The sequence below is a fragment of the Ambystoma mexicanum genome, chromosome 6q (genome assembly GCF_040938575.1).
Source record: "Ambystoma mexicanum isolate Mex_15411 chromosome 6q, UKY_AmexF1_1, whole genome shotgun sequence".
NCBI lineage: Eukaryota > Metazoa > Chordata > Amphibia > Caudata > Ambystomatidae > Ambystoma > Ambystoma mexicanum.
This window is the reverse complement of record NC_090937.1, coordinates 1,334,635,591-1,334,707,679: the sequence shown is the minus strand read 5'-3', so window position 1 is coordinate 1,334,707,679 and position 72,089 is coordinate 1,334,635,591. Positions and strand designations below refer to the sequence as shown.

The following is a 72,089-nucleotide window of genomic DNA, read 5'->3' as shown; positions in this document are numbered from 1 at the left end:
TCTACCCGGAATGTCACCATTTTTCATACATATTCCACATTCCTTCATCTCAGACATCTATAGGGCAGCTCTTTTCGCCACATATCAAAAAAAGGGGAGATTTTAAGTCGACCCAGGCTTTATCCATCAGACAAGTGACCAATTCAACAAACACCTCGTCCCCAATCCCTGCTGGCTTCCAATACACATTGAATGGCACTAGAATCAGGGATTTCTGACCCGAAGTTGTTTCCCACTCTAAAATCACAATATGGACATACAGACTGGGGTTCCTAGAGTCCATGATCTTCAGACCTTGCTCCAGTTTCAACAAAGTCAATAAACCCGCATAAACTCGCAGACAGCCTCCGTATTTTTCTTGTTATAGCAGGGTTGAAGCAGATTTCAAAGTCTTCACAGAGTGGCTTTGTAGTCAGCCATGTTTCCTGAAGCAATATTAGATCGACCTTTGAGGAAGCAAGGTCTCCCTTCCTGCACAAAAGAGCAAAGCCCATGGTGATCCATGACGCTATGTTCAATAAACGGGCCACTGCATGGGCAGGCAGGGAGTTAAAGTTTTATTTTCTGTGCAAGGGCTCCCGCCAACCAGGACCAGTCCGAAGAATGACTCGATGCTCCATTGGTCGATACCCGCGTCCTGACTTTTCTCTCCATAGTGTGAATGGTGTTGAAATACTTGAATGGATGCAGGAGAGACCTGGTGGTAATTTTGCACAGTGGGGTCTGCGTCTTTGATCACTTGTGTGGAAATAATTTTTTTGACCAACTCAAACAATGCTCAGAAGCATCTACTCATCCTTGTACTACTGAAGGACAGAAGTCAATTTGTCACAAATGCTGACTGGTGTATAGTATGGCACCCTGGATAATTGCATGCGTGTGTTCTTACAACAGATTTCAGCAATATATGCTTAGAGAACAAGCTGTAAAAAGGGACTCAAGTCACTAGGGTCCCAGAAAGTGGGACCCTTGTCTTTCGGGGGGTCAACATGTGTTTCTGTATCTGCAGTCGATCCAATATCAAGATTGCTCAAGTTGATGTTTTACAATGGTTTGGGCAGTGGTTGAATCAGCAGTGAGTTGATGACTTATGCCAGTGCGAGATACCATTTGCTAACACAGGTTTGATGATATTTAGCCAATTGAGGCAGGTGTTTGAGCCAGTTGATCCCTCAAAGGATGATCCTGCAGTTTGGGTTGCTCGAGAAGTTCCACAGCAATGGGTCCAGCCAGCATCAGGATGGCTGAAAGTGAAAGTGGTTTGAAGTTGAAGAAAGTGCCAAAAGCAGCACCGCTGGTCCTGCCACAGTTCACGGAGCATCTAACATGAATGAAGTGGCCCAAAGATGGTTTGAAGCAGACCAATAGGATTCAAGTAATTCTTAAACTTTCTTGGTGCTGCGAGTCCCAATCAACGCGCTCTAGGACAAGTTGCAATGTTCTCACTATGTTATTTGTCCAGAAAATTTTGTTGGCCCCTACAGGGTTTCCTTTACCTCCATGGAGGAGCCTGGTTAGAGTGCAACTGTACAATGCTGGCAGAAAGGAAGGCTGCAGTCTACAGCAGTTTACCCCCATTGTGCCTTGGGGATGGTTAAGGGGCAGAGATGTCCTATGTCTTGGATGCCTCTGATTTTCGCCTCTGTCACAGCACTCTGGAGTGAACTGTACTCCGATTGAAGTCTATAGGTGTATTCTTCTTAGTCTCGACGTTCAAAGGAGAATCAAGGAAGAAGTGGTATAACCATCCTTATAAAGGAATAATGTCACAGAGGATTGATCCAAAGCAAGCCTGCTGCAAGGAGATCAATCACTGTAGTGAACCTTGCCTTGTGCCATCACACACAGGGTGAATTGCCCTGCAGGAAAGGGTGAGACTGCAGGATTGAAGAGAGCCTCAACAGAAAAACAAGATAATGAAACCACTGTTAAGGCCATATTCCCTCCGTGGGTGCTCTACCTCTGCCCCTTTCCCATGCCTTTTGACCTCAAAGGCTTCCTGTTGTGCAACATCCTGTTGCTGCCATTGATGCAGACTCCAACGAAATATCCTACTGGGATGTCCATGCCAGGAGGGGAGGTACTACCAGTCTGCCTATGGAATCAATAGAGGAATACCTGGCCTATGATCTCACTGTGTTTAGTGGAGAATGGCTGCCATGAATCCACATTACCCTGGTATCACTGGGCTTGGACTGTAAGGATTGACACTTGCATGGTATTGAATAACTATGGCTTTAATAAGTGTGTGATCTTATCTGTCACCATACCATACCTAGCTATGACTCATTTTAGAGATTACCCTGTCACCAGACTGATTAGGCAGACATTGCTTACATTTTAGATCGAAAGTTCAGAAGTTAAAATGCTAATAGTGTGTAGTGACTTTGGGCTACTGTAACTGTCAGGATGCACATGTGAACTTCGCACCTGTCCTCTCCCACTGAAGAGTAGGAGCTTCAGGTGACTGGTGCAGCAAAGGACGCACTATGCTTTTCGCATACAGCTTTATGAAAGAACATTCTGAGGAGCAGACTCCCCTTTGAGGACCAGAAATAACCGCATCATTTTATTATAATTGATAAATCAAAGCAGGTAGGTTGCTTAATCTCTTGCCGATGGCAATCCATCACACATACTGCCTATTACCATCATCTGAAACTGGTGAAGAAAACCTATGTAAATCACTAGATACAGGAAAGCGGGTAAACAATTATCCATGTGATGTAAGACAGACGTCATCCCGTCAGGTCCACAGGAAACAAATGTGCATATTTGCAGGTCCACACCAGGCCAGCAGATTGCTGGGGCACCAGACCTGCCCATTATAACTGTCACAGTTTTAAAGTCATGCAATGTTCTTCCTCGCCCTGGCAGGTACCACTGTATGTTCCAAGTGCACACTGCAGAAACTGCCTGCTACAACTGAGTATTGCTGTCCTCTGTGATAGTTGTTTAGCAAATGCAAGCATAGTCATGTGCTTCTTTCTCCTGAAGTGCTGATCCCAGGCCATATGCTATCGAATCCACTGTTACAATAACCACTGAAGAGGGTGTGGGGGAATTGCCCTTTTCGTTGTTCAGTTTGATTTTGGGGAAATCCTGCTTGCACTGTTCAACTGGGACATAGGGCCCTTCTTTCTTTAGTAATGCTCAGTAACATTTTTTTCTGCACTGTTCCTAATGAATTTGGCATAGCACTGCCTTGCACATGAAAGACTTTAGTTGGACTTTGTCTCTGGGTTCCCATATTCCCCGAATGCCTTTGACAAAGCTTGCGTCGGGCTCTATGCCAGCAGCTGAGATGGTGTAGCCTAGGAAGTCCAACACTCACTGCAGAGACTTGCATCACTTCTTTATGTGGAATATACCCTGGGTCTAATTTGAATTTCACCAAGTACCTGGTTTTTCCCTTCTTAACTGCCCCCATTTACCTAAATTCTAGCTTGGCAAGTACTTGACTTAATTCATTCCCTTTAGTGGTTTGCCTTGATACACAGGAATGTAGACAGGCTGAGAAGAGTCATCTCAATACCCTGGAATATTGATAAACATCAGACAGGGTCACAACGGCAATACGTTACTAGGAATCAGAATGTGGCATTGCCTGGTTGTACGACTTGTAGAGTTGGTGACGTTTGTGTAGTGAGAGGAGGAGATTTCTAATGTTGAATAGATGGAGGTTATTGCAGGTAACTTCGTGGTTAACACTGCATAGGTCTCCACAAAGTCTAAGTCCCTGATATTAAGCTTCTTCATAATCACCACTGGGTTCGACCACTGGTGCAAACATGCCATCTTTCCGGAGGTCATTTCGCTGTGACATCTTGCCTGAGGTCATTTAGCTGTGACTAACTCCTTTTTTGCCATTTATAATGAAAATGTCCCTTTCTGTTTTATAAACATGAACTTGTGATGTCCTGGCATTCATCTTTCATTGCTTTCTTGTTATGAATAACGTCACTGATATTCTTGACTCATGAAAAAACGGCTGTATTTGATGCTTAGAAACTGACCAAAATCAGTGGTCTATGCCAAAATGCAAAAATTGATTTTCGGACTACATCCATTTCCATCATCAGTGCAAATAGGTATGCATACATTTTATAAATGCGACCAACCTTTCACCAGGACCATATATACACAGTAAACCCAAATAATAGCATAATACCACCGGCAATATCGTCAGTCCAGGAAATTGAGAAGCCATACACATTACCCGTGACATAGATGTGCGTAATTAGGTAACAGCCACCAACTTTACATGGTTTGGTACACGTTTGAACGCAGTTTTCATAATATACATAAACATCACAAGGCTCAATTCAATCAATACGGTCACATGGGTCATCATGGTTATTTACAATAAAACAAGAGACACGTATCTGAAAAAAGAAGATAGAAAAAAAGGAGAAAAAAGTGGAAAAAGGAAGAGAGTCGTTAGTGGTGTAGGAAAATATACAGGCAACATGTTCACTCTAAAACTAGTTCCCAAAGCTGCAACCATATTGCTATGTTTACTGTGAAGTGCAGACACTCTGTTCAGTGCTGATACGCGTTAAAACTCCTGTCTATCTCAACATACTCCATTTAACAAATAAAACATACAGTCAAATAGTTACAGAACTATACTTGTTAGCTGTACCTGGCTCTGCTGATAATGAACACGTTGCGTATGTCCGTGAAACACGCTTAAAGATTGCACTGGTGTCAAAGGACCCATGCTCCGGAGAGCGTTGTCGAACATCAAAAAAACGAACCTGCACAGAAGCACAGGAAGACTGTGTCAGTACATGATAGGCTGGCAAATCTCTTGGTGCCCCTCACATAAAGCGCTGCCTTACCTATTGTATCCCGTTCGGTGTGCCGCATCAGCTGCTCTCGCCTACAAACCGAAGCATCTGAGAGTTCCTTTTTCAGTGTAGCGAGTCACATGATCAAACAGTCACGTGATTCCGACACTTGTAAAACATGCTTAGTCAGCAGAAATGAAGCACATACGTCGGTCGGAAACATAATGAACAGCTGGTACCCAAATCATAGCTGTAAGGTGATACAGTTGCCTAATGACTTAACTTCAACATGTCTGTAACCACTCATTCTCACAGGAGCTCATAAAGAAGAGCTTTTGGTGGAATGGAGCTACCCAATGAACAGAGCAACTCAGCGGAAAAGTAAACTACCATAGTAATTATAAATCTCTACTGGAACCCTCAGGCCATTTCAAACCTGGCCTTTCTGTACATGACCGCCAGCTTGATCGATGATGCATACACTTACCAGCACACCCCCTACATCATTCTATGCAGAGGTATCAATGCAAGATGCATAAAGGGTGATTGGGGAAGTGTGGGGATTCAAGGTAGATCTACCTTCATGGTTAAAGGAACTTTGTGGATGTCACTCATGGCTTCAAGTGACTTGCACATGTTAAATGGCCAAATTGCAGAGGACATACCCCTGAGGGGACCTGGGAAAGAGAGACCAGTCATCTGTGATCGATTACATCTTTGTATCAAGGAATCTCCTACCACTTGTTTCCTCTTTTGACGTAGTCAGGGCGGCTAACAGTGACCACAACCTGCTGTATACAAGCTGGATTGCTGAGATTCAACGCGAAAGACCAAGAATGATGTAATTAGTAATGGTATGTAACAGGTGCTCTCGTTTCAACATGGCCAAGCCCTGAATTGGCAAGTTAACAGCGATCTTCATAAAAATCTAAGGTTTCACGACATTAATGCAGATGAGTCAAAAGTGTAATACAGTCCCCTGATCGAAAGCAATCGCATCACCAAACGAGGGCCACAGACCAGGATATCTAAAAGACCCCATGTATACAATGCCCTAATCGTGGAGAAAAGAAAAATGTTGAGGAAACTAAGATGAATAGCAGCCAAGACATATTACCATGACGATGTAAGAAAGGCCAACATGGCAAGTAAGACCTATGCAAACTGGTGACTTACGCACAAAGTAAAAATGTACCAAAATGCGCATAAACCATGTTACAAGTGATATGTGGAAGGAAGGTGAAAGATTTCTGGTAATTAGTCAAGTCCACTGCAGGCCAAAACATTGACCTACAACAGAACAATGTTAAAGAACAGGGTTGGGTGACCCACTTCACTAATCCTTTCTACATGAAGACAGACCAGGAGACCTTATCTCCAGCGAGTAAGATCAAACCATGGACATTCCTCATGGAGTAGAACATTTACAGGAGAAACTAGGAAAGAAAAATTCCTCACGAGCTCCCGGACCCGATGGCCTGACCAATGTCATGCTGAAGGAACACCCAGAATCATGGGCTCTCTTCATCCACAAACTGATGGTGCCAATTACCCAAACTGGCTCTATCCCTAGTACTTGGAGGAAATCAACAGTCGTCCCAATTTTCAAGAAATTAGAAAAAGGGAAACCAAGGAACTACTGACCCATAGCCCTCGTAGATGTGATTGGGAAAGTTTTTGGTTCCCTCATTCTGCAACAACTGCAAGACTGGACTAAGGCGAGGGGATGTAATGACTCATTCCAAACGGGCTTTGTCAAGGAAATTGGAACGGCTGCAAATATCCTTCTTTTGAGCATCCCATGTGCGAGGGCAGACCAAGGCTTTTTGAGGCGTTTGTTGACTTGTTTCAAGCCTTCGACAAAGTCAATCAACAATACCTGTGGGGGAAATTGGCAGAGCAAAACTGTCCAAACTCTATCTTGGAACCCCTGATGGCTCTTCATTCGAAAACCACCATGCAAGTGCGATTGAACCAATCTGGCCTACTATCAAGTGAAATCCCCACAGCAAGAGGCGAAAAGTAAGGATACCCATTCGCCACGGCACCGTTCAACTTCTTCTTGGCCGACATCCAACATTTTGTGCTTTTGATAAGATCCTTACCCTCGACCATATGGGGTGTCTGCCTAAATCGTCTTTTATAGGCTGATGACCTAGTCTTAAAAGACCAGACTCCGGTGCCTCCAATGTCAGCTGGATAGCCTGCAAAAATAAATCGACAAGAATGATTTGGAAATCAATATAGGGAAAACAAAAATCATGTGATCGGAAAGAACAAAAAAAACAACTAAAAATGTAAATGGCTCTTGGGCCGCACCAAAATCAAACAAGTAAAGTACTTCAATTACTTAGGAGTCCTACTAAATAACAGCACAGTTGAAACACCAATGGTAGACCACCTCTGGGAGAAAGCAAACAATCTGGCCAGTCAAGCCGTGGCCCTGAACAAGAAATATGGCTGCTTTGCTATACAGCCATTGCTGAACTTCTATACATCAAAAGTAGTCCCTTCGGTGACCTGTGTTGTAGAGGCCATGATAAACATCCCGGAGAAAGCATGGCCCAGGCTTGAGGGACTCTTTTGGAAGAGAGTGTTGGGTCTCCCCGCTTCATCCTCAGTCCAGATATTACGGAGAGAGTTAGTTCTTCTGTCCTTAAGAGCTCTGATGGAATTAGCTCTGTTCTATAAAATCATATAATTTCCGCATCCGGTAATCTTCCAGATTATTACCAAAGAACTACTATGAGAGTCTAACGTTATTTTGGAGAACTTGGCAAAATTGAAACAGAGACACATTGGAGATGACTGGCTGTACTGAAAACAAACCCAGTGAGAGTTTAAAAGAAGTTAGGAGAAAGCGACTGGATAACTACTCTCGCCAGCGTCTCTGGTTACCAATCAATTGCACACCTTCCTTTGGAAAAAAATAAACTAAATACACATCCGGGACTACCTGGCAAAATATCCCAACAGACTTTACTGTGACCATATTCTACGAATATAACTGATTCTCCTACCTACAAACGAGATCATTGCAATACGAGCCAAATTTGACATACATTCATGCCGATTTTGCAAAGATCACCACTCTGTTGAAACTTTGAAATCTCGTACTCTTCTTCCCAGGCTTGACCAATGCTTGACCAAGGAAAGAACCAAAGTATTTGGACAGCTTCTGTCACAATATCCATCGTTTAGTGCAGAGGAATGGTGGGCAATTTGAATGAGTGGATAAAAAACGCACTTGTGATGGCTGTGGTCTTGTTTGTGATCAAAATCTTTGCACACAAAGGATAACACATGGCTCACCCATAAGATAAGCCTCATGTGCAATCGAGCGATATTTCCTCCCTTTTCACAGAACATATTTTACAGATAAATGCGATGATGTTTCCAACTCTTTGTAAAAATGGTTTGACAATAAAAACAAATAAAAACAATTTTTTAAAGGTACATGTTCTTGTTGTACTGTAAATAACCATGATAACTCATGTAACCACATTAATTGAATTTAACCTTATGATGGTTATGTGTATTATGAAAACTGTGTTCAAATTTGTACCAAATAACAAGGAGGAACGCTAACCGGTCGTCCCTGGTATCATAATTTACAAAACAAACATTTAGACCGGTCCCTAAAGAAACATCCCGTAAGCAGAGTTAACAGGTGAGTGGGGGGGATCAATAGGAAAAAGAAGTGATTAACAATTCAATAATCACTCAGTGCATGGAAATTATTTTTCAAATGTTTAATCTGGTGAGCAATGATTCCAGCTCATATCAAAAAATATTGGTTTATTCTAAAACCATTGCTCTTCTTAAATTGGTTAGTATATTTGTCTAAATGTCTCATATTTTATCACGCTCCACTGATTAATTTGAGGATGATTAACCTTTATGTCATTGGGTAGTTAATTGGCCTGTCCTGTGTTCTGTTGGTTATGTAAAGATTTACTATTTGTATTTCTTCTTTCATATACATTTCTTTTTAGAATAAATCAATATTTTTTTATTTTCAACACATGTTCTTGCATTTCCCTCCAAAGCACTTAATCACTAGCCAGTCTCTGCATAGTGTGTGGCGGTTCCGAACTGGCAAGGGCTGGTCAGTGGCTCAACAATCATAAAATCATCCACTCTCTCCCTCTATGCTTGCATCTGGCTGTAGAAGCGTTAACATCACAAACGTTTCTCTTTAGCTTCCATTTCTTCTAACATTTTCATTGTGTTTGTTCTGGGAGTGCCTGACACTCAGGTTGGTCTTCCATTCATAGAGTGTAACGAGGCACACTGCTTTTCCTAATAGTGCTGCTCCATGTAACCCTAGTCCTTCAAGACATTCCGTAAAGTGGCCATTCCTATGGGTGACAATATTGCGGGGCATTGTGGGGTGGACAGACATGCAGGTATGGCAATCACACGTAATGAAGCATGATGGCCAGTTGTTATGTTCTGGGGTGGTGCATGTTGGTGTTGTGAGAGAGGTCAGTTCCTGAGTGACACAGTTGTAGGTTCCTCTGCCAAGACGACGCTGGACGCAGGCTTCTTATAGTAAGTTTATTGTCTGTAGGTACACATCAGGTAAGTGGCATAATGGAGGTTCTTGGAGAGTAACACAGGCACATCCAGGCCTTCCAGCTCCAGGATGTAACTGCCACCTTCAGAATGCTCCAGCAATCTCACACACACCCACCACATTCCACAATGTGGTCACAAGATTACACTCACCTCCGCATACAAGCACGATGCACCCGGAACCAAGCTACAACAGACACCCTCGTTGCCACTGAGTGGAGGCATAAGACTTAATGAGCCTCATTACGACTCAGGCGGTAAGGGTTTTACGGCGGCGTAAACAGCGCCAACCCTTACCGCCTGAGTACGAAGTCCATTAGCGCCATGGCGGATTTAACACCTGCTTTTAGCAGGTGTTAAAATCCATGGCGCTAAGGGACCATGGAGTTAATTACGCCACCGTAATTTAGGGTGGCGTAATTGACGCCTTCCCCACTCCCATTATGCCCTATGGGGCAAAATGGGAATGGGGAAGGGAAAATGGGAAAATGGGGATTTACCGCCCCGCCAAGGTTGGAATGGGGCGGTAAGTCCGCCTACCACCATGGCGTAAACGTAGTTTATGCCATGGTGGTAAAGTCACGGCCCAGGCGGTAACTTACCGCCTGGGTCGTAATGAGGCCCAGTGAGTCAAGATGAAGGAGAACTTAGCCTTTTTTGCCCAGACTCATGCACGTGTGCAGCGGTGCTCTCATCAGCAGCGTGTTCCTTCTAGCAGCATTCACTGCTTGCACCTTCCTTCATCTGTTCTTCTCACCACGGTCATTTATTTCACACACATTGGGCCTCATTACGAGTTTGGAGGTAGCCATGCCCTTATAAAGGGCCTCATTACGAGTTTGGAGGTAGCCATGCCCTTATAAAGGGCATGGCTACCCCCAAACTCGTGTCCGGCACCGGGTCTCGCCAAAGTGGAATAACCGGGCCATTCCGACCTTGGAGGGCACAGTAATTTCCCTTGTGCGGGACCCGGTGCGTCCCCATTCCTATTTGAGCCCCCATAGTGCTCAATGGGAATGGGAAGGATGGTAGCAGCGGTACCATTCATAACGGTACCGTTGCTCCCATCCTGTTCTGCTTGCAGGTCCCGCTCTGCACGCCTGGTCTGATCAGGCGTGCAGAGCAGCACCCGCAAGCAGAATTCTTAATGTGGCAGCAAGGTAACAACAGCGCTGGTAGCACTACTGGAACCGTTGTTGCCTTACCGCCACAGTTATAATGAGGCCCATTGTTTCTCCCCCAACCAATTTTCTTACACGCAAATACCTAAAACTTCTTCCATGAATTCAGAACATATTTGTTTAATGGGAACATCTTTAAAATTGGCGCTCTCAGATGAGTTTAACAGAGATTTAGCAGGAAGAATAATCCCCAAAGTGTGTGTTGAAATTAGTTCGGAAAGTTTCACGCAACAGAAACGTTGAACAGCTTTGTCAGAACCAATGTTGCTCTAATGCTCCTCTACAAAAGTACAACTCAGTTGGCAAAAAGCCAAGTAATGAGTCATGCAACTGTTGACTCTGTGTATTGGCAGAAGACCATTTCGGTACAGATGGAGAACAGCCACAGGAATTCCTTTATTCCTCAAACGAGAAGGAAAAGGGTTCACATTCAATTTACCAATGTTTTGTGGAATAACGTTTTGACGAGAGTGATGCACCTCATCCAGATCTAAGTTTCAGTCTACACAAATATAAGAATTGTTCCGCGGTTGTGGCAGATTTAGTATATCATGGTCAATATCCTTCATTTGTTCAATCCTTTCTCCAGAGAAAATGTTTCACGTCATGATCCAACTATATGATCTGCTCATTTAGAAACGTCAAAATAACTGTTGCAAGTCTTGACTTTTGTTTGGCATCCACAGAAGACAGTGAGTGAGGGACGCACTGTTATCAAGTTCTGAAAAACAGGTTTTCCTAGTTCCCGTCAGAGTTAGGACAGAAATACCCAGAATATGGACTATGAAGTGGACAATAAAGCATTATTTCCTTTGAATATGGACTATGAAGTGGACAATAAAGCATTATTTCCTTTGCAAGCCTAATCCTAGTGTACTTGCTCGAGATCTTCCACATTGTTATGGGCAGGTTTATACATATGCCTGGCAAAGTCCTTGCCAAACTGCAAAGGACACTCCTTCATGGAAGCACAGCGTACATTAGGTTGTCAGTATATCGGACACACAACTCTTTAATAATTGTGAAGCAAGTCAACTAATAAATACTATGCAAATCTTAAAAAGGTTCTAGGGTAATGTAATATGGCCTTTGTACAGTGCCTTTTGCCATTGGTATGGCCTGAAAGCGTTGTAGTTGAAAGCCTTTGGAGGACCAAAGCCTGAGGTATGAGAGATTGGTCAGAGGAATTTAGAATGTGCGTGCTTTTTTTGCAGGTGTGGACATAGGTAGGGATGGCAAAATCCCTGCTAGCGACCGACGTAGATCTGGCTTGCGGATAGGTGCTGTGAAGGCTGTCTGGAAGTATGCGAGTCAAGTAGAGTGTCAAGCTAGACCAAACTTTTTATCATGGGGCTTAGCTGTATTCTAATGGCAGACGTTATGAAGTTGAGTGGTGGATTGCTGCAGAAGTGTGTGAGTGGCTGTGGCCCAGGCAGGATACGGCTATGTTCGATTAAGATGCAGCGCTATATGTTTGGCTTCAAAATGCAAGTCTACAGCACCTTACTTGTGGGAGAAATGCGGGGTGGTGGCAACAGACAGCAGCAAGACTCAAAGTGCAAGCCCACAACGCTATCCGGTGGGAAAAGATGCAGGGTAGCGGCACAAACCAGTAGCTAGATGCAAAATACAGCTGGATTCAGAATACTGGCCGGTGAAGGAGGCCACACAGTCTGACAGCGAGGGTGCATGAATAATGACATCTCCATTTCAGAGAACCATGAATATCTTCTGACATTCTCCCTAAATAGGACATGTAGCAACAGAGTGACTTCATTGTGTACTGTGAAGTGTTAAATCGCTTGAAATGATGAAAGTGTGGGATAAAGGCACGTTCAGGTTGCTCTCCTTGAGCTTTATGAGATTAACTCATAATCTCAAAATATTCAGTGTAGAGATAAAAACAGATGCTAGAAAACCACTGGTGGTACAAAGGAACATCCGGGTGGCCGTTGTTTTTTTTTTAACACTGCGTAATACATACATGGTGATCATAAATTGTGTTAGCCTAACATCTTTGGAAATGCACAGAGAAGTGCAGGCAATGTGGATGTATGGATTGCGATTTAGTAGAGAAAATATGGAGAGGTCTGAGCATCTTTGGAGTCCCTATGACAGGTTTATGGTACACTGGATTCTGTGAAGCTCTAGGCATACCACAATCTCGCAGCAAGAATCTTATTTAAACACATCCAGAAGCCTCCTGTCCAGAGGAGAGGTGGGAGGGGCGCGTGGGTGGGAAGGGGAGAAAAAATTAAAAATGGGTTTACTGATATTTTTCTAATATTATTATATTATTTCCTTATTTATATTTTTTTCTAACGATATTCCAAGAAAAAAAAGAAACCTGTCCAACGTGGATATAGTATGAGGGGCCAAATCACAAACACCAGAGCCCAGCTCACAAGTGAAACGTGGTTAGCTCCAAAGCCCAGATCTTAACTTTCCCATAATGCACATTCACAAGGTGAACATGCGCTTGCTGTGCAACTGTCACGTGTTCTTTGTTAAAACGTATGTCCCATCAATAATGGAAGCTCTAGTAGAAGGTGCAGATGCTGCATGAACTCCACACCCTGCATGTATAAATAATAGGCCCCTAGCACTTATGGGTCACAAAGGCCGAGGACCTTCTGATGTCAGCAAACCCCAAATCCAAAACCACTGTGTGCTTGGACTGCCTGAAAGCAATCCACCCCCTTACTCGCTTAATATTTGATTTCCAAATTTACAAAGACAGTCGACAGCAAATTTCCCCTGGGGCTGGTGCTTCAGCTAATCAGGTTGCTCAGATCCCCGGCTTGTCTTACTGATACAAGCATGGCTTCTGATCAGACTATGGGCTGCTCACACCCGTGCTTAATTGACTGATTACCCCTCACCGTACAATCATCTACCCTGCTCCCCAAACACCCATTAATCATACAATGGCACCCACTGCTCTGGATGCCAAAATCACTCTTCTGTGTTCGACTTCAGCTCATCATCAGCCATTGCATCCCATGGACATGGAAGAGCCACTCTGCATGGAGACCCATCCTCAAATTCAATGGTGGCAATCTTTAGTGCATTTTAGATTTTCTGCTCTCCATGCCCCGTTATTTAACACACATTCTTGGTTCTTAGCATACTGGATCGCATTGCCACGGAGCTAATAGCAATAATATTCTAATGACCCTGCCAGATTGTAATGGAATGACAGCCTCCAACTCGGGCCGGGAACCATTACCACCTAGTCCAGCCCTTACAATGAAGTATTATTTATAAATGAAAACTGCAGCTCTCATGTTAACATTGGGCACTGTTGCACAGCGTGAAAGGAATAACAGAATGGTTAGAACTATTACCACCAGAGGGGTGTGTGTTCCTGCCCCCGATCCAATAGGACACAGGAAGGTACACGACACATCCCTTTGTAAATGATGCTCAATGTCTGTGAAGGCTTAGATTTGAATGCATCCCATACAGAAGTGGGGAATTAAAGCGCACCTTGAATACATGTGCATGCTGGGCAAGATGCAACGGCACTTCTAAAATCAGGGCATGCATAAATAGCACTCTTCAGCTTGCACAAACTGGGCTCGCATTAGTCCACCTTGCTCGCAAACTGGTCTAAGCTCTCTACAGAGATAAACACCATGACAAGGAGACAACTGAAACTATTTACAATGCTCTCACTTTCAAGATAAGACATTCCAAGAATGATTTTGAAATTATGTATTTCAGTTTCCATACATAATATATGTATAGTTAAATGTACAATTATACTCCATACAAAAGCTTGCATATCTTACAAATAGAAAAATATAACACGATTCTATGTGAACCATGACTCTAATACTGTGCTTAAGTAATTATAGATTTTACAAATAAATTATAGCTAAAAAGTCTCCAAAACGAAAGAAACAGTTTGTATAGGAATGCCGGCGTAACACAAACTAGCGCCAGTCAAATGTCCGGCCAACAAGATCAAAGAATTTCTTATTGGGTTCGTGGAAATGTTCGTGCAATTTATCCAGCAGAACAGAGTCAATTTGAGGGTGAGCCCTTCCTTTGGACTCGTGCAAACAGCGGTCCCTCCCTCCGTCTCTTAAGCAATAAAAACCTTTTGTTTTATTGAAATAAAAGTTTGAGGCATTGATCTGTGGTGATAACTTTAAGAACCGCTCCACCTTCTCCATCTCTGGGAACGGGTCTTTTATTAACATGTCGCCGTCCACTATGTGTATATGATCCAGGGGGAAATATTTAAGCCAGTTCTGCATGTACGTATAGTACAGACTCCGGTTTATTGCCTTGTAGTCCACATTGATTTCCCCATTTTTTAGCAGAAGTTTTTCGACGGATGGGTACAGTTTATGCTTCTGCTTGTGATTGTGGAATACCTGGGTGTAGTCCGACAGAACTCGCTCAATCGGGTCTCTCAAAATAAGAAGCAATCTGATGGACTCGTTCATCTTAAAAACTCGCTCAGGCACTTTAAGCGAAGTGAAGTATGCTGGTGTTTTTTCCACCGTCAGCTGATGCGGGTAGGAAAACGGCATTTGCTCGCCATACCACTGCAACCCTTTATCATATTGTTCTTCCCAGTCGAAGAAGTGGACTTCGCTTTCAGCTGGAGAAACATCAGGGTGAAGGCTTAGCATCTCCAGCAGGGCTCGCGTTCCTCCTTTTCGTACCCCAATGATTATTGTGTGGGGCAAATGCTGTCGAGTTGAATTGGAGTGAGAATTGTTTCGAAGATCACTTTTAAAGGAGCTCTTCTTGGAATGATCCAACGAGACAAAGATAGAATTGGTCACTGGCTTGGAAGATACCAAATTAGGTTGTACACAAACCAGCACAACCCCAAGCACAAAAGCAGCCATGAGAGAAGTTCCTTTTCTGTTTTTGTTCTGTCGATCACCAAGGCATTTTTCACTTTTCAGACATGTTTCACTGGCCCAATCCATATCGTCATGTGTTGAATCACTGAAATACAATAAATATATGTTAGTGCATTCAAGAATTAAAGTGCACAATCTCAGTATAGCATGAAAACAAATCTTTTAAGGAGAAACTCTGGATATCATTTATCATATTGCTGTAGGCGTTAGGCACACATTCATGGCTGGTTGTCACTGCACACTCCGAAATGAGTGAATAATGGCAAACAAGCTGTAAGCAATATTGAAAAGAGGACATTTGTAAGGCATATATTGATTTGCGGCAATACAGAAATGCGTGGGAATGCACTAAACGTGACCTCGCAAGTATAGAAACGTTCAAGATGGATTTCAAGGAATGAAGTTAAACAACTCAGAATTCTGGTTTTTCACTCATTGCTAAGGTTACGAGGTAGAAGTTATTTTTTGCATGGAACATAACATTCCTTTTAGAGAGGGAGAACCTCACAGGAGCTCTTAACTGCCATGGCCACTAAGACTCATTCATGGAGCTCGGTGAGTAGATGTTCACAAAGTTCGCGTTTCAAGCCTCTGCTCCCTCAATAATAGGCCAGTTTGTGACAAGGGAAACATGTAGCACCAGAGTCCCAGGCTGCCAGTCTCGCCATACTTAATGTACCCTCCATGGATGGGCAGAAAGACACGTGAAGCCTGTTGGGATCACAGACTAAGATTATCTGTTGCCCGCTTCCGAGGACAACTGCCTGAATGTGGCTGTGGAAGTGGCATCCTGAAGAGAATGGCACATGGGCAGAAACGTAAAGGTACATTGAAGAAAAGGCATGTCGCAAGAGAAGGCTGTTGATGTTGGGGCAAAGGAAACAGAGAGTGTGCTTCTCTGCAGGGGATTGGATGAGTGACCAAACTAATAGTACATTTTCAAATATGTAGAGGTCAAAGGCCAATGACACTTTAAGTTGTGCGTCCGACAGGAGATGTAAAGTTGACCTTTCCCCTTATTATGGGAATATGTGCATTGATTCCTGTAGAATGCTTGTTTCAATTATTTTTTTAGGCTTTGGTAATAAATGTTCAACGCAGGGTTAGTCCAGTTTTAAAATCACACAAGATGCAGATTTTGATACCTTTTAATGAACTAACTAAAAATACTATGAACGGAGGCTAGCACAGGGGCAACGTGCTGGTCTTGGAAGCAAGACCACGCTGAGCAACAGAAGTTTGAATCCCGGATCCGCGCTTAGAAACCAAACTGGGTATTAATAAGCACATTATAAAAAAAACAATTAAAATAAATAAAATAAAAATATGCAGCGATGGAACAAAGCACTAGCTCACCAAGTCTCATGGACTTCGTCAGATGGTGCATTTAACACAGTGGTCTCATTTAAGAACCTCAATTAATCAAACTATAGATTGCAAAGTACACAGTTAATAATTTCCCTGAAACCCTCACCACCAGCTTTCTAAAGCCAATTCTGAGGTATCTTGTTGCCTCATCAAATGGTCAAATTACAATTAATCTGAAGAGCACAGAGAAAATATTCTATTCATCAAAAGGTGTAGCACTGTACTTTAAAGCAAGAGGGCCACTTCCACCTTCAGGCATTTACTTGAAACCAGGGGATAAATGAGCCATTAAAACACGTGTGTTGCCATTCAAACATGATTACTTAGGTCGACTTTGAAAAATTGAGACTCGTTCTTCAAATATCATTTCTTGATTCCCAAGTAGAGTGCGCCTAAAAACAATGGAGACTTCAGGCTATTGTAGAAATTAAAGAGTGGATGATCATAAACGTTAATAACTCTGCCACTTGAAACTGCAGCACAAGAAAGCACAAATCACCAAAAACTCTTACCTGTCATTTTCACTGAAATGTTTGACAATTTGAGCAGGACAAGGAAACGATTGAAGATTCGGTTCAATGTTTGCATATTCCTACTTCACCATGCATTATTGATTAGCTGTTGCAATTGTGTAATGTATAAATAATCTCCTATTAAAATGTCCACAGCAACAGCCTTTCAGGCAGGGCCAATTAGGAGTGCATGTTCCCATCGATCTTGCAGTCTGTGTAGACTGTTGATGGATATACTGCAAATGTTTTCCTGCCTGGACCATGGCAGATCATTTTAAGTACACCACTGGTGGCTCATGATCCTTTTACTAATCTTAAGGTCAGACATTCTTACTACACCCGGAACACTCTTCTAGCGCAAACATGCAAGTACTTTGTTCCTTAGAGCGTCTCTTGGCTTAAAACCGCCACAGGAATCCACATTAGAAATAATAAAGTTCCTGGGATTCATAACAGACTTCTTAACAGAGTCTTCAACAATTACAGGCATAGAAGCCTTGCTGACATGTAGCCATATCGGGAAACAATGTTTGGAGTTGATGTTGTGCAGTTTCAAATGATGAACCAAAACCTGGACCGGTCTCCTGGGTCAGCCTGAGAAATTCACCTAGTAACTTGGGCTGACTGTTCCCTTACCGTGTATGCATTTGTGGTTCAGACTTGGAGCGTAGGTACAGTTATCTGACAGTCCATAGAGCCATCCTTTGGGCGCTGTATTACATTTCTTAACTCCACACTCATCTGACAGGAAGTATCACTAGTTTACCCCACGCTCATGTCTTTCCCATCTCCTAGGGATTGGTTAACATCAAGAAGGGAAGGCATCTCAGATCACATTGGGTTATTTGGGGCCTCTGGGATCCATAGACCGATCCCAGTGACAGGACTGGTCTATCTTTTCTGGCCAAAAGTGGACTCCAACATTGTCTATCATGTCCAGCCATGCATAAATGTCTGATAGGTTTTCACACAAATTCCGTTCCCCACAAATTCTGTTCCCCAATTGATTTTATCCTTCATTTGTGCCCATTGCACCGTACTAACATGGGCCAGTTGATAAGGAGATGTGTCTTTCTTCTCTGGCATCTCTGTGGAAATCTGTGGGGGAAAACTCTGCAGTGGGTAAATGAGCACTGTTTAAATGTTAGTTGTACAGGGATTGACCCTGCAATTTCAGCTTTACAGTCATTCACTGTGTTTAAGGGTGACATGCCATCCACCCCGTGATCACAGCTTTCCAAGGTAACATTCTCAGAAGGGCATCCCAACTCTCCAATATGAGCCAATGACCCATCCACCACAGTTGCATCAAATAATGGTACAAATGGCGACCCACTGGAATCAGTTTCATCTTAAGGAGAGCAAGCTCTCATGACTTGCAAGCTCAGCCTTCTTTGTGCACTCAAGGCTAGCACTTCTGTTAAGCGGTTATTGTTAGGGAATGGAGTTGTGTTTAATGCCGCCAGGAATGTGGACATTATTTTAACATTAGCTCTGGTGATTGGCATTTTTTAAACTTTAGCTCTGGTGGTGGGCATTTTGGGTATAGATAGGGGACAAACAGTTTGTCCTAGTATTTTCCAAATTACACGACAAACTACTCAGTGCAGGCCTAACACACTCCTCGAGGCAGAAACTGCTTAGCTCTGCTTTTACCCCAGCTTCTTAGCTATTCATATTATGAAAAAGAACAGAATACAGTACTTGCAAATCTAAGTATTAGAGATCAAGTGTTTAAAACACATGAAATTACGAAGGAAACTGATCGAAAAGAAGATCGACGCAAGAGGAAGCAACACAAGTAAATTAATATGACGATACAATGCAAAATATATCCATTGACAGTAGGAAAGACTGAATTAGGTAAAAAATAAAACTCAGCTAACAAAGAATAGTGATAGTAGAAATTGAAGGCACCTGGCACTGCTCATATCTGCCCTCACAATGCTCTCGTTCAAGTTCCTGAATTCTAAACAAGGTAGTGGACTATTAGGGCAGCTGTGGGCACCAGGGACATGCACCCATCCCCTCCTTTCATAGAAAGGTTAGTAAGTGCATTCTCAACACTTTAAATTTAATTTGGCAAATGCACCCATGAGCCACGTGAGGGAATTTGACAAAACGGGCCGTAAGAGGTCCATTACGTTTCCACTTGGGAAGTCAAATCACAAGGGAACAAACGTTCATGCAAATCATGAAGGTTTCCATTTGGGGGGGGGGTCCTGCTGGAAGGCAGGTGGGGACCTTTGCAACCCCCAGCCTGCATTGATAGCCATGAGTTCCTGCCAATACCCAGGAACAGGTGTTACCCTCAGATTGATTTATTGGTACAGAAGGTCTTCTAGAGTGTTGATGTCTTTGTTAAATGCAAACGTTGTGTCCATCAGTGTGCGTAGGCTAATGGCAAGGATCCTGTGTGGTAAGACCTTAAAGAAGAAATGGGTGCTGGAGATGGGCAGATTTTGCCCTGGATCCCTCAATTAACGGGGACATATACAGCAGTGTGATCCGATCAGTCTACAGCAAAGGTTGCACAACATCTGACGCGAGGCAATGAGGGCAGGACCAGCTAGAGTGTTGCCCTTGTTGTGGGAGCGGCTCGCGACTTGCTGTTACTCCACTGCGTTGATAAAGTCCATGAGCGCCTCACTAGGGGATTTTGTGGCTGCATTGCTCATGTAGGGACCTAGAACTGCTCATAGCATATATTTTAAGAAACAAAGCAGTCAATTCCTCCTAATACACGTTGGCGCAAACTTGCTGAAAGGTGAATGGATGTTGTGAAATCGCCATATGATGCATCTTACAGTAAGGGAAGATCAGGAATAGTGAAGAGAGAGGATCACAGTCAATAAAGGCAAATAACAAAAATATTGTATTTTGAACAGGGTAGCAATGACTGCTCTCAGAATGCCAAATCTCAAGTTGCAAGCTACTAGCCAGCAAATAAATGTCACTCGACACCTCAATTGTATGCATAAGACACCACACCATTTCTTACTTGCCAAGAGTCAGTTAGCACTTTCGAATGGCTAGTGGCGAGGGCACATTTTTCACTGTGTTCTGAATGCACCAGAGAGAAGAAAATTCAGAGCTGCAGTCAAAGAATGCAAGAGGGATTCAGACATTCGTGTTATGAATATACCTTAATATGGTAGAACTACAGAAAATTAAAGCGCACCACAAGCTAAGCATGAAAGATCAAAACTACATTTAAAAATAAATGCAAGGACGCCCGATAGGATGCCTTTTAGAATCCATAAATCTGATTGAGGAAGCTAATATCCCAATCACTAACACATTGACCATGTGAGCATTAGGTCCATGCAGATTGCACCACCCATGACCAGGCGAGATATGACAAAACATGCTTGCGATGGCCCAATGAAAGCAATTCTAGTGGGAGCCTGCTGCAGGCACATCTCAAATCACAACTACACACTTGCAGATGGCATTCTGTCAATCACTCTCCTGGACCTACACATTTCTAAATAATACACATGTTTACAGTAAGAGATCCTTCATGCAAATGGCCCATGGCCCAAATGTAGAAGGTCGACCATACATTGGACATCATCCTCTCCTTAGGAAAAACAATCAAGGAAGTCACCACAACACACTACCTTTGACAACCACAGTCCTCAATCAATGCGAATACTAGAAATGCAGCCATCTTCGGATCACTGGATTTCTAACTTAAGAAAGAAAAAATAATCACTCTCCCCATTTTTGGGCACATCACACTAACACATTGTCATAATGGGGACTCCCCCATGCCCCCCAACCAGCTGATGAGTGGGCTCCCTTAAGATACTGCCTCCCTCTGATCTCAGAAGGCAAATTTCAGATTTAAAAGAAGCTACCAAGGAGCTGGCAGAAGTAACCAAGTGGCAGGAAGATGGAGTCTTTGCGGGGGGGGGGGGGAGGGCGGATTAGTCTAGGTCTTTTTAATTCACTCGGATTCAATTGTAGTGGTTTTCCAACTTTTTTATCCTGAGACCCACTTGAATAAGAATCTTGCTTCTAGACCGCCCCACGCCCGCAAGCTAGAACTGCTTATATTTTCTATTAAATGCTTATAATTCCTATTAAAAACAGTACTGTAATCCCTTTTTAAAGAGTACTGTGGCTGACCGGCCATCTCTGGTCCCCCTAGTGGGGCCAGCCACTCAATGTGAAGACCACTGCGCTATTGGAAGAAACTCTGGTGCAAGAAATTGTAATACAAGTCTAAATCATTGGGCCTACCAAGATCACAGAAATATATACAAATAAAAAAAGTGTAACGGCAGCAATATCTGGAAAGGTACAAAACAATGTACATCTTTCAGAGTGATTGTCTTTTTCGTGAATAAAATAATAAAAAGCAAGCCAATTGTGAGCTCCCAACCCCATGTTTTCCTTCCCACTGTAGTGAAATGGCAGCAATGGAGCAAGAGACAGGACTGAATCATCGGTCTGTTGCGGTCATTGATCTGTTCACTGGCTTTGCCACAGACACAAAAGAAGGTGAAGCAGACATGGAAGGGGGATGTTCAGCTGCAGAGAGCTGTGGCAAACTGAGCGTCCTTGTAAGTAGTCTGCCAGAACCATGGAGAGCTGTTACATAATTAAATACCTTAAAGAACACGGCAGTCCTGTGGGAGGAACTTACAAATGCCAGTTGGCTAATTCATGAAGTAACACAAGTACTATAAGGTAGTGTGGTGCGCAGTAAAATGGGCCTACCTGGCCATTGCCTCCCAGAGCTTGCATGTACCACTCGGTGGAAACGCCTCTACTAGGACAGGCGGGCCATTTGGAGAACCTTTGCCCAGGAGGGGACAACTGTAGCTCAACCTTTGTTGGGAGGGTAGGGGATGACGCCTCACCCACATGCCACAGTCACAAAGCATGCAGTGCCCCTATAAAATCTGCTAAATGTCAGAGCAGCTCACAACCAACTCACAGATGCCCAGCCCATTTCATCCACCTCATTGTTTCAAATATAGGTTATCTTCATTAAAAGCTATGTACCACTGTGTAAATCTGTCTTGCAAGGAAATAGGGTTTAATTGAAATGATAGAAAACAGTAGCGGTACAGCAGGGTGCGAAAGAATTCGCATGGGGAGGATCTCCGTGCAAATACATCGCTGCCAGTCTGCTTCGATTGGTGGATGTTCCCATTGGGAAATCTCCAGAAAATGCTGCCAGGCGTCTGAAATGGGCGGCAGCGGACCACTAAGCAGTAGCAAGTATACCACTTGACAGGCCACTGCCACCCATTTCTTCAACGAGGCATATGTTTAGGGTTTACATTACCTTTTTTTTCTGAAGGTGATCTCTTAATACTTCTGTAATCATTATAGGACCAAAAGACCTTCTGTGATAAGCACTGTTCTTCAATCAGATCATTTAAAGATAGATATTCACCGTTCCTTTCAGGTGGAAAGGATTTATTCAAAACTCACTGAGATCGGTTTCTGAAAGCTCTAATTCTGGTACAAACGAGAAAATAAACGCCATTTTCATGACACCAAACTGCAGGTCGGAACGCCCCTGGGCTCAGTGATCGTTTCATAATGACCATATCGCCATGATAAGTACCAGAGGTTTGATCAATGCATGCATATTTTATGTTTGCCGATTGTTTACTACATAGTTTCCTCAGTCGTCAAGCTACTTTGCTCTAAGTTCTAGTTTTCATTGGAGCCACATATGGAAAAGGCATTACACATTTGTTCAAACTAGGGGCTCATTACGAGGTTCACAGTAAATCCACCAATCTTGATTATCGTTACCGCCAGGGGCGTTGCTAGTGGGGGGGGCTAAGGGGGCTATAGCCCCTGATCTTTTGGTTGTAGCCCCGGATAGAATCTCAGGAGCTACAGCCAAAAGACTATCTAGCCCCCAGTCCCAACAGTTCCGACATCATCTTAGCCCCGGGTCTTTTCCAGACCTAGCAACTCCCCTGGTTACCGCCACTTGTAATTGAGAAAAATCAGATCGATTACCAGTGGCAGAATGGCGGTGTTAATGGCCATTTTGAGAGTCCATGGGGATTTTGGAGAAACACACTATGGCAGTGCAGTAACTCCATTGCCGCCACTACCAGACAGCCATACCCATAATGAGCCTCGTTGAGTTTAACATTACTTTTCAAAGGGAACAGTTAGCATTTCCAAGACTGGCAATTATACACATTCAGCAGCGAACATAACTGTGGGGCAGTGCCGAATCTGGTCTGGAGTAGCAGTGACAGATCAGGGCAAAAAGCTCTGTCTGCAAATCGTGATCGATGGGGCTGTCGCCAATGAATGATATGGAGTGCCTACCTCCTCCCTCCCCCCCTTATAAGAACGTTCATCTTCCAACTCGAAATAAAAACCCAAGGTATGTATTTTCTTCTACCCTCTCCCTCCTCCTTGATGATAGAGTACATGGGAGTAGGGTTAATAAAGTGAACATATATAGTGCTTCATTACAACTTACTCGAACTTCTAAGCAGTGTAAAATGCATACTCCAATGGTATTTCATAATCAACCTCGGAAGGATGAAAGGTGGGATTCAAGCTTGCAAATGTCATGCTGCTCTTATGTCAGGTGCAAGTGCCTTACTCATGGGCAATCCACCCGGAATATTGGCTTAGGGAGAGAAACAGCTAGGCTAGTACCTTGCATTTCGTGGCTATTTGTCCGATGTATTCTCTTCCAATGGGCCTTCAATTCTTGAAACATAGGATTTCTGCATGTTATCTAGTTTGCAGCAATGGTGGAGGCAGCTTTTGGTGTGGGGAAGGGATAATAGGGCACCAGCGGGAGGCTTGGAGCTCCTTGGGCACCAGGATAAAGCCGGTGGGAGGCAGTCACCCATTTGCCCTCTTCACCCCTACCCCCAGGCTCCGCCACTGGTCATCTCTGGAAGTGGATGCAGGCCCATTGGGAACTTTGAGGCCGATTCAGTGGTGGCGCCTGTTCTGTAGACCATGTGGATCTGATTGTAGCATCTGCTGCCAGAGATGCCCATGTGGCGGCATGAAGGGTGGGTGGCCTTACAGAAGGAGCTTTCGTAGTGATCGAGCTTGAAAAGCATGAATGTTTGGAGGACCGGGTGCTGGAACGACTCTGGTTTTCTTAGAACAGAAAAGAGCTGATTTATTAAAGATGGCATGACTTCATGGGGACAGCTGAAACAGGGAGATGGCGAATGGAAAGCGAGACCCCAGGGAAAAACAGATTTGTTTTGGGGCGAGGGGGGCTTCAATGTCTTGGGACTATTATTTCAGGAAGACTTAAAGGAATATTCACATTCTGCAGGAAAAGGTTTGACATCTCGGATCCGTGACAAGTTCCATACAGAGGAACGCCCGTGTTCACATCATCCTTAATACATGTAACAGAAATACGACTCACTCTACAAGAGCTACAAGGCGGCACGCCTACGTTGACTCAGCCCGCTCTGGCAGCCAGACAGTGTACCTCGAAATCCAATTAGTTGCTCTGAAGGGAGTCATTTTGTATGTTGGAGCTATAAAAGTTACCAATAAAAAAATAAATTATGTTATTCCGTTTTCAGAACAACATTATTAAGATGAAAATACGTGTTAGACGTCTACATTTCTATTTCAGGAATATAATCTCAATAAGCATGCACGGCTTGGGAGAGGGAGTCCTACCGTTCCCGCTAGACTCTTAACAGGTTCACATAAGTAACAAGCCCATCTCCCTTCTTAATGCGACAGACAGGCGGGAAACCCTTCAAGCAAGCCTTACTTTCATGCATTCACTTCCCCAAGCGGAAAATCCTAGCTCGAAGGAAGGAGACACATTGAATATATGTCAGAGGCAGGGTTATGGAATGCACACAGTATGCATTGCCATTATTTAGACAGCTGCATAGAAGGTGTACTGAATTACGCGCAATTAGAGCAAACGGCCCCATTAGCAATAAGGGTGAACTGGTGTAACTGCCTGCATTTCAAATTGGTTCTAAAGCTGTATGCCGAGTTGGTATATTGTGGGTACCCCTGCAAGCATAGGCATCTGATTAATCTAAACATCCCAGTGCTATCTGGTCAAACATTCCTTCCCCTACACGATGCAAGGGCTACTCGGGTTGAGACACGTCTGCTTACGATCTACACGGAAATACACATTTATTTGGAAAGCGGACTAAGGTCTGGTGACCCCGAGCAGGGCACAATAGGCTTGGTTGCTGTGAATCTACCACAGTGGGGACTCGGTGCAGTACAGCAGCACAGTAAGACAACATGACATTTAGAAGGTCAAGTTGATTGTGGAGTCTGGCATGTTTGAACAGGCGGCTTCCGGTTAAACCAACCTCTCAATCATCAATTTCAAAGACATAGCTTTTTTAAAGTTCATACAGACCATCCCAATCTACTTCCTCTCCTTCATGATTGGTTTCGGGGTTCATTCCTCTGATCCCTGCACGTAATCACAACTAAACGGTCTGCTTTAGCATGACCATCTCCTGTGAGGGTTTTTTTCGCATGCGTCCATGACAGTTTCCAGATTCCCTGAGTTCACATTAGAACACATTACTGTGAGAGTCATATAGCATTCATATCCCAAGGTAACCTCTTACTCTTTTGAAAAAAAAATACTGGATAGTTACCCCCCCCCCCACTTAGTCACACTATGAATTTGTGCAAAATAGATAAAATGACAATACAAGTTTAAATGTGCACAGGCGCACAATGTTTTAATTAGAACAAGGTCAGCCTGACACATGTTTCGAGACTTGGCTCTTCTTCTGAGGCAAAATGTTTTGTCCAATTCGCAAAAGTCACAAATTGTTTTGTTTCACCACTATTCAATTCCGCTAATGCCTGATTGCAATTTGCAGTTGCGAGGAGACTTCAATTAGATTGTTGCTGTCTTTTGGCATCTTGTTCCAATTAAAACATTGTGCACCTGTGCACATTTATACTTGTATTGTGTCTGGCGCAGTGTGATTGTACACCTCTCTCAAAAATGTTTAATGTACGCTGTGGTGTGTAGGGCCATACAACCACATTATACAATCACCCGCGGCCTATAGACCGAGCATTACATAATTTGTGCAAGCGCTGGGAGGTCTTTGTTCTTGTTTGACCTCCTCTTTGTTGGATTAAATTACACAAATATTAGAGCAGATCAATGATGCCTGAAAATCTCACAGACCTTAGATACCTTCAAGTGAGGCTTGGAAATAAGCTGGGGTCATTACTGTAGATCTTAAATCCCATTGGGTAAAATTGGAGACACTTTAAGGGGAATATGCAAATTAAAGCATCTTTCCCTTCCTTCAAGTGTGCAACAGTGATGTCTTAGCTGCTGCGTCTTCAAAAAATAGAGTGAGCTCCTGAAGTTATCTGGTGAGCAGTTGGCTAAAGAGCACTCATGAAAGACAATAAACCATCTCTAACGTGACATAAAAACTTTAAACTTACCTTGGCACACCCTATTTCATCCTGGTTGCATACTTCATCTAGTAATGAGGAGGACTCTCTGGACTACATCCTCCAGTGCAGTGGAGGATGGTGGATTTATTAATTCGAGGGGCATAAATATTTCCCACACATCTGCAACACTGGGTAGAACAATTTGCCTTTCAACCCATGCCGCTTATTTTTGCCTATTCAGCTAGACTAAGTTCTGGCATTCTCTGTGGTGATCCCCGTGATGAATTACCATCTGCAAGGATGTAAACGCCATTGCTGAGACAGGCACCTTGCACACTCAGCACAAGTGGTGCATTGAAACATGGCATGGTAAAATGTCACATGTGCATATCTGTCTGCACAATGTTACTGCTGGCAGAGGTGGCCTCTTAAATGCCTCTGATCTAAATGATAATAAGTGTGTAACCTAGTCAGTCTGATGGCACCTAAACTGTAAATATGAGCCATGCCTACTTCTGGCATGGCGGCGTTAGATCCCATTATTGTAGAGCGGCAAATATACATGTCATCTCTAGTACCTGCCCTCTCACTTCCGTCATACTGAAAGAGCAGTATGTGGGACACCAGGTATCGTTCCAATGCTGCATCACAGATACGAGAGATGTTATGCACACAGACAACCGTGTCGAATGTACCCTCGCACTGACATGGTGGAAGGAGGTCTGCATTCACAACTGAACATAGAAAAGCTATAAGTGAAATCAGACTAATGTAAAGTGATGGCACAAAGAGAAGACACTAGGACGTACTGAAACGATAGGTGAATACTCAGAATAAAAGATGTATCGAAGTAACAAGTGAAACATGTATGCAAATACAAATAAATCATATACACTAAGAAGAGAAGTAATAAGAGAATCAGTAAATGTATATACACAGAAACGCAAGGTAGATGAAACATATAAAAGATAGCTGCAGGAGAAAATGTAACGCGGGTAAAGTGGCCATGATGAAAATATGGACATCGTTTCGTATAATAGTGAGCTAAGAACCCTTGAATGGAGAGCCCGGAACTGCAGAGCTGAAAGGAGCTGGAAAATAGCTTTGTGCAAGGAACAAACAATGTCTGTTTGGCTTGGGATCAAGGAGGCCATATCAAGATGCAAACTGCAAGGCACAAGGGGAGTCAAAGATGATAAGATACATAAATAGGACATATTTCTCTTAGAGAAGTGAAGGAGAAAACATTTGCAAGATCCAAGTATTGAACAACTAAAGTTGCAGAAATCATATGCAGGACAAAGCAACAATGTCTCCAGAAGCCAAAAGGAGTAACAGCACCCAGCTTAATTAGCACTAAAAAGGTCGAAATGGACAAAATCCTGGTCACCTCACACGTGGTGCAAAACTCGAAAACAAGGCCTATACATTAAGCTTCAGCTGAAGACAGTGATATACCTATGCTCCCTTAAAAGTCCCAAGGTAGAGAACAGTCAGCAAAGTCAACTATAAAGAAGAAACAGTGGCTTAGGGCCTAACTGATGAGCGATGGTAGGCTAATTGACCAAAGCAGGCAGTGGTCTGACATTATACCCCTCACCAGGGTTTCGTTTTACTCACATGTTGCTAACGAGCCAAATGTTCGAGGTTGGGAGAGAAAGCCAACAAATTATGTTACTAACATCTAAATAAAGTGTAGACATATATGTTGCCTTAACCAATCCCTATTTTCGAGAGATGTTTGCCACATAGGATGATGTCATAGCTGACGTACAACGAAGTATAAAGCCCTTGTTTAATCGAAATTTAGACGAGAGTGTGTGAGCTGCAATCTGTTGTTCGCCAGGTTTCCCTACTTTGTTTGAGCTGATAATTAAGTAGTATTTGCCATATTCTTGGAGTCTGTCCGGTTATTTGGGTCTGAGATCGTTTATTGGTAATTCCATCTGGCACTGAACACTCCAGATGCTGCTACACATTATAAAGCCACAACAATTGGACATCACACCGGTGTCAGCTCTGTGAGTAGGGCCCAGCTAAGACAGGCCTAGTGTTTTAAGTGTCTGATCTGACTGTTTCCACGTGGGACAATGGCCAAACTGATGCCTATTGATCCCCTGCAGGAAGGGCGACAACTTTCTCTCAAGGAACAGGAACTCTCACCAGGAGATTGAGTTTAAGTGTTCCAAATGCATCACAGACAAAGCCACACGCACAAACACACACACACTCACATTTCAGACCACTGGAGCCCTTTTTATGTCAGCAGACATGCAAAGTGGAAGAGTAAGAATAGCCTGAAGGGAAAGGTGAGACGAGAGATGGGTTCTACCATCTTGGTTTCTGTTAGGGCAAACTATCTATTCCTGCAGGTAGAATAACGGCTTCTGCCAAACTATGCACCTACAAACCACTTGCTGCACTTTGATCCATCCAGACAGACGCCATCTTGGCCCATTGACATGAACAGACTTGTCTCGACCCGATTGTTGGCTCGACATCATGAGAGCAACAGACATGTATGCTTACTCGATTTCTGGAAGCCATCGACTCACCAACACGAACGCCAACGCGGCCCAGCAGGGCCATTGTCTTGCTGCAGACTCAAAGGCCGCTCCGTTGGAAGCAATCATCTCGAATGCTGACTTGGCTGAACTGGAGCCCACATCTTTGAACCGGTTCAATGCTGACCAGCAATAGTATTGCATCGATTCAAATGTCTTGCCATTATCTCAACTACAGATAAAGCTGCTAGAAGCTGGCTTGATGCTATTGAGCAACAGAGACAAGACTTAAGTACTGTGAAGAGGCTCCCTCCCTCTGGTCCACTTTTGGGACCACGATGAATTTTAAGTCCCCTTCACTACAATAACAGGTTCTTGAACATTGCAATTGCAGAACTCCTTGCCTAAACATCCCTGCTCATCAACCCATTCACACAAAGTTGTGCATTCCCTGTGTTTTTACTGGGTTGTTTTATTAGTGTTTTACCAAGTTTGTTTGTATTGATTGGATATTTGAGTTTTGAACCATTGCACCGACACAGTTTGGATTTCTATTGTTATATTCTCACACCTCTCCTAACGATATAGCCTACCTTCAGGGCATGTTACCAAATGAGACGAAAGAGGTATACCGCTCCAGTAGTACCCCTTCAACTTCAAGATTAGATCCACAGATGGGTTAGTAGTAGTCTGGGGCAGATGAGGAGAATTAGACACTACTCATTCCTGTACTCCTGCAGAGTAGTAGTAATTTTCTCACAAACCCAGATTTTTGGCCAGGCAGCTCCAACTCACACATGCTCTTGCACTCCTCCCTGTGCAAGAAATGTAAGGAGATTGTTGTTTAGATGGACTTCTAAAGTCAGCCCTGGAGGGAAGACTTTAGGAGGAATCCCTGGTTACGTTGAAGAGAAGACTGAAAGGTTAGCCAACACCCAATCAAGGTAGGTGGATGAGCAGTCAAGACTTCATCTCAGGAAAATTCTAACACAGGGCAACACTCAATAATTCAAGTTAGATGGTCAATGTACAAAGTTAGAGATATTTATTGGGCCTTTAAGAACACACTAGAGGGTGAAAGGTCACAGGTAAGTATTGCAATCAAGAACGATATATCACATCCATACATTCACTTTTAGAGATAATATCACTTACTAATAGTCATCCAGTAAGTGACAAAATTCAAGAAATATAGATGGAATCAGCCCAATTCCAGTTCCCCCTTTTAGTGGTCTAACCCTAAAATGCATTGGGCCCAGTGCTCAAAAGTCACACATTCCATATACAGAAGGGGATTTCAAGAAAGATGCAGTGATCTGTGGGTTGGTGCTTCAAAAGAGTTCAGAACATTTCTATTTTCCCCAAATCAGTTAAATAATCCTCTCTACCCTAGTCCCAGGGTTAGCACTATGGTAGAATCCTTGACCCATGTTTGATGACCAAATGTCATGCCAGAGGGAATTCGGGAACCGGGCAGTCCAGGGATACCTCTGAAGGCTCTACAGGTGCGGGTCCTCAAGCAGGGGTCGAGACTAATTGGTCCCACTAGTCCACAGATGAAAGCAGGAATGAGTCTTCTGAGATCGGAAGAGGAGCAGGACTTCACTGGGACAGTTCACTAGAATTGATGATGGTCAGCTGCTGGCGTCGTCCTCGGGCCATTAGCGAGCTGCTCTTCATTGTGGGAACCTTGGTTCCAACATTAATCTGAAGAATGAGTGCAGTCCTGCTTTCATCCAGCTTTGGGGCTGGAAGTAAGTCTGAGCCCACCAATGGTAAGGATCTGCCGCATTCAAACAGCTGGCGGTTGTCCATCTGTCCAGCACCAGACGTTCTGGCACCATGGCAAGTGGACTAGTACCAGTCTGTCCTGGCACCCTCCCCTGGCTCACACACACACAAAGGGTCACTAGTCTGTAAAAGCAGCAGCGTTCCTGAGCAAATACAATACCTTATAAGGGGTTTCCAGAAAGAAGAACAAACTACAATATGGGCATAGAACAAGCAACAAAACCTTGTGGCACTGCCATCTTTTGTATTAGAAACCTTTAGTAGCCATTTGCACAAAACGTGAAAGTACACAAGTACAATATTACAAAAATTGTAAATATATCAATGCTGCCACCAGCATGTTTTATGCACATACAAATAGTAACCAAGAAGTTATAAGGAAACCAAGAATTCAAATTGCACTCCACTGGAAGGTGATGTGTACCATTTTAAAAATACAAGAATTCCAAAAAAAGAAACAGAGTTTCAGTACTTCCCTTCAAAAGGTCAGGACAGATTAAAAAACAAAGCAGAAAGAAGTTTACCCCATAGAAATCTACGGAGGGAAAGGGGCAAAATGTAAATATTTCCTAACCATAGCTGCCAACTCACCAATGAAACAATAAGCAACCTTACTTTGTGGTATCAGTTTGTCCCAACGGAAAAAAAATACCTGGCTAGGGGCAACCACTAGAGAGGCCCATTGATCAGTGGATTAAAGCCTATATAGTCTTTTGGGATTTTAACACAAATGTTATAGCTACAGTGATCAGATAATGCCAGCCTCCAGCTCTGCTCTCCGGTGAGACTTGCCATTGGCAAGTTTTACAGACCGGGCACCATTTTTCTTCTGACAAACTATTCCTCTAGATTGTCACTTCATAAATTCATAACAACAGACTTTTTTTATTACCGCACTTAAGCTCTTAGGTGTCTTCAAATTTCAAACCGCAAACCCATTGTTTGGCCCTAAGGAAAAATCTGCAATGTATCCCTTTCTGTAGCATGAAGGTTCCATAACATTTAAATGATCACCAAATCTACATTTCCAAATCCTCATCCTGGAACAGTTTTAATAACACAGCAACAGCCATTCCATTTTTATTTCTACTCACTTGAGTTAAATAAAAACGGAATAGATACATTCAAGGCTCAAAAGACATAAAGTGCCTGGTTTATAAAAGTGTTATATATTGGCAAAATCCTATTGGAAAACGATTTTTAAAATCAGTCCCATATTCTTTTTCTGCTAGAGAATGGCTCAGATCAGTCAATCCTTGACTACCTGTATTTCCCATAAACGACTTTCCTGCTCAATAAAATGGGTAGAGCCAGAACACAAAAATATATGACAACCAGGATTTGAAATTTAGGGGAGCTAGGAGCTATTTAGCGTCTGCTTCTAGAATAGTAGATCCTGGTTAGCGTGCCTTCCAAACATGTTAATGTGACATTAACTTTGAGTATTTAAGAATGTTATTAAAGAAGAATTAGTACACATCTAATGTACATTTAAAATCATTGGTTCATACAAAATGAACAAAACATTAAAGGAGCATCTCTGGTAGCTCGTGGTTCCCCTGTAGTAGCTCTTGCCTAAGTGGTGATGCTGGACACCCAGGAGCTGGTTTTAGCTCCAGCTCATTGAATCTCAATTTTGTACCCTGTGCACCTATGAAATAAATACTACATCAAAGCCTGAAACATCTAAAAACGTGTACATTTTTCCTTATTACAGTCCATTTGTGACATCACGCCTCGACTGGGATAAGAGGAAAGGGACTTAACTTCGACACAGCAGTAACTTATTACAGTTGTGTTGACTGCGCAATGCTGCTGTAGTAGCCAGTGTAGAGCAGAAATCGAGAGGCCTCTAGAACACTTAAGGCTGGATGAACTTTATATATTTCTTTCAACCAAAGTATATTGCCTGTGAATTGTCATTTGTTAACAAGGAGGCGTTTATCTGCTGAAATCCAGTATATAAAGCAGGAATCTATGTGGATTGCCACTTCTTTTATTAAGCTTTTTTTCACTGCATGCGACTGTATGGTTTTTGAAATGGGTTGGCAGTTTTTTTGCCAGCCAAATAGAATCTACATAACTATTGGAATATCTCCATAACTATTGGAATATCTCTTCAATCAGGTGCGTATGAAACCAAGTGTTGAAGGGTGCGGGGGTGCCATGAGCCTGTATGAAGGAATAAAATGCCTCCTACTAACCATGAAATTTATATTTTAAGCCATCGGCTGGTATTCAGTTCTCTTTTCTCTGAAGGAAAAAGGAAAAATTGTGGTGTCAAAATAAGTGTTCCACATCCCTTCATTTGCTATTGGCAAGAAACATGTTAATAGTGTTGATAGCAGATTAAAATAGCTCTTTGACACTATACAAAAATGTGCAATCCCTCCTGCATCCACAAGTCTCTTGCCAACAACTAAGCTGGCAAATGAGGTCACCAGGTTTTCTGTAGAAAAGAAAATACTGATTGAGGAAAATCTTAGTAATTCAACCTCTTCTTCCAAACTAGTCACCTCTAAGCGAGTCTCCCCGAATGCTAGTTTTGAATTCTCTCCAGTTCTCATGGAGGAAACGCTTTCACTTCTTTTGGCTTTGAAACCGACCAAGCATAACTACAACTCTTTCCGAGGACGTGCTGTTCATCACCAGGCTCACATTTTAATAATGATATCACTACATGTGTTCATTTCTCTATTTTCCAAGAGTCTTCATCAAAGGCCCGGACAGATATTACTGGGCGTCCATGGTCAGCAAAGATTGGAGAAGGTGAAGACCACCCAATTCCTTTATCTCTTTCAGTTAGGCTTTTGTCCAGATCATGGAACGGAAACTGTGTTGGGGACTGTTAGGGAGGATATTTTGAAATATACAGATATGGGTGCCTTTAATCTGCAGATTAAGCTTCACCTTTTGGCCGTATTTGATATCGTAAACTTACATTTTGATATCCAGATTGACTGAAAACAATGCCCTTCAAAACACTGTCCTCAGAGTGGCTTTCAACATACCGAGATCTCATCATATTTCTGAAACCAGAAGTAACTCCCGCTGGCTGTCAATCACAAACAGATTCTCGCTCAAAACCCTGATCCTCACGCATAAGTGCTTATCCATCTCAGCACCCAATAACTTGATCTGGAAATTTGCCAAAAGACAATCCAACCGACCTACCAGGTCAGCGCAACCGCACTGTCTCTCAGTCCCTAGGTACTATCTCCCGAAATCGGGAGGCCGTAGTTTCCCTGCCCTTGCATCCAAACTATGGAACTCCATACCCACAAACCTAAGAGCAGAACCATCATTCATCCTATTCAGAACTAAAGCTAAAAACTGTCTTTCTTCTTAGGAAACTAGCTAACCTGGCAACTAACATATGTCGTATATCTTCCTCCTAACTGTATAGAATGCCACTGTATCACCGCAGCAGTTTTTGTATTTCGCCAATGTAACTTGCCTATATGTTCCCTACTCCTGACTGTATATAATGCTTTTGTATCATTCCTGTGTTTAATGTACCCTGCCATTGCAACTTTGCACTATGTAACCAAAATAATGCACCCAGATGCCGGAGGGCTAGGTGCGCTAGACAAATAAATAAATACAAATCTCAGACATTTCCCAGAACGTCTATGGTTGGGTTAGGGCTTTCCTAACTGATCAGGTTAAGCTAGGAAACTGTTACTCTGACCCAATCCCATTTATCTCACATAACCCTTTTCAGAGATGATGCATGTTGGGTCTTTGTAAACCCTTCAGTCTATTATCATTGGGCCTCATTGCAAATTTGCCGGTCCTGTAGTAATGGAGCCGGTAAGCTACCGGCACCCGCGAACCGAGCATGTCGGATGCACCGGTGCCATTCAAGAATGGTGTCGGTGCATCCGTCCTCCCCATTCCCATTGAGCCTTATGGGGCTCGAATGGGAATGGGGAGCATTTTATTCCGACACCCGCGAATGGGCAATTACCGGGTCCGGCAGGGCCGTAATGACCCGTTAATTGCCCATTCGCGGGTGCTGGAATAATTTGCAACTTTGGCGGCAGCCTGCCGGTTTTACTGGCCAGGCTACCGCCCAACTTGCAATGAGGCCCATTGTACAGTAGATGTATGACTTGCTATGGTACTATTTACATCCCGAAAACAGAAGCGGAAATATATTGGGACCCAATAAAAACATGAAATGCTGATTTTCTGAAATATTGCATGCAGAATTTCAGAACATGTGATTCTTTTTCCGCTCTTCTATTGTTACAGCATGTAAATCACCTCAGCGTAGCACAGTCCGTAACAGCAATTATTGTATGTGGTAACTAGTGGTTAAGCTCCTTCAAAAGTCAAAACAAGCATTGGCAATGCCAATCGTTTTAGCTTTTGTTTAGGTATGGGGAAGCCATTTGCCAGGCACCACTTTAATAGCACTAACTGGCCATTAATCGTAGCAGCTGCAAAGGGTTGCGAGTACCTAGGCATATAGAAGCAGTGCCTGGCAAAGGACGAATATCTATAACTAATACACAAGCCAAAACCATCAGCTTAGCCAATCAGTGTTTTAAACATGACTTCAGAGCAAGAACATGCATAATGCTTATACATAAATTATCTGAAGGCCCACTTGGTTAACACATTTTTATTCAATCAGAAGTGCTGTTACAGCAATAACTAGGCCACCAACTCTCAGAAGAGTACTTTGAAATAACACCAGAGCAGAAAAGTTGATGTTACTTCTTTATAAAGGTAGCTCACAGAAATCCAATGGCTGTCAATCGGTGGGGAAATATCCAAACAAACATCACCTACAATCTTTGTTTCCCTCCTCCTATGCCATCTCCCTCCAATATGTAATTCAATGCAATAGTTTCACTTTATAGGGGGTGCTTTAGCACCACAAAATAGGCCAAACTAATGAAGACCAAAGCATTGTGTGTAAGAGGATGTACTGAGCAATCTGTGCTACTTACCAGACTCTTACGGGTGCCATGTGCATCTGAATGGACCCATATACATGGTTGCCCAAGATGCAGCGGCAGAAGACAGCAGCCTTTGCTTAAGAACTAGCCAGAGGACCAGCAATCTGTTCTTACCAATGCATCTGTTTTTAGGGAACTCCAGATGACTCTGCTAACTTTTGGTGAAGACGGGAGTAACGTTCTTTAATTTGAGGGCTCATTACTTGTAATTTTGTAGATGGACCAATTTATTGGTAAATGGTTTTAAGAGTAGCAGTTGCCCAGGTTTGAATTGTTTCTTCCACCATTCTGTGCCTACCAGATCACACTTTGGTACTTGTGTGTCTGAGCTCATGGTCTGCAAGTACACTGTACACTGGTGCCAACTTTGAATACAGACTTGTGAGGTCTCGGCCACGGCAAGTTATGATACCAGCAACATTAAAGTACATGCACTTCCCCTTAGGGCTGTGACTACTGGCCCACAGGAGTACAAGGATAAGTAGGGGTTAAACCACATACTCAGCCCTTGCACTTCTACAAATCAAGAGTGATCCCAATCATGAAGGTGAAAGAGGCACAGTCCAGCGATATTCCGTCTCTGCCTTTGTAGTAACGTTGGCAGAGGGAGGCTATACTCGCCAAGTACAACAGCTCAAAATAAAAGCAATATCCAATCAAAGGTCTATACATTAGATATAATAATTAAGCACACCATATACAATAGAAAGAAACAGGGTTCTTGTTGTTGAGTGAGAAATTCTAACTAGGTTTGAGTGCGGTGGTCACGTTGTTCCTGATGGGAAGCAGATGTCAAGTCAGGGTCGAGGTGAAGTTTGCATCGGTTCGAATCAGAATTACAATAAGTGTGGATCGTGAGAGCCACCCGGTTCAGTTTGAAAGTCAGTTCGCCAGCAAATATGCTGGTGACTGGATGCACAGTTGGAGTTGGGCTGTTAGATGAAGCCACCAGGAGCAGTTTGACTATCAACATAGATTGGCAATGAAAAAAACAGGTGGTTCAAAAGGAGTTTTGATGAGGTGGTTGCCGCAATCAACTTCTTGTACAAGCCAAGACAATTAAACTCAACTGGCACAGGGCAGCAGCAAACTTTTTTGAGAGTGAAGCACAGCATTTTAAAAAAAAAATGGAATGGTGCCAAAAGGAGCTCTGTGGGGTACTGATGGTTTGAAAGAGTCAAAAGATGCTTGAAGCAATTCAATGTAAAAAAACACAGGGATCCTGGATGTCTCGCCTCTCAGGGTGCTGTGAGGCCCACTCCAGGGGCTCAGGGACAGGATAGGTCCTTATTCACAGTCTCCCAAACAGAGGGGAGGCTGCAGGAGTCTTTCAACTCCAATGAGGTCCTGGCAACTGTTGTAGTTGGCAGAGAGGGATGTCCTGCTTCAGAAGCAGGTAATCCCCTTGTATGCCCAGGAGATGGCAAAGAAGCAGAGCTTGCCTCTGCCTTGGACTATGTCTTCACCTGACACTTTGATGACTTTGGAATGGCTTCTCTCCTAACAGTGTCAAATGAATTCTTCTGGAAGTGATGAATCAAAGAATCAAAGAAGGAGTGGAGACTCTTTATTATAGGCAATGGTCCACGGGGTATTGGACAAAAGCAAGTCTGTTTTAAGGTGTCCAATCCAGGTCCTTGTGGCAAATGGTCTTTGCCTTCCAACATTATAGCCAAAGAAAGCTGAAGAGCCAGGGAGGAAATGGGTACGGAGAGAAACAAGATGATGGGACCCTTTCCCACTTGTGCTGAGCTCCATCTGTCAACAGTAATCTGTGGATTAAACCATTAGAAGCTACAATATGGAAAAGGGCATTGGGGTTGGCAACAGCCATACCAGATGAGACTATGGGGTCATTACAACATTGGAGGTAGCCATGTCGTTATTTGCAGCATGGCTACCCCCAATCCGGGTACCGGGTCCGGGTTCCTGGAATGGGGAAATAACGGGCCATTCCGACCTTGGAGGGCCCGGTATTTCCCCATTCCAGGAACCCATCCCCATTCCCATTCGAGCCTGCATAGGGCTCAATGGGAATGGAAAGCATGCTAACAACGGTCCCGTTAATGATGGGCCCGTTAGCATGCTGGTCTGCTTGCGGGACCCGCTAAGGATGTCTGGTAAAACCAGGCATCCTTAGCGGGTTCCCGAGAGCAGACTCGTAATGGGTCAGTAATGGGTTGATGGCTCTGGCACCTTTAGCGGCGCCGTTAACCCCTTACCGCCAAGGTCATAATGACCTCCTATATATCTTGAAATGGACCTCGCCTCTCTCTAAATCATCATTTTATTAAAGCAGGCAACTGTATTAGAACATCGTCCATGCCCTCTTTATTACATGTATTGAGTGCCTCTGTGCAGAAGAACGATAATCCTGCTTTAAGATTATTCAAAGTGTAGTGTGAAAAGCTATTTAGAGACATAGGGTCTCATTACGAGGTTGCCAGTCCGGATACAACGGTACCGGTAAGCTTGCCGGTACCGCTGTATCCAGACGGACTAACTCTGAGTTGTGCTCGCAGGTGCCTTTCATTCCGCCAAGCCTGGCCTAGCGGAATGAAAGGCACCCGCGAGCACAGCAAGCCTGTAGCACCGGCACGGTAATGAACTGTGCCGGTGCTACAGGCACCCCCATTCCCATTGAGCCAAATGGGAATTGGGATCTACCGGCACTGGCACCCACGAAAGGGCAATTACCGGGGCCGGAATACCCTGGTAATTGCCCATTCGCAGGTGCCGGATTGTCTTGCCTGTTTGGAGGTAGCCTTGACAGTTTTACTGTTAAGGCTACCTGCAACCTCGTAATGAGGCTCATAGATTAGCAACTAAATTGGGAATATGGATATGGTGGTCTATGGTAAATGTTCAAAATAAAGGTCCGGAGGTGGGATTGGATCACCACGCAAGAGCACTTACACAGCTTTACTTGCTCTAAGAAGGTCATATGGTTACCTAGGATGCGTCCTACCCCGTCTAAATACCTAATCATTCACTCCTCTCCAAAGCTTTGAAGAATCATGTTTTTATTAAGGCTGGGAAAATTGGCAACTTTGGCAGTCACAGGAAGTTCGCAGGGCATTCCCAGTGTTGAGCGCCATTGTCGTTTGTGCAGTCAAAATGGAGCTCTCAAGAGCAAGAAAGACATTCTTACCCAATGTCACAAATTGGCAAACCTATATGTGTTTACATTCATAGACACTCCTGTTGACATACGCAGGGATGTTTTTTGGGGTAGATGCCTGGATGGCAGTAGTCTTCTTTTAATGCTGGCCACTTCCAATGTGTGGATAAGTATAGAAAACAGCCATCCAGACTTCTTCATAATTTCATGGGCAAAGATCACTTGAGAGTTCTGTGAATTGTAGATATTAATTGAACATGAATTTTAGGTAGGTTTGTTTCACCATATAGAAATAATTCTATATTGAAAGATTTTAGAGTGTAATATATGTGCTCTGGAATCAAATGTGATATGGAATTCTTTTTATGTGATACGTGTAGAATCCTGTGTAGACCGGCCAAAGTGCAGGTTTAGAATAACGTAGTAGGCCCACTATATATCTTAAGGCAACACCTCCCTCTAGCGGTGACAACAGGCGGAGCTACTGCATCAGGCAAAAATACAGGGACAAACATACATCTGCCCTTTTATTACATTGTTAGATTAGATGATGTTGTGTGAAAAGTTAAATTGGAACCGAGACACTTTAAAAGTGAATTACTTTTCACAAGACATTACTCACAGATATGGCTTTATGTTCAAAGATTAAACTGCCACCAGAATAGTAATTCCTCATGACTGTGGTCTTGGAAAAGAGATGCATGCAGCCTCGGGAATGAAGTGTCTTGTCTTTCACAGCAGTTGTCAGCAGGGCACCTGTGACCTCTGAACGTGTTCCATGCCACTGAACAGCTGGCCCTGTATGCAGCAGGGCATAGGTGTACGTTATGCTTTTGGCATGGAGCTTATGAAAGGGGGGCATCATTAGCAGGACACCATTTCTGAGATGGAATCACCCACTCCATTTTATTAGTTAATACAAATAAAAAAGCCTGGGCTACAGCCTTGCCAAAAGGCAATTCCTCACGAAAACAAATAAGGTAGACAGCTTAAAAAGTAGATCACGTGCACACTGATCATTCCGTAGTAAGCTGGCGTGTGCCCTCATTTTAGCTGCCCAGAGGCAGAACTAAATAACACTGCACCTGTTCATAATTATTTGAAATACAAAACATTAACACCATTAAAAGTTACAAACTATGTTCAAAGCATGTATTGACATTTTTGCTGTATTGTCGGTATCTCACTGGTTATGCACTCACCTCTGACATGAGGTAAACAGGCACTTATCAAATTTGAACCATGATCTCCATCTTTCTGATTTTGATAAACTGAGTATCAATTAATTGGGAAAGAAAAGTTGTCTTCCGAAAAGTCCTTTCACAGTAGTGCATTTCTCTCTATCAAACTTTCGATTTATCTGGGGCAATTATATATGTATATATATATATATATATATATATATATATATATATATATATATATATATATATATATATATATATATATTGTGTAGTCCATTATTTATGGTTTAATTGTATGTTAGCATTCCTGTAAAGTTTATAAAATACCACTCTTTGCCAGTGGCGTGCCTTGCACATCTCTCCTATGGTGGGAATCATTAATTAATGCAGAGATCTCTTCATTAATTCAGACCATGCATTTTTTCCTTGTAGGAGCAACTTGGAAGCGGTTAACTTAATAATTAACATATTATTATTATTAAATGTAGAACCCCTCCCCCAAAAAAGGCAGAGGAGAGAAATCAAAGCACAACTCTTAAATAATACCGTATTATAGCCCCGTTTTATTTTACTTCATATCCTCCACCATTCAATTCCTGCATTCAATGTGCTTTTCTCTGAGGTAATTCATCTCACAGAGGGTGTGGCAAACAATACGTTTCAAAATTCCAATCGTAAAGCCAACTTCTGAACATTCACAATACTTTCACCATTCACACTAAATATCCACCATCACCCTGCTCTACTTCTCAAATGGCTTTAAATGTGGTCTCAACCCACTGCACACTTCCAGAGGACCATGGCCATGCTACCCGTCATATGTCCACATTATCCACAGTGAATGGCCACCTTCCTTCTTTGTTTTCTTTGGCACCTTACTCACTCTCTAGAGTTAAACGTCACTTGCTACAGAAAGAACTTGAACACTGCTTTGTGGTGTGAACAGACAATGATGCTGTACGTCCTTAAGAGAAGGACGACCTTAAGAGGAAGAAAGGGGCCTGTGGCAATAGGGAGGGAGAGGAGGGGAAAGGGAGAAGATGAGGTTAGGTTGTAAGCTAGGAGATGGAGGTTGAACACATGTGTGGCTCCATATCATTGTTGTGAGAAAGGGCAAGGGTCGGTGATCCGCAGGCTCTTTGCCACCACATTGTAGGTCATTTCACACAGGGTGATCTACCCAAAACACTAGGGTGTCTTTCCTGGTCAGGACTGTTCTATGCCTTATGTTTAAGACTATAAACAAAAAGAAAATGGTGTGCCGTTTGCTTGACATACATTAAGGGTGTAGTCTCCCTCTTGTGTTTGCACAGGGGTCCAGGAGTAAGATCAAAGCTGATGTCATCTCAGGGATGCTTTAAGCCAAAAGGTGGAAAACAAATGGCTTTTTATTATTAGGTTGTATACCCCGCTACCATGCTCTCCTGAGGACCACCCAAAAGAAGAAGCAGCAATGGGTGGAGACTAGTTGAAGTTTTCTCCAAGTGAGCATACATTTTGCATGGTGCATTGTCAATGTCCATCAGAGTCCCCAATAACCCTTGTTAAGTACAAAAACAAAGGTTCCCGACAGCCTTAATCCGCCTTCAATCAGTCACTTCATATCCTCAACTTTCAAATATAGACAAAGAGGAGGGCGAGGGGGGGTGTACTAGAAACCAATAGCATCTCCCACAGAGCTCCCTTTTCAGATTCCACCTATGCACATTGGAGTACTGCATTTACTCCTACTGTCCAACTCAGAATTGGTTTGGCCAAACAGACACAAAGCCACCAATACTCTGCTTCCTCTGTGTCTGTAGAGACCAAAAGGAAGGTATCAGAGAGAAGCACGAATCAAACCATTGCCTTTTCAGGAGACTTTGAGGCGTTGTGGAGTTTGCGTCGCAGCAACCCAATAGGATCTCCTTCATGAGGTCTATAGCGACGTGGTGGAAGACCGCTGAGCCTCCTCGCTTCTATGGTGCAACAAATGCTCCTTTGTTGTGTTAGGGCCACAGAATGAGCGGTATCCACGGCTCCTTCATCATAATAAAAACACACGTGTGTTACTTGCTAAAATGGCTTTGGAACACTGAATAACCAGTATTGCCAAAACCCGGGAGCCAATAATGCATTGACCTAGTAGTAACGCTAGCTATCATAGATCGACCTCTTCATTCTTTATAAGTGCAGAGATGTCACATGCAAAAAACAACCTAGCTCTCATACTAAATTGTTGATTGATGCAATGCTAGATTTTTTTATTGCAAATAATAGAACTGAAACCTCGCTATGAAAAGACTGTATTAAGAACAAACTAAAAAGTACATTTTCAAAATGTAATATTTACAACCAAAAAAACCATGAAAACTGAAGTACTACTGAATTTGCATCAGAGGTGGATGACCGATATCTGTTCACAAGCGCCCTCTGTTGGGACAACTTAAATAATGCACCTTAAATTAGCCACAATGTGAGATATGCCTAGAAGTGTGCGTGCTTCAGTCATAATTTGCAGGGAGCTGTCGCTCATCCACAACCTCTCCCGGTCAACTCTGACTCAGTCATTTTATTTCTTCACGCTGTTCAACCCAGAAAACATGTTTCCCCTCAGTATTGGTTAAAACATTGCAACACATTCCAGCTGCCAAGTGCAGGACATATGCTGTTTTACTTAGCACCATGGTGTAACTACACTATTGAGGCAGCAGAAGACCACTTGCGTGGGTGCTATCCGCTCAAATGCACGCGTTCTGGGTTTGGGACGTGGGCTTTCAGTTCCCAGAAGTCAATGAAGATTATTTCAGAAACGCACACTCTAGGCAACCCCTAAATGCTCCGGTTACACATAAAGACAGATGAACTTTATGCAAATTCAAGCGTGGTGTATGGATTCCATAAAAAGCATGTACCCACTACTCCCATTTCTCAGTGTGGTATCTATCCTACTGTGGTGCCATGGCAGAGGATCATGGAATTCATAATCGATGCAAAACAAAGGTGATGGCTGGAAGGTTTAGAATTAATCTTCATCTCTGGCAAACTCTACAGACCATCGTTCTTTGCCATGCCATACAGAAAGGGGAAAGACCATATGCAAATCAGGCTCCGTCTCACCCCAAAAGGGGCAGTCCAGCCCGAAACAGCTAGGTCACATCGTTTCTGCACGACACCACAAGCAACCCCAGACATGTTTCAAACATTCATAATCTATGGCCATGACATCATAGCAGGGAGTGTGCCATTTAATCTACTGGGTAGCTAATTTTCTGGAGTCAATTTTCTGGTTGCTTTGTGATGATGTATTTTTTGTTTTATACAGTCCCATCGTGCCTTCGCCTCTCACCACCTGCAATGCCACATTGATTGCTGGCCACTGCCCAAATCTCAAATCCACCAAAGCACAAATGCCTCCATTTTAGTAAGAGGGGAGCTTTCAAGTGCTGAAAAATGATGTGTTATTAAAAGCACATTGAACAAATAATATTAAATAAAACTTTAGACGATTGGAATACAACATCATGAGGCGTTTGGCAGTCCCACCCAAGGATTTGATTGCCTAAACAAACTGGCAAAAACAGAATATGTCAAATTATGCAATTGCAATGTGTAGAGTTTTGGGGAGTTCTTCCACAAGTAAACACTGTGAAAAAAAACAGTGACAAAATATAAAGCACATTAAGGCAGAAACACCGAATAAATTACGATGAGATTATTTAAACAAACAATTTTTGAAGGGTTTAGACAACTTACTAAGACATTTTTAGAAAAGGATTGTTTGGATATTAATTTTAAGGCACATTGAACAGGCGGAAAGCATTTGAGCAATTAACAGCCATTGGGTGACATTATTTCTGTTGTTTAAATGATAGCAACGCATGATCTTGTGAGTTCTCCGTGCCTCCTGAGGGTAGCCATACCATGCATACGACTGGACTTGGATATTACTGAGGCATTTGAGGCCGCACTGTGTGTATGATGGTATCACTTATCATTTGATACCCATATCATGCGTAAGACCTTCACTGATATTACTCTGATATGTGAGGCGATGCATGCAATTGGATGACAACCAGACATGCGCGCGTTCACATTGCAATCAGTGATTAAATCATGCATGTGTAACATAACTGCCTTTGTTTATGGTTTCTAACTGCTCCCAAGGACCATCTGTGAATGGTTCAGCGTGACATGCCGTGATCCTGGGGTCGAAATTAAAGCACACACGTCAAAGGTTCAGTAGAGAAGCTCCCAACCTAGTAAGCAGGCATCTTATCAGTTCAATTGCTGCTGCACCCGAGCACACGTGATGCCCCAGAGGGGGCGAGTCGCAGCTAATGGTCTAAAGGGCTGCAAGTGGCCATATAATGAGTACCATCTTATGTGTTATACCGTTTATGATCTCATAAAGCAAATGCCTAGCCGTTTTGTAAGACAAAAGAACAACTTGCATCCCACACAATCATGATCCTTCTGCGTCCAACTGAAGAAGGCGAAGGCATTGGTGGGGGGGGCGGTTAATCCTGGATTACACGTTTCACCACAAAGTGGTGTGCTCTGTGCAGAAAACTTTCTCTCCGCTGCTCTGTAGTGTAACAAGAGATGTTAGCTGTTTGCTAAACGTTATATTTAAGAAGCTCTTATAAGCTCATGTATTAATCTGAAGGGGGTGGCTCCATCTATGCTTGAAACCTGTTCAAGGTGGGGGGAGCCATCTGGACTTAATAACTCAAGCCTATGCGCGCACTTTGTTTTTGGTATTTAGGGCTGGAACACTTCAGGTTGCGACTTTTATTCGTAGCTGGAGGGGTGGCAAGTCTGAAACCTCCCCTCTGGCCCCTCCCCCAAGTGTGGCCCGGGTTCTCAGCCTGTTATACACTTTTTGCTTTTCTGCGAGTGCTAGAGTGATTTGAGAAAAATGTACCTGGTTCCTTTATTTAGGAAATCACGTGTTACACACATTATAGAAGCAGTCAACGTATCCCCAGCCACTAAAGTAGTGAATGAGGTATACTTTGTTGCCTAATGTATACATCGTGCCTGCGTTCGCACGACGCCTCCACTGGTTACTTGAATAAATCCGTATACCTTTGTATATGTTCTAGTAGGTTTTCATCGGTGCTAATCTATGAATTGTATTTTTTCATATGTAAATGTGAAATCCCTTGTTGTATGACATCTATGTATGATATGATAGGTTATTTATAACGCAATTAATACCCAGAAGTTTCTAAGCGCGGACCCAGGGATCGAACCTGTGTTGCTCCTGTCGTCTCGTTTCCAAGGCGAGCACGTTGCCCCTGAGATATCCTCCCGAGACATTTATTTAACAATGATGTATTTGTAATGTGTGTGCTAAAGGCAAATTTCCCGAATAAAGCAATTACTATTACTTTTTCTCACTGTCTCCAATTGCAAATATACGTGTAATGTAAAGCTGCAATGAGCAGCTGTCCAGCAGGCCCTCTTATGTGGTCAGTTGCATGATCCTGCTCCACATCATAGCCTGTTTCTGGTCATACGGACATCAGACACACAATACAGGCTCATGAACATCTCATGTTCAGGATGCTCTTGCCACACTAAATGGACTCCAGTGCCCTTTGAACTAGGCCTGAACGGTACTGCAGGCTTTAGTTTCCCTGACAGGCTTCTCTCCCAGTATATTTCTACTGACAATTAATCAAGCCGGTACCAAGACTGGCTATGTAGGCCCCCCTAGTGTCACCAGCAGTAACCACCTGGAAACATAACGGCACGCAAGAAGCGTCCGGTACCAGTTGGCACCCTTCAACATCTCAGTGTTCGCACCCACCAATGCCGCTCCTTCCAGTGACTTGGCCCACCTTTTCCAGACCCAGGTACCAAGAGGCCACGAAAATGGCAGGCATTGGGCGGTTACAAATGATCGCCAAGTGAATACATTGAAAGAAGGATTGTTTAAAACAAAAATATACCTAAAAAGAAATAATGGAGCTCAAGTCATTGATTGGCTTAACACTGCACTTAGAGATGGTTTGGTTTGTGCCCAATAAAATTACTATTCTTTTATTAAAGATAAAATAATGAGACCCAAATACTACAAAAGTGTGTATATGAAGAATACAACTAGAATCACCATTGATAGTGTATAACAAAAAAAAAATCAAAAATATTGTCCCCACGATTAGCACAATCCGCAAGGCGGCAGTACAGAATGATGTCTCATTCGAAGGGATCCAACGCAAAAGCTGGGCCATTCTGGATTTTACAAACCTACTTCCTGAAAGGGGATAGAAGGGACAAAGAGCACCAGCTTGCCTTGCACGGTTGAGGGACTGGTGGCCTGCTCCTTGTAGAGCTATCAAGGGACTTCTCTACTGCATGCCAGAACACGTGATTGGTAGCAGGTCTGGACAGAGGCGATACTGCCTTTGGAAAATTCAATAATAATTTGCCTAGGTTCATAAAGCCGCCACTCCCCATCCCAAATGAGACTAGATGATCTGATCCCCCATCGCTTCTTAATTCCAGATGTGTTGCTGACTAATTGCCCACCCTCCTCTGTTAGCTCCACACTCCCTTGTTTCTATGCTTCCTTCACCATGTTCTTCCCTCTAGGATTGTAAATATACATATAACTGGTTATTTATAACACACTTAAAGGCATGGTCTAGTAAAAATTTTTATTTCAAAAATAGATAGCCCACATTAAAAAAAAAATACTAGCATCCTCCGTTTTAAAACTTCCTATGTAAAATTTTGAGATATTTAAGCTCAAAAGCAAGCACAAGGGCGCCGCCATTTTGTGAAATGGAGGCCCTCCTGTGCTGGCTTTTGCGGCACTAATGAAGGAAAAGCCAGCCAGCTGTAGTAAATAAAGTCTACCGCTGGGTGGCTTTCCCTTCATTAGTGCCGGGACTCGGAGGACGCGGACCGGAGACCAGAGCAGGAAAGCTGCAGCTGAATCTCGGTAAGTGCTATTTATTTATTAAGCACTAGCTGCGGTTTTTTTTCTAAGTTTTCCGGGCTGGAGGAGCCCGGAAAACTTAGAAATAAAACCGCAGCTTTAAAAACGTTGTATTTATGTTTGCGGTCGCTTTTGAAGCGACCGCAAACATAAATACAACGTTATTGTGTTGGAAAACGCTGCGGTTTTAAAACCGCAGCGTTTTCCAACACAACCGTGTTGTGTCTGCCTGAATCTGCTTTACCATTTGGGGCTCTCGGGCTCCCCGGAGCCCGAGAGCCCCAAATGGAAAAGCAGATTCAGGCAGACACAACGCGGCGTTGCGGAAAACAACCGCGTTGTGTCTGCCTGAATCTGCTTTTCCATTTGGGGCTCTCGGGCTCCCCACGGGGAGCCCGAGAGCCCCAAATGGAAAAGAAGATTCAGGCAGACAACGTAGCATTTCCGATTTGGGGCTCTCGGGCTCCCCACAGGGAGCCCGAGAGCCCCAAATGGAAAAGCAGATTCAGGCAGACACAACGCGGCGTTGCGGAAAACAACCGCGTTGTGTCTGCCTGAATCTGCTTTTCCATTTGGGGCTCTCGGGCTCCACAGGGAGCCCGAGAGCCCCAAATGGAAAAGAAGATTCAGGCAGACAACGTAGCATTTCCGATTTGGGGCTCTCGGGCTCCCCACGGGGAGCCCGAGAGCCCCAAATGGGAAATCTGCTGCAGGTAGAAACACTACGCGCCATGTAAACATAACCGCGTGTGTTTCTGCCTGCTGTGGCTTTCACTTTGGGTCTCCGGTGCTCCCCTGGGAGCACCGGAGACCCAAAGTGATAGCCACAGCAGGCAGAAACACACGCGGTTGTGTTGGAAAACGCTGCGGTTTTTCTTTCCAAGTTTCTCAGGCTCCTCCGAGCCGGAGGAGCCTGAGAAACTTGGAACGAAAAACCGCAGCGTTTTCCAACACAATAACGTTGTATTTATGTTTGCGGTCGCTTCAAAAGCGACCGCAAACATAAATACAACGTTTTTAAAGCTGCGGTTTTATTTCTAAGTTTTCCGGGCTCCTCCAGCCCGGAAAACTTAGTAAAAAAACCGCAGCTAGTGCTTATTTTTTGTAAAAAAAATAAATAACACTTACCGAGATTCAGCTGCAGCTTTCCTGCTCTGGTCTCCGGTCCGCGTCCTCCGAGTCCCGGCACTAATGAAGGGAAAGCCACCCAGCGGTAGACTTTGTTTACTACAGCTGGCTGGCTTTTCCTTCATTAGTGCCGCAAAAGCAAAAGCCAGCACAGGAGGGCCTCCATTTCACAAAATGGCGGCGCCCCTGTGCTTGCTTTTTCGAATTTTGAGCTTGAATAGCTCAAAATTTTACATAGGAAGTTTTAAAACGGAGGATGCTAGTATTTTTTTTTAATGTGGCCTACCTATTTTTGAAATAAACATTTTTACTAGACCATCCCTTTAATACTCGGAGGTTTCTAAACGCGGCCCCAGGGACCGAACCTGTGTTGTGTCATCGTGCTTCCAACGCGAGCGTGTTGCTCCTGCGCTATCCTCCCGCTCCGTCGCTTCCAGAAGCTAGGTCTGCACTCAAGATACCCCCCCAATAATAATAAAATAATAAGTGGTTTCCAAAAGGCAGAGGCATACTTATCATGAAAACGGCCAAGTACATTCGTGGCTTCCTCCAAAAGGAAGCACATGTTTAATACCTAAATCCCATTGATGGACAGCCTGAATAAATACAAATGCCAAGATTTGCAAAATGCATTAGGGGTAAATCAATCACGAGTTTACCTGCTAGGGCACGCAAGAGGCGATCTGGGTCTCGATGTGTTACCAGTACAGTGAAATCCGCACTCCTTTGTAAATGTGAGTCAAGTTCAAAGCAATTGCACTTCTCCGGTGAAAGCAAGGCAAGCAATGTTGCTTTAAAGGAAAGTCCGCCACGTCAAGAGCACCGCAAACCATGGCGCCTCTTGGAATGTGAACTGCGCCAGAGAAAGCGAGCGGCAATCAGTGTGCGTTCAACCCACGGGCCGTTCTATTTAAAGCAAACAAGGACGAGCTGCCTTCCGGAGGGGCTGCTGCAGACCACCAAGCACGAGGGCCGTGCCCTCGATAAAACTTAGGAAACCGCATCCTGAACCACAGGAAGTTCATTTCGCAACTTGGGCCGTATACCTAAAGCTGATGACGCCGTGACACACGTGGCCACGCCTTCGGAAATACTATTTTGATAACGTTAATTTCATGTACCTGTCACATCCCTGGATCGCACCACGGTGTGAAATGCGGGCACGCCTTTGGGGCACGCGGCGCCAGGCAAACACAGCATCAGCAGCGTGACGGCGGCGCGGTTACCACACGCTGGGTGCACGCATGAGGCAAGGCGCGTAAGGCAAAGAGCGCAGGAACGATTAAGCCGCTCAGCCCCAGGAATACCATGCCACAGGACCCATAGCTCTCAACCATTTGTGTCGCAAAGGCGGGTGAAAACACCCGATTTTATTTTTGGCGGGTGAGAGGCCCATTGAAATGAATGGGAGTGCAGGGGGATTGGCGGGTGAGTCAGCTGTTTACAAGGTGGGTGACACCCGTCAAAAGCGTGTGAGTTGAGAGCTATGAGGACCTGTGCATGACTTGCAGATGGTGACCTGTGACAGCCGTACAATGCCTTCACACACGCGATTGCGCAAGCGCCTGAGTCACTCCGAGCGCCACCCTCCCTACAGGTAAGCAAGCAGCCTGTGTCACGCCGCCCGGATGTACCCGTAGCAATTAGAGTGCACATGGTTACTGGGACTGCACGGGCACTAAAATAAAACATAGCTACGGCGCCAATGTGCCCAGGCCTCACGTTGTCACGTTGCAAAAGTGACGGATGAAAAGGATATGTGGTAAACGTAAACACATAACCAGGGACGGACCGGTGCATACACTTGTCTCTGGCACCAATTAAAAAGTATCCCACGGCTGCAAATGGCAATTCGCTCCTTTTGTGGAAGACTATTTAAGTAGTACCCAAGGGGGTGTTTTTTGATCAAACGTGTGCAAATGGTGCTTTTTTAAAGTGTATTCAGTAACACTGGTCAAAACTACTATCCCATGGTGAAGTAACTCATCAACATGGCCCACATTGGCCAAAAAAGTAACCCACTATGACCCAAGAAACTGGTCAACACTCGCATGTTGTGTTCGGGCACTGCCCTATTGTCCAAAAGGCCAGTCCAAGCCTGCACTCAACACGTCTTTATCCCAGTGACCTTCATTCCAGAAACATGATGAACGCTTGGATGCTAACCCGTTTCGGAAACTCGCCATATAACTCGAAGGACAAGGTTATAAGCGACATATAGTTACCAATAGGAATAACTCACCGCACTATACTATACATGCAAGAGACGGTGTACAGGTGCGGAACCTCAACACCTTTCACCTGGTGTAGCACCGCAGTGCCTCTCTTCTCTGTGCCAGCTGCCCCGCGCCCCCAATGATGCAGTGTACTGATAGCAGATGCCACCCTCCGCTTGCTCTTCCCTCCTCGCCTTACACTCACCTGGGTCTGGACGGCGCTGCCTGGAGCCTTCGGAGTCCGCCCCATCTGAGCGGCAGCCGGGGTGGACAGTGCCGCGCCAGTGGTTCTGTGGAAAGGGTTCCCAGTCTGCACGGCAGCCCTGCACGTTCCTGCCGGCAGAACACTCACACGCTACTGCCCCGGTGCCGTGTGTATCCTGCGCCGCTCGCGGGCTGCCGAGGGATATCAGGCTCTCCTCCGCCTACGTCACCAGCGGCCGGCACGCCCCCCCTCCCCTCCACCCCCCTCCCCAACCCCCGGGGCTGGCCCTGCTGCCGCTCTGCCCCTGGCACAGCCCTGCTATCAGCGCGCTCCGATGCCGCCTTCCAGTGCTGGAAAGCCGAGGACGCCGCCGGCGGGTGATAAGCGCCGGCGTGTTGCGTCTGTAGACGGGGTGGGGGTAAGGGCGACTGGCAAGGCCACTGCTCCGGAAGACCCCTGCACTATCACACTTAACCCCGCTGCATTGGCAGCCACGAGATCACACTTGACAGGGCACCGGCGAATGCATGTATCCTGGCTACAACGGAACGACTCCCCGTTCAAGGCTAATGTCGTTGTGTGTCGTGCACAAATGTCGTTCTTGTGGCTTCGAAGAGCTTTGCGATTTTCTCACATCGACGTTGCTTCAACTTTCTGGTTGCAGACAGACTAGAGGCTGGAGGGTGCACCTGTCGCAACTTTCATTTGTTTTTCAATAAATGGGAGTTATCTTGCATTTGTGACTCTTCATACAAATAACGTGTGGAAAATCACCGGCGGCTGGGGCCGTTATTCCCCTATTTATACGATGCCTTCGCTGAAGTTGGCAAGACGGGATCCAGCTCCATTAACTGTAACTTAATAAAAAGGGACATTTGCATTTCCAGGTGTGAAAGGAGCCGGGTACAAGAGTCATTCACTGCGGTTTAATTTAAGTGAAAGAACAGTAGACGGCAACGTTTGTATCTGCCTTCGTCATTTTCATTGAATGCACCCTACGGAGTAAAGGCAGCTCTGCGGCATTGCAGGGGCACCCATCTAAGGGCGACCATGGCGGGGGGAGAATGGGGGGGGGGGCTGAAAGGTATGTTCAGCAACTCAACCTCGAAGTCGTCAAACGAGTTATTGAACTGCCAGATGCAGGCAGGTTGGTTCACTGGGAAGCATCGTCAGAGCGAGTCACAGGGGAACAGGGGCAGCACCGTGGGAACAGGAGAAGTCGGAACACGGCACGGCAATTATTCACAGGCCGCGCGCGTTCTTCGCAGGTTCTGGATTGGCACGAATGCAGGCCCAGGATGGGGCTGAGGGTAGCGGGAAGGAACGCAGTCTGAAGTGAACGATCGCTCAGTGCACCTGTAAGCTGTGGAGAAGAGATGGACACGGTGGCAGCGTCTGCCCACACAAAGCACCACATGGGTTAAGCCCCCTCACCCCCCCACCCATCTGACTGAGGCGTAGTGTTTGTTTTTGGCAATACATTGCAGTGGATTTTATTGCACAACCTTAAAACGCTACACATATATATTACATGGCCACGGTAGTGGCCATGTAGTTATGGTTAAGTTGCTGTTTCCATAGGAAGAGCACTTTTTGGGTGGCTTATAACTTCGCTCTCCCTGGACGGATCCTCACCAAACTTTGCAAAAAAAGTAGTTGGGTCACTCTGAATTTTTTGCAAAGTTTGTTGAGGATTCGTCCAGGAGGGCAAAGTTATAGGGGGGGTCCCAAAACTTTTTTTTTTCCCATAGACATAATGGGAAAAAACTTTGCTCACACCTACAGCCCAAACCGCTGGACGGATTTACACCAAATTAGCGGCATGAGCGGCGGCTTGGTCCCGAAAGCGTGCTTTGCTTTATTTGGTGTAAATCCGTCCAGTAGTTTTTAAAAAAATGACAAAAATGTAAGTGAAAAAAATTAGTGATATCTGTGTTCGCTTCGCGGACACACTTCCCTGTTCGCTCCGCGGACAGGACGGTGATTGGGCCAGCAGCTTGCGTGATGTCCGCGGACATCTGACGTGCTCTCTCATTGGATGCTTGGAAGCGTGCAGTGCGTCTGGCTTCAGAGACGCCCGCCATCTTTGTTCCTCGCATGAGAGGCTTTGTATCCCGCCTGCACAGTAAGTCCCCCACCCCCGCTCATGCCCGTGTCTGTCTCCTGTTCCTCCCACCCCCGCTCATGCCCGTGTCTGTCTCCTGTTCCTCCCACCCCCCGCTCATGTCCGTGTGTCTTTCTCCCTCCCGCCCACCCCCGCTCTTGCCCCTTGTGTCTTTCACCGTCCCGCTCATGCCCCGTGTCTCTCTCCCTCCCGCCCACCCCCCGCACATGCCCCATGTCTCTTTCCCCCTCCCGCCCACCCCCGCTCTTGCCCCGTGTCTTTCTCCCTCCCGCCCACCCCCGCTCTTGCCCCATGTCTTTCACCCTCCCTCCCACCCCCGCTCTTGCCCCGTGTCTTTAACCCTCCCGCCTACCCCCGCTCTTGCCCCGTGTCTTTCACCCTCCCGCCCACCCCCGCTCTTGCCCCGTGTCTTCTAACCCTCCCGCCCACCTCGCTCTTGCCCTGTGTCTTTCACCCTCCCACCCACCCCCGCTCTTGCCCTTGTGTCTTTCACCCTCCCACCCACCCCCGCTCTTGCCCTTGTGTCTTTCACCCTCCCGCCCACCCCCGCTCTTGCCCCTTGTGTCTTTCACCCTCCCGCTCATGCCCCGTGTGTCTCTCTCCCTTCGCCCACCCCCCGCTCATGCCCCGTGTGTCTCTCTCCCTCCCGCCCACCCCCGCTCTTGCCCCTTGTGTCTTTCACCCTCCCGCACATGCCCCGTGTGTCTCTCTCCCTCCTGCCCACCCCCCGCTCATGCCCCGTGTGTCTCTCTCCCTCCCGCCCACCCCCCGCACATGCCCCGTGTGTCTCTCTCCCTCCCCCCACCCCCGCTCATGCCCCGTGTCTGTCTCCTGTTCTCTCCACACCCCGCTCATGCCCCATGTCTGTGTCCTGTTCTCCCCCACTCCCCGCTCATGCCCGGTGTCTATCTCCTGTTGCCCCCCACCCCTCCCGCTCATGCACCGTGTCTGTCTCCTGTTCCCCCCACCCGCTCATGCCCCGTGTCTGTCTCCTGTTCCCCCCACACGCTCATGCCCCGTGTCTCTCTCTTGTTGCCCCCCACACCACCGCTCATGCCCCGTGTTTGTCTCCTGTTCTCCCCACCCCCTGCTCATGCCCCGTGTCTTTTTCCTGTTCCTCCCACCCCCGCTCATGCCCCGTGTCTGTCTCCTGTTGCCCCCCACCGCCCCGCTCATGCCCCGTGTCTGTTCTCCCCACCCCCCGCTCATGCCCGTGTGTTGTTCTCCCCACCCCCCGCTCACGCCCCGTGTCTGTCTCCTGTTCCCCCACCCCTCACTCATGACCCGTGTCTGTCTCCTGTTGCCCCCCACCCCCCGCTCATGCCCCGTGTCTGTCTCCTGTTGCCCCTCACCCCCCGCTCATGCCCCGTGTCTCTCCTGTTGCCCCCCACCCCCGCTCATGCCCCGTGTCTGTCTCCTGTTGCACCCCACCCCCCGCTCATGCCCCGTGTCTGTCTCCTGTTGCCCCCACCCCCTGCTCATGCCCCGTGTCTGTCTCCTGTTGCCCCTTACCCCACGCTCATGCCCCGTGTCTGTCTCCTGTTGCCCCCCACCCCCTCTCATGCTCCGTGTCTGTCTCCTGTTCCCCCCACCCCCTGCTCATGCCCCGTGTCTGTCTCCTGTTGCCCTCACCCCCCGCTCATGCCCCGTGTCTGTCTCCTGTTGCCCCCCACCCCACGCTCCTGCCCTGTGTCTCTCTCTTGTTGCCCCCCACCCCCTGCTCATGCCCCGTGTCTGTCTCTTTTGTTCCCCCCACCCCCCGCTCCTGCCCTGTGTCTCTCTCCTGTTACCCCCCACCCCCTGCTCATGTCCCGTGTCTGTCTCTTCTGTTCCCCCCACCCCCCGCTCATGCCCTGTGTCTGTCTCCTGTTCCCCCCACTCCCCGCTCATGCCCCGTGTCTCTCTCCTGTTGCTCCCCACTACCCCGCGCATGCCCCGTGTCTGTCTCCTGTACCCCCCACCCCCTGCTCATGCCCCATGTCTCTCTCCTGTTGCCCCCCACTCCCCCTCTCATGCCCCGTGTCTGTCTTCTGTACCCCCCACCCCCCGCTCATGCCCCGTGTCTGTCTCCTGTTCCCCCCACCCCCCGCTCATGCCCCGTGTCTGTCTCCTCTTGCTCCCACCCATGCCCCGTGTCTGTCTCCTGTTGCCCCCCACCCCCTGCTCATGCCCCGTGTCTGTCTCCTGTTGCCCCCCACCCCCCACTCATGCCCCGTGTCTCCCTCGTGTTCCCCCCACCCCCGCTCATGCCCCGTGTTTCCCTTGTGTTACCCCCCACCCCCCGCTCATGCTCCATGTCTCCCTCGTGTTCCCCCCACCCCCTGCTCATGCCCCTTGTCTCTCTCCTTTCCTCCCCACCCCGCTCATGTCCCGTATGTGCCCTGTACCCCCCCGCTCATGCCCTGTGTCTCCCTCGTGTTCCTCCCCACCCCCAGCTCATACCCCGTGTCTCCCTCATGTTCCTCCCCACCCGCTGCTCATGCCCCGTGTCTCTCTCGTGTTCCCCCCACCACCGCTCATGCCCTGTGTTTCCTTCCTTTTCCCCCCACCCTTGCTCATGCCCCGTTTGTACCCTGTTCCCTCTCACCCCCCGCTCATGCCCATGTGTCTCCCCTGTGCTCCCCCAACCCCGCTCATGCGCCGTTGTGTTCTTTTTACACCCCGCCTTCCCTTTCCATGGTGGCCATCTTGGTAAAAGATTTTCCTTCCTACACCGAGACGCCGCAGGCGTCCCGGCGTAGGAAGGAAAATCTTTTTGTTTTTTTTACCACCCGGCATTCCCACTTTGAGGACATAAGATGTTAGTGGTCTTCATCTATTGAAAAGGATGTTATGGTCACGTTGTACTAATAAAAACCTTTAAAATTTAGTAAAAAAAAATGTTACAGGGACGTTATGGTTAAGTTGCACTAATAAAAACCTATGAAATTCAATGAAAAAACTTTGTTAAAGGGACGTTATGGTTAAGTTGCGCTACTAAAAACCTATGAAATTCAGTGAAAAAACTTTGTTAAAGGGACGTTATGGTAAAGTTGCGCTACTAAAAACCTATGAAATTCAGTGAAAAAACTTTGTCAAAGGAACGTTATGGTTCCAAGTAAAACCGAAAAACCCTTGAAATTCGCCAGTTATGGTAAGCTAAGCAACCATAACTCGCACCACCACCGTGCACTGCTAAGACTAACACCCAGGACATCAAAGATGACATCACAAAGTTTTTTCACTGAATTTCATAGGTTTTTAGTAGCGCAACTTAACCATAACGTCCCTTTAACAAAGTTTTTTCATTGAATATATATATATATATATATTTTTTTTTCTTAAAATGTTTTATTGGTTTCATAGTCAAGAGCAAAGAAAACATTGTCAGCAAGACACAATTAAACCTTTAACATTTACAAAAACGCTGTATACGTAATATTCAAAACAGTCTCATCTCTAAAAACAGTGTCATCTCTGGATATACTTTTGGGAAAATGGTCCAGGGTTTGACCTCCTGTCCCGTGCCGCCCTCTTCGTTGCATGGCTGTGTAGACAACGTTTGTTGTCTTGTTTATTCTTCCTTGCCCCTTTTGCTCTTCTTTGGGGTGCATGGGTTTTGGGTGAAGAAAAAAGATCTGTCTCCTGCGTTCCCAGGATACCCTTTGCGTCACTGTTCAGAGTGCTGGGGAAGGCATGGAGTCGGCTCCATCTGCCCCTTCTTTTTATTCCTGCTATATGCCCCGAGGCCATACTTTTGGCTGTGAGCTTGCTGTCCACGCTGGCCAGCGGCGCCGAGGAACATCCACTCTTGTGTGTGGTTTCTATTTCTTCTTTTGTTTGTCCCTTCCTTCCTAATTTCCCTTGCTGCTGCTGTTGTCCTCTGCCAGCCAAAACCTTTTGGCACCTTGTTGTTACCCTCACCTCCTGTCCTGGGGGAGTTGCTGCCCTTACCTGAGCTTCTGCCTTATGTGTTTGCTAATAGGGAGGGGGAAGCCAGGTCAGGTATCGGGAAGTGTGGCGGGAAGACCAATGGCAGAAAACCTGAAAGGGGGGTGCTCCCTCCCCCCTCTGTTTTGCTTATAGATTATAGTTATGCCTGCGGGTGCCCCTCTGCCCCCGGCTTACATGCCAGTGCCCCCTAGCAACATAGGTTCCCTATTCCGCAGCACTGGTCATAAATTGTGGAGCAGAGATGGCCACTGTGGCAGTGTCTACCCACATAAAACACAAAATGCGTTACTCCCCCCAATCCTACTTTACACCATGACTGAGGCATAGTGTTTGTTGTTGGCAATAAAAGACTGTGGGCCTCATCACGAGTTGGGCTGTATTCCCGGCTGTAATAGCCCTAGAACCGTTAGGCCCAGTGGTATTACCACTGGATCATGGGTTAGGCCTTAAAGGTAAAACTCCATTCCGGATTTGGTCCATTGAATCCAATGGGGAACTTTCGGTGCTAACACTGCGGGCTAATACAGCCGGCTGTAATACCACCGAAAACAGGGATTTTAACCTCCGGAATAAAGCTGGAGGTAAAACAGCCGATTTAGTGACCAACTCGTGATAGGGCCAGCCCTTAAATGCGGCTGCAATACCATTACCACCGCATTTGAGGGCTACAGCCCAACTCGTGATGAGGCCCTGTGTATTTTATTGCACAATACATAAGTAATCAAACGCCATTCATGTCATTGTATTCATACAATGACATCATGAATAAAAAACAGTTCAATCTCTGGATATACTTTTGGGCACATGGTCCAGGGTGTGACCTCCCGGCCCGTGCCGCTACACCTATTTGGGTTCCTGGCCAAACAGGTCCATGTTTAGCAAAGTTTGCATGCAGTACCCTGTGGGACCACTACACACAACTATGACTACAGGTGTAAGCAAAACCAACCTTTGGTATAAGTCTGTACCACACAGTTTTTGGTAGCGAGCTGAGCTGCCAGGCTTATCTCAAGAGGGAATGTGAGCTGTAAGGGTGTTACACAGAGGTCTACAATCACAAGTATTCAGATAGACACTTATTCTCAAGGTTTCTTGGTAAAACACTTATTAATTTATTACACAGTCAGTTAGAAAACATTCACTAAAAGGAGGCAATCAATATCATATAAAAATATACTACAGTACTTCACACTATCCGGTTCTGTGACATTTAAACTACTTTGAAGGAGGAGCAAAATGGCATTCAGAGTATTTCAAGTAGGAGCAAAAAGGCATAAAGTTAATAAAACAAATATTAGTTACTCTTAAACAGTGCAAATCGTTTGAGTTCACCAGTGGAGTTGATTCAATGCAATAGGTAGGCTAAAGCCAATGGGCTAGAGTCTTATATAGGTAAAAACAGTTCTGGTAGTTAAATGGAAAAGTCTTTGCCACGGTTGTCAGAAGTAGTTCATAGAAGAAAGATTCAGAGTCTTTCGCCCGGGCGTCCAAAGTGAAGGGTGGTCAAAGAAAAGGGCAATTCCTGTTTGGACCTGTTCGGACCAGGAGGATCTAGGGTCCGACCCCCTGCTAAAACAGCAGGTAAGCATGCACCAACATGTGTTACACCCTCTATCCCCACAGGCCATCCCCACCCTCTCTGCCCCCCTGTGTTGTTCCCTTGTGCCCCCCACCCCTCTTCCCGAACATAGGAGTCTGTACTGATACCTTCTGGTTTCACCATCACTGTCTTATGGCCAGTGCTGGATTTTACTTTTATGGACTTCATTGATTCTTGGTGCGTCACCCTTTCTGAACTCTCTTGCTGGACTTGCTTTGCATCTTGTACTCACGGTGGTCCTGAATCGTGCTATTCCCATCTTCATCTTGTATCCTGGCTTGCAACATTATGTGTTACTTCTGACTTCTGCAATTGTATTCGCTCTTGCTTCACTCTTTTTGACTGCTTACTCCCAGTTCTCTCCTCCCTCTGTCTTTTCCTATCTCCTCTCCTCCTCCCTTCCTCCCCTTACTTTCTTCGATGCACTTACTCTATCAAAATTGTCCCAGGACCTAGTATGATAGCAACCTTGTCTGTCGCTCCCCTTCCCCTTCGTGCCCCCCCTCCCTCCAGCACTATCTGAAACCTTGTCAGGCCTAGTACGATAGTCGCTTGTTTTGTTCCTCCCCTCCCTTTCTGCACCCCTCTCCCTCACCTTTTGTTTTTCTCCGGCTCTACCAGAAATGTCGTCAGACCCAGTACGGTAGCGCCTGTCTGTTCCATTTCCTTCCCACTCTCCCGCTCCCTTCCTTATCTATGTCTTAGCTCTTGCACTATCTGAAATGTCGTCAGGCCGAGTACGATAGCTAATTTCACATACTTACTGTTCATGGCCTGTAAGAATGTTGTTGTATTTTCCCTTGTTCCCTCCCTTGCCTTGAAGCGCTTTGAAACACATTGTGTATAGGCGCTATATAAATAAAATATATATCATGAAACATATCATATCATATGTCGAGTCACAAGCTGACTAGGCCTGCAAGTTGACAAAGTTTTACGCACTTTCACAGTGAGAGGTAAGTTCTCTCGGTCAGGTTTTCACAATACCTTATGTTGAAGAAAAAGATACAGCTGAAGACTTCTGTTCATGGCAGCTCTTGCACCGGCGGATGCATGTATCCTGGCTGCAACGGAACGATTCCCCGTTCAAGGCTAATGTCGTTGTGTGTAGTGCACAGATGTCGTTCTTGTGGCTTCGAAGAGCTTTGCGATTTTCTCACATCGACATTGCTTCAACTTTTTGGTGCAGACAGACTAGAGGCTGGAGGGTGCACCTGTCGCAACTTTAATTTTTTTTCAATAAATAGGAGTTATCTTGCATTTGTGACTCTTCATACAAATAATGTGTGGAAAATCACTGGCGGCTGGGGCTGTTATTCCCCTATTTATTATTATTATTTATTTATTTGTTTTGGTTTATAAAACCTTTACAAAAATATATCCATACAAAAATACAATTTCCAAATTCTTTCTCCTTTCCATATTTCCAAATTTTCAACACTTAAGTCCAATTTAGTAAACGAGATTACAAAAACATTACATTTGTTGCAATCTAAACACAGTTAAAACAAAATAACACACCAATTATCATATCCATAAATTTAAATTTAAATTTCCTTATCAAGATCGTAAAACGGGCCACAAACATTTCTCAGAAAAGTTGCAACCCTAATATTTAGATTAACTTAACTATTATGCAGCATTTTGTACCAAATGAATTCTCTATCGACATCTGCCGTATTATGTACATATTGACCAAAATATGACAGTCTTTTTTCCCTGAGAGCTGGACGGACCAACAGAATGTGCTTCAGAGACTCAACCATTCCTTCCATTTGACAATATCTACACCATGGCAAATGCCCCTGTACAACCTGTCTAATAGAATTGATTTGATTAGTAGGTAATACATTACATCTAAAACGCATGTAATAATTTCTAATAATTTGGTTCAGGTACTTGAGTAGATAACTTTCCATTTCCGGGAACCATTTATTAAGAGCACACACTTGATTGTATAATTTTGTATTTAATATACCAATTTTTGTGTTCAACCAGTCAAAACCTAACACACTTTCTTTAACCCTTGACAGTTTATTCTTCAGGGAAGTGACTGACATGCCTAGGCGTTTAAGACTTCTTAAAGTTTGTTCATTCAATGTCTCAATGAACGGATTTTTCCTGTCCCTTCCCGCACTGTAGTATAGTGAACTCTCCTCTACACAATTACATTTCCTCCATAGCGTCAGTCTTTTCCAACTCGCCATGGACTGAAGAGAATTCACCCCCAATTCATATTTAATTAAATTGAAAGGAATGCATTTTGGTAGCCAAAACAATACAGATCTCCAAATATAGCTCTCAATGAAGTCCCAATTCCCCTTCCATTTTGCAGATTCCAACTCTGCTCCGTAAAGAAGATGTGGAATAACTTTCTTTATATAGTATTCTCTCAATGGAGACATTGTAAATTGCCCAAATTTAGCATCCAGAGCCCGCATCTGTGAAATAGCAATATCTGTCTTAAGTTTCAGTTGAGTCCTAAACAAGGGTCTCGAATTTGAGCCCGATACAACAAAGCCCAAATATTTCAACTCTGATTGCGCTTTAAATCTGGTACTGCCACATGACCAAGTTAATAAGTTCAATTTCTTATTTTTTCTACCTAAACAGAGAATCACCGTTTTAGCTGGATTAATCCTTAACGCAATCGAGGAAATGAAACCCTCAAAGGCCCTAAGTAGTTTCTGTAGACCCACCTTTGTGCTATCCATAAGGAGAAAATCATCGGCATATGCTAACCATGCTAGACGCGTATTCAAAAGTCTAGGGGATACAAGTCCCTTATTCAACAATGCTAAATTCACATCACTCACGTACAAGTTAAAAATTGTTGGTGCCAATCTACATCCTTGTCGCAGGCCATTATGTATAATGAGTTTGTCTGTTAACAGACCCTCTGAGTCCAATCTCACCCTCACACCTGTCTGTGAATAGGGTTCTCTAAGTATGTGTTAGGCAGAAACCTGTGCAGTTCCCTTGGGGAACACTGCAAAAGATTTAAGACTACAGGTAGAGCAGTAAACCCCTTTGGTAGCAGTCTGTACCACCCAGATTTACCTGGTAGCTGTGGCTGAGCAGTCAGACTTCTCTCAAGAAGAGTTAGGCAGTATGCAAAGTATACACAATATGTACTCAGACACAATAGCACAAGCAAACACTGACCAGAGCTTGGTTTCAAAAGTATATAGTTATTTATTTAAAATACACATAAGATAAAAACACTCTAGCAAAATATAGTAAAAACACTTCAAAACATAGTTATAATGCAAGCAGTTCCAACCCTTACTCCTATCTAGACAACTCTAAGTTAACACCACATAATTAAAACAGAGGTGAGCGCTTAAGGTTAGATGACACTCTAGTAGGTTCAAGAAAGGGGTAAAAAGGAACAGGAATGGGTTAAACACACCACTCTAAGGTCCAGAACACTGGCAATAGACTCACAGAAGCACAAAGTCACAGGTGAACAAAAGTCACTAGGCAGGGCCCACTCTTAGAGTAGCCGGAGCGAAAATGTGCCCAAGATCACACTGTTGTTAAGGATTCAAAGTCTTGCAAAGAGTTAGAAAGAGTTTAGAGTGGCTTAGAAAGTTTAGCCAGGGTGTCCCAGGCACTCCCAGGTTCGAAAGCCGGGGGCTAAATCTACCCCGTACAGTCGGTGGCAAGGGAAGCCAGGCGGAACACGGTACCTTAAGTGGAAAGGATCCTCCAGCGGTGGCAGTTGTTCCAGGCAGTGGCAGCAAGGCTCGACGTCGGTCAGGGGAGAAGAAGTTCTCGCTGAAGAGCAGAAGAAGAAGGTCGTTGCACTGCCCGGGAAGAAACCAGCCGCGGAGTCCTCCGGGTAAAGGGTTGTACCGACTTTCGTGGTTTGAGGTAAAAGTGGTGGGGTTCCGGTTGCCGGGGTGCTTGGCACTGGCAAGGCGGCCACGAGATACCTCGGGAAGCGAAAAGAAGGCGAAAACTGGTTGTCCCCACCAGTCAAGGGAAGGAGCCACTCCGTTAAGAGTTCTCCTCGGTCGTCGGGAAAAGTGGTGAGACGGTTCAGCAGGGCTCCACCGGGTGGTGTCGTCGAAGCAGGTCGGCTCAGCTCTTCCCTCGTCGGATTCTTGGTCCTGTGGCGACTTCTGAAGTTCCAGTCCCCAAAGCCCTGCTTTTATGCAGCAAACCCCCATTCACCCAGCCTAGCTGTCACTCAAACATGCTAAGTGGTGAGCCGGCCGGCTCACCACTTGGGCCAATCAGGACGGAGTGCGACTTGAGTTACCTAGGTAACTCAGTCCAGGGTGCCTAAACCCCCCTCCACCCCTCCTAAGTACCCCAGACAGAGTGGCACCACTTTGGAGGGCTTCTGTGGAGAAGCCCGCCAAAAGTGGAACAAAGGGCTCCACTTTGGGTCAGAGTTACAGAGGCGAACACCAACGCCATTTTAGAATCAAGTTTTGGCAAAAAGTCCCAACCGGAGTTATAAAAATAAATATATAAACCGGTGGTATGTTTAAGGCTACCGTAAATAAATAATTAAATGTGTTAGCCTAAAACAATGGGAAATCCCATAGGAAAATATTCGCGGTCGAATATAAAACGTAGTTTCCACTGCCACCAGCCAAAACTCGATCAGGGGGGACGGAGACGTGCCCCCTCGACTAACAGACCCTGGGGCAATCGAATTGCCCCAGCCAGTACGTCCACAATATGATGGTTTGTACTGGTTCTGTTCAGGATTCAAGACTAGCAAAGTCTTTGGTGACTTTACATGCCCTGGGAGACAGTAGTCAGTCCCAGGGTATGGAGTCTATGCTGGGGAGTCCCTAGGACACCCCTGGGTCACGGCACAGAGGGTGCTGTGTAACCCACATCACAAAAATATATGAGGCCCTATGGAGTAAAAGACCCCATAGCCCATTCAACACAAGGTTTGTCCAAGATAACACAGTTCAACATGTCCAAGAGTGAGGGTAAAAGAGTCCCACTCTTGGCAGGAGAAAAAATTAAACCCCAGAAATCCAGCAAAGCTGCTGGGGGACTCACTAGGGAGGGAAATTCAGCCTAAACAGAGAATTCTCCCTAACAGTATGTCTAGCAGTATTGCAGGCATATTCAGTGCACTCAATCTCTGCCATAGAATGGTCCGATCCACCAAATCAAACGCAGTGCTTAAGTCCATTGATGCCACATATACCGGTACTCCACCCTTCTTCAATGCTTCAGCTCTAAGACAACTCAAAATCAGACCCCCACACTCAGTACCCATATTTTTCCTGAATCCGAATTGCCTCATATCCAAAATTTGTTTTTCTGTCATCCACCTTTGTATATCTCTTAAAACCAGTGATGAAAACAATTTAGATTCTGGGTCCACAATGTCTATTGGCCACTCGTAGGGCATAATCGAGATCCCTTTTTAAAAATGGGAATTATAATTGATACCCTCCAAGATAAAGGGATAGTTTTCGTTACTAAGATGTTATTAAACAACAGGGTAAGAATTTTTGACCATATTTCCGGGTCCCGCTTAAAGATTTTATTAGGCAAATTATTTGGCCCTGGTGCTCCAGAGTTTTTAGATTTTATTATTAGCGTTTTAATGTCCCACTTGTTAAAGTCCAACAGCCATACCGATAACCGAGTTTCTGTAGCCTCAATCTGTACATTTTTAGTCTGATACAAATTAGAAAAATGAGCCAACCATTTTGACTCATTTATAGGATTCAGGAGTGACATTTTATGTGATTTATCACAATTGTTAATCAAATGCCAGAAGTTTGCTGAATTAGCTCCCCGTAAAGCTTCCAGCATGCTTTCACCCTCTTTCTGACTTCTAATAGCACGATGTTGCATGGTCCAGTTTTCTTACCTCTGTTTGATTTTCTTAAGCTTATCCAATGTCTCTATAAAAGTGTACCCCGCTTTCCTTACTTGTCTGATTTCTTTTCGCATTAGGTGTTTTTTATCCCTTACTTCTACATCAAAATTTTGGCATTTACGATTAGCGTCAGATTTATGAATAGTTTTCTAATCGCCTAATTTAATCAATGATCTACCTATATAATCAGTAAATTTAAGAGCCGAGTATGTATCCACCCTCTGTGGTTCTGAAAAAAAGTCATGGTCTTCAGTCAAGGTGGCAAAAAAGCAACTTCTTTTTATACCAGACTATTTAATTCTATTCCCCGGACAGTTAACACTCAAACTGTGATTATAGTTTATTTTCTCTTTATTTGGTACCATAATATTCAATTAAAGGACCAACATACAATGGTCACTGTGATTGGTTTCAATGATCTCGAAATTTCCTGTACCATTAAATACATCCACTGAACAAATAATGTAATCAATTGTGGATGTTTGCCCTCTAGCCCTCCAAGTAGGTAAATGATTGGCCAATATTTCCATATCCCAAACCTCACAAAAATGAGTCCAAATTCTTCCCCTACATTTCAGGTTAACACCAGTTTGATCATCCTCATCCAAATTACTCATCAGGGTATCCCCCAATAATGAATCAACATTTATGTCAGCATTCAAATCCCCGGCAATTACAATTTGACCTCTTTTATTCTCAGCCAACCAGTTCTCAAAAAGGGTTCCCAAGCTATACAATTCCTTCCACAATTGACGATCTGAGTTTTCAGCCGGATTCCAGTATATATTTACCAGCAAAAAAGGGGTTTCCCTAGCCTTAAACAGGAATGTTAACCCCACCACTAAAAAATGAAAAGAAAAGGCCCATTCACCCTTAATTGTAGGATTCAAGTCATTTTTAATAGCAATCATGAGTCCTCCTTTCGGGCGTCTCCTTAGACCCCCTTGGGCACATAATGAGCAGATCGTAAAGCCCTCCCAACATGAGAGGACCCTTGACCAAGTTTCTTGGATACATACTATGTCATAATGTGCAAGCTCCTCAATTAGGGTCGAGTTATGTAGCAGGTTAGAGGATCCCCTAGAATTCCAACTCACTAATTTGAAAATCCGATTACTACTCGCTAGAGGGGCTTACCTAACTTCTTGAGCGTATCAATAGATTCTCGCAGTGTCATAGCAAGCCATCTCCAGTCTTGTTTCTCCCCTGGAGCTTCCTCTTTCGTCCTAACTGCCCCAGTCTTTTGTTCTTCGATAGATGCATTATAGTTGTTCCCTGGGGGATATATTAATTTCGATTGAGCATCTACATATTCAAAGATGTCATAGCCTCTGCGATGGAATTGTTCTGCCCCTTTCATCATGAGATTTCTAACTAAAGGTGACGGTATCACTAAACGGACATAATCTAAACGCTGCCTATGTACATAGTCTACTAGATAAATGTCTGCTGATTCAATCAAACCCAAGTTAGGGATCTGTCCCAATAGTGACATTACAAATGGTCTGTTTAACGGGGAGTTGTCCAGGTCCTCAAACAGGGTTGTCAAAACCAACCCCGGCAAATCAGGTCGCACTGGTTTTTTCATATCACATGTCTGATGTACCTGTAGCTGTTCCTTCCATTTTACAGAGTTGATCTCATTTGCCTTTCCAATATCGCCCATTTCAGTGCCAGAATCTTCATTCGTGCTTACCTCGAGGCCTAACTGCCTCGACTCGGAGAACAGTTTGGCCACTTCCTGCGGATGCTTATCTCTAAGGACCATAATAATGGATTTGTGTAGGGCATCATCATTCATATCTACCTTGGGTTTCCCTTTTGTATCTTTATGATGGTATTCGGGCTCCACTCCCCTCACCTTTCCATTATTCCCATTAGTCATAACTTCAGATGCCTCCTCCTTGGACGACTCCCCCCTTGTGTTTTGCCCTCTATTGTTACATATACCTGTCATCGATAGCCTGTCCACTTGGGACAGTGTATATCTAAGCTTATCCGTGGGTTTATTATTATCCATCATATCAGCGTGGCTCCCGACAGGTCCTAAAGATCTCCCAATCTCGTCCCTATTAGTAATCTCAAAAGGAGGAAATCCATTTGTATTAGATTTTAGCTCCGAAACTGAAGTCCAATCCGTAATACATTAACCCCCGGTCGATGTCATACCTACTGGGTTCCCTTCCACCCCCCTTTGTCCTATAGTTTCCTTCCTCCCATTAAGTTTATTTTCCTTCTTATCAATAGTCTTTATTGTTGGTTGATTAGGCTCCCTAACCCTTAAGTCCTGCTGTGGAGGAGCATTGAAGATTTCATAAAGATCTTCGTTATCCTTTTTTTTCTTCATTACTTCACACAGTTGTCTGTCGCCTTCAACATACACACTCTGAGTGGATTGATCAATATCCCTATAGGACCTCCTGGGCTCACCGTCTCTACTGCTATTACTGTATTGATGATGTTTATCCAGGGCGGGGAACTCCTTGTCCCCTATCACGTGGATAGAGTCTCTCAAAAATGTTCTGGATGATTTAGCTAAACCTCCATTTTTATTGTTATTATTTTTCTTCCTTTGTTTGGCCATTTTCTTTTCCTGTCTTTTAGACAGTTTAACTTCAGTGTTACCAGATTCTGTTGAGTCTATATGTCGCCCGGTTTCCTCTTGTCCATTTTTATTCTGTTGGTTACTATTATCGCTCCCCTTTGGTTCACTGCCCGTATCCTGGGTGGCTTCTATAGTTATTACCTCGTCCGTAATGGACTGAAGGGGAGCATTTTTGATTCCTACTTCATGACCAAGATTTTTGGATTCAAGATTCTCCACCACTATTTCCCTTAATGAAGTACACAGTAAGTCCGACAATTTGTTTGGTAATAGTGTAACTTCTGAGGCCAGATTGATTACCGCCTCAGTTTGCTTGCGTAATTCAAATATAATTAGACGGTTAAAGATTGTCATCATTACATTGAAATCAGAATTTGGGGGGCCCGAGCTCCGCATAGCTGCATTTTCCCTTCCAAAAGATGTACCATTAGAGAAATCCAATAGCGCATCATAATTAACATTGCTCGTTTTATCCTTGTCATTATCAGAAAGATTTGTGTTTAAGTTGGGGGCCTTCAAAGCAATATTGCTTTGTATATCGTCCTCCCCAAACAATAGTTGCGAAGGATCGATAAACTCCTCATTCTGTTTTTCCAGCAAAGATCTTTCATCTACACCCCCGGCTTCTTTAACCTCAATGGCATAGTCCTTATTGGACTCCGACTGTTTGTCAATTAAGGAACAATCTTGTGCACATTGAAGGAGTTCGGCTTCCTCCTCATTGGCCTCTGGCAGCGGTAAAGCTGCAGCACGGGCGAGACTCGCTCTTCTTGTGCTAACTGCTATGAAAAAGTCCGCCCTCGCATCTTTACGAAAAAGCGGCACTTTAGTCTTTCCCATTTTTACCAGGGAACTATTTTTTACCAATCTCAGTTGATATCCCGCCCCGTCTCACTATTCAGCAGGTCCACATTCCCAGTGTCTATGCTACTAAATTTCTCCCACTTTCAAAGGTTATATTTCCCCGCCTACCCGATGCACTAAGTAATAGCGGTATCACTTTCCCGAATTTCTGTAGTAGATCAACCACTATATAAACACAGTGGGCCTCATTACGACCCAGGCGGTAAGTTACCGCCTGGGCCGTGACTTTACCACCATGGCGTAAACTACATTTACGTCATGGTGGTTGGCGGACTTACCGCCCCATTCCGAGGTTGGCGGGGCGGTAAGTCCCCAATCCCCATTTACCCTTCCCCATTCCCATTTTTGCCCCATAGGGCATAATGGGAGTGGGGAAGGCGTTAATTACGCCACCGTAAATTACGGTGGCTTAATTAACTCCATGGTCCCTTAGCGCCATGGATTTTAACACCTGCTAAAAGCAGGTGTTAAAAGCTCCATGGCGCTAAGGGACCTCGTACTCAGGCGGTAAGGGTCGGCGCTGTTTACGCTGGCGTGAACCCCTTACCGCCTGAGTCGTAATGAGGCCCAGTTACAGTAATACCACTTTTTCACTATAATTGCCGTTGCAGTTTGTACGTCACACGTTCACAACACTGCCCATTTTCACTATTTCAATACAGTTTCAGCCCTTCCGGATACCAAGTTACTACCTCACCGATTCTCCCACAACCAATTCCTTTTCCAATTGCTCGCTATTCATGGGAACAGTAATATGGATTTATCTAAACTTTTAATACAATTTCAGCATATGCCTCAAACCAGGTACCAATAATGTCAATATACCGAGTTTCTTTTGCTGTCTCTAACTATGCAGCACACACAGTCACTACCTTACTAATGTTCACAATTGGGCTGCAGTCTCCAGGAATACAACACACAAAAGATTATTTACAATTCCAAAGGTACCACCTTACCCTGCCCCCAGCCGCCAGCCAAACAGCCCAACAGCCGCACTTCCCATGCAGTTCCGGATGCGCGCCCATTCCCCTATTTATACGATGCCTTCCCTGAAGTTGGCAAGACGGGATCCAGCTCCATTAACTGTAACTTAATAAAAAGGGACATTTGCATTTCCAGGTGTGAAAGGAGCCGGGTACAAGAGTCATTCACTGCGGTTTAATTTAAGTGAAAGAACAGTAGACGGCAACGTTTGTATCTGCCTTCGTCATTTTCATTGAATGCACCCTACGGAGTAAAGGCAGCTCTGCGGCATTGCAGACGCACCCATCTAAGGGCGACCATGGCGGGTGGAGAATGGGGGGGAGGGGGTGAAAGGTATGTTCAGCAACTCAACCTCGAAGTCGTCATTGAACTGCCAGGTGCAGGCAGGTTGGTTCACTGGGAAGCATCGTCAGAGCGAGTCACAGGGGAACAGGGGCAGCACCGTGGGAACAGAAGTCGTCAGAACACGGCACGGCAATTATTCACAGGCCGCGCGTGTTCTTCGCAGGTTCTGGATTGGCGCGAATGCAGGCCCAGGATGGGGCTGAGGGTAGCGGGAAGGAACGCAAGTCTGAAGTGAATGATCGCTCAGTGCACCTGTAAGCTGTGGAGAAGAGATGGACACGGTGGCAGCGTCTGCCCACACAAAGCACCACATGGTTTAAGCCCCCCCCACCCATCTGACTGAGGCGTAGTGCTACACATATATATATATATATATTATATATATATATATTAATTACGTGGCCACGCTAGTGGCCATGTAGTTATGGTTAAGTTGCTGTTTCCATAGGAAGAGCACTTTTTGGGTGGCTTATAACTTCGCTCTCCCTGGACGGATCCTCACCAAACTTTGCAAAAAAAGTAGTTGGGTCACTCTGAAGTTTTTTGCAACGTTTGGTGAGGATTCGTCCAGGGGGGGCAAAGTTATAGGGGGGTCCCAAAACCATAGACATAATGGGAAAAAACTTTGCTCACGCCTACAGCCCAAACCGCTGGATGGATTTACACCAAATTAGCGGCATGAGCGGCGGCTTGGTCCCGAAAGCGTGCTTTGCTTTATTTGGTGTAAATCCGTCCAGTAGTTTTTAAAAAAATGACAAAAATGTAAGTGAAAAAAATTAGTGATATCTGTGTTCGCTTCGCGGACACACTTCCCTGTTCGCTCCGCGGACAGGACGGTGATTGGGCCAGCAGCTTGCATGATGTCCGCGGACATCTGATGTGCTCTCTCATTGGATGCGTGGAAGCGTGCAGTGCGTCTGGCTTCAGAGACGCCCGCCATCTTTGTTCCTCGCATGACAGGCTTTGTATCCCGCCTGCACAGTAAGTCCCCCACCCCCGCTCATGCCCGTGTCTGTCTCCTGTTCCTCCCACCCCCGCTCATGCCCGTGTCTGTCTCCTGTTCCTCCCACCAACCGCTCATGTCCATGTGTCTTTCTCCCTTACGCCCACCCCCCGCACATGCCTCGCTCGTGCCCCGCTCGTCTCTCCCAACCGCCCACCCCCCGCTCTTGCCCCGTGTGTCTCTCCCCACCCGCCGCCCGCTCATGTCCATGTGTCTCTCCCCACCCGCCGCCCGCTCATGTCCGTATGTCTCTCCCCACCTGCCGCCCACCCCCCGCTCATGTCCGTGTGTCTCTCCCCACCCGCCGCCCACCCCCCGCTCATGTCCGTATGTCTCTCACCACCTGCCGCCCACCCCCTGCTCATGTCCGTGTGTCTCTCCCCACCCCCGCTCATGTCCGTGTGTCTCTCCCCCTCCCGCCCACCCCCGCTCATGCCCCATGTGTCTCTCGTCCTCCCGCCCACCCCCCGCTCATGCCCCGTGTGTCTCTCTCCCTCCCGCCCACCCCCCGCTCATGCCCTGTGTGTCTCTCTCTCCTTCCCCCCACCCCCACTCATGCTCCATGTGTCTCTCTCCCTCCCCTCCACCCATGCCCCGTGTGTCTCTCCCCCTCCCGCCCACCCCCGCTCATGCCCCGTGTGTCTCTCCCCCTCCCGCCCACCCCCCGCGCATGCCCCGTGTGTCTCTCCCCTTCCCCCACCCCCCGCTCATGCCTCGTGTGTCTGTCTCCCTACCCCCCACCCCCGCTCTTGCCCCGTGTGTCTGTCTCCCTCCCCCCCACCCCCGCTCTTGCCCCGTGTGTCTGTCTCCCTCCCCCCACCCCCGCTCTTGCCCCGTGTGTCTTTCCCCCTCCCGCCCACCCCCGCTCTTGCCCCGTGTGTCTTTCCTCCTCCCGCCCACCCCCGCTCTTGCCCCACGTGTCTTTCCCCCTCCCGCCCACCCCCGCTCTTGCCCCGTGTGTCTTTCCCTCTCCCGCCCACCCCCCGCTCATGCCCCACGTGTCTTTCCCCCTCCCGCCCACCCCCCGCTCATGCCCCATGTCTCTTTCCCCCTACCTCCCACCCCCGCTCATGCCCCGTGTCTCTTTCCCCCTCCCGCCCACCCCCGCTCTTGCCCCGTGTCTCTTTCCCCTTTCCCCTCCCGCCCACCCCCGCTCTTGCCCCGTGTCTCTTTCCCGCTCCCGCCCACCCCCGCTCTTGCCCCGTGTCTTTCTCCCTCCCGCCCACCCCCGCTCTTGCCCCGTGTCTTTCACCCTCCCGCCCACCCCTGCTCTTGCCCCGTGTCTTTCACCCTCCCGCCCACCCCCGCTCTTGCCCCGTGTCTTTCACCCTCCCGCCCTCCCCCGCTCTTGCCCCGTGTCTTTCTCCCTCCCGCCCACCCCCGCTCTTGCCCCGTGTCTTTCTCCCTCCCGCCCACCCCCGCTCTTGCCCCGTGTCTTTCTCCCTCCCGCCCACCCCCGCTCTTGCCCCGTGTCTTTCACCCTCCCGCCCACTCCCGCTCTTGCCGCTTGTGTCTTTCACCCTCCCGCCCACCCCCGCTCTTGCCCCTTGTGTCTTTCACCCTCCCGCTCATGCCCTGTGTGTCTCTCTCCCTCCCGCCCACCCCCCGCTCATGCCCCGTGTGTCTCTCTCCCTCCCGCCCACCCCCCACTCATGCCCCGTGTGTCTCTCTCCCTCCCGCCCACACCCCGCACATGCGCCGTGTGTCTCTCTCCCTCCCCCCACCCCCGCTCATGCCCCGTGTCTGTCTCCTGTTCTCTCCACACCCCGCACATGCCCCATGTCTGTGTCCTGTTCTCCCCCACCCCCCGCTCATGCCCCGTGTCTATCTCCTGTTGCCCCCACCCCTCCCGCTCATGCCCCGTGTCTGTCTCCTGTTCCCCCCACCCGCTCATGCCCTGTGTCTGTCTCCTGTTCCCCCCACACGCTCATGCCCCGTGGTCTCTCTCTTGTTGCCCCCCACCCCCCTGCTCATGCCCCGTGTTTGTCTCCTGTTCTCACCACCCCCTG

General features: G+C 45.5%; 1 protein-coding gene across 1 annotated transcript; it reads right to left on the bottom strand.

Moving 5' to 3' along the window:
- Nucleotides 1-14,254: 14,254 nt before the first annotated feature.
- On the bottom strand, nucleotides 14,255-50,932 carry HS3ST1 (heparan sulfate-glucosamine 3-sulfotransferase 1). Its single transcript, XM_069631948.1, has 2 exons — nucleotides 50,756-50,932; nucleotides 14,255-15,523 (listed from the first exon to the last, which is right to left on the bottom strand). The coding sequence occupies exon 2, from the start codon at nucleotides 15,502-15,504 to the stop codon at nucleotides 14,491-14,493; it is 1,014 nt and encodes a 337-aa protein (XP_069488049.1). The 5' UTR covers nucleotides 15,505-15,523; nucleotides 50,756-50,932; the 3' UTR covers nucleotides 14,255-14,490.
- Between the last annotated feature and the right edge of the window lie 21,157 nt (nucleotides 50,933-72,089).

What these genes read in the sequence shown, in the direction of transcription:
- HS3ST1 (XM_069631948.1), bottom strand. Translation starts at nt 15,504, where the DNA reads ATGGATTGGGCCAGTGAAACATGTCTGAAAAGTGAAAAATGCCTTGGT.